This window comes from Sorghum bicolor, chromosome 9 (assembly GCF_000003195.3).
Source record: "Sorghum bicolor cultivar BTx623 chromosome 9, Sorghum_bicolor_NCBIv3, whole genome shotgun sequence".
Lineage (NCBI taxonomy): Eukaryota > Viridiplantae > Streptophyta > Magnoliopsida > Poales > Poaceae > Sorghum > Sorghum bicolor.
The window spans coordinates 12,918,297-12,978,697 of NC_012878.2; the positions used below are offsets into that span (position 1 = coordinate 12,918,297).

Genomic DNA, 60,401 nt, shown 5'->3' on the forward strand with positions numbered 1-60,401 from the left:
CACTGTCAGCCCAAGCCTAACGGCGTGGATTTCAAACTTCGTGGCGCCTCGGACTTGAAATTTTTCAGGAGGCTGGGCGCGACCTATATAAGGGCGGCATTTCTATAGGCGGTTCTCAATGCCAACCGCCTGTATAAAAGCATCTCTACAGGCGGTTGGCATTGAGAACCGCCTATAGAAATGCCGCCCTTATATAGGTCGCGCCCAGCCTCCTGAAAAATTTCAAGTCCGAGGCGCCACGAAGTTTGAAATCCACGCCGTTAGGCTGCCGATTTTTCCGCCGCCGCCGTCGCCGGTCTCGCCGCCGCCGTTCCTCCGCACCCCTCTCTTCTCCAACCCCAACCCCACCAAGTATGCCCGCCCCCCTCTCTTCTTCGACCCCGACCATGACTTCCGCCGCCCCTCGACTCTGTGTGGCCGCTGCCACCACCGCCGCCCCCCCGCTGCCCCACGGCCTCCCCGCCGCCGCCGCCCACCCCCACCTCCCCATCCCCCACCCCCTCCCCTCCCCTGCGCACCACCGAGAAGGTCCCCCACCCTCCCTGCGCTCGAGGTTGAAGAAGATCCTGACATGTGGGGCCCACACATCAGTGAGTAGACAGGGGCTAGTTAAAAAATTTGTTATGCAATAATTGACACAATATATTTACATATATTCATATAAATAAATAAATAATAAATATAATTGTCTATGTGTATACATGATGCATATATTTATTTTTTATAATGCAAGATTTATAATGCAATTATTTATATATATTTATATATATTTATATAAATAATAAATAATTAATATTTACTTTATATTTAAGTGTCTATGTGTATACATGATGCATATGTTTTAGTTTGATATTTAATTGCTTGTTGTATTTAATTGCTCAGTTAAGATGTGAATCTTGCCTTAAGGTAAATATATGAGTTGTAGTACTTTTCATAAGCTTTGCCAAAAGCCGAATAGCACAATTTTTGGTTAAGCACATGTGTAGTTATAGTGTTTTAAAGTACTGTTTCATTTTCTGTCTATACTTAGACAGGGTTGCATTGTTTGTTATGTAAGACCCTGTTAGTTATAGATTTAGCCCTAGATGTTTATAACAAAGTTGTTGACAATTTAGTAAGCTTTCTAGAAAAGATGTAGCAAAGATGTAGATAACTTACTAATCTATCTTGTGGTAAAGTTCCATGTCATTTGGCTAAGTTCCATGTCTATGTATATACATGATCCATATGCTAAGTAATTATTATTTCATTTTTATAATGTAATTATTTATAATGCAATGCAATTATTTATATATATAAATAATAAATAATAAATATTTATTTTTAATTTAAGTGTCTATGTATATACATGATGCTTATGCGAGGTTTGTGATGTAATTATTTATAAGTCAACTATTTATAAGCCAACGGTTGACTTATTAGCTTTAGGGTTTATGCTTTAGGGTTTAGCACTTAGAGTTTTATCTTCATTGTTCATACTATACTATATAGCATTTCTGATAACATATATGCTTTAGAATCTCTCAATGACGACTGCTCCAAGTGAAAACACGGAGCAGGCATAAGGGTCCGGCCCCACGGAGCAGGCACCAGGGTCCGCCCCCACGATGCAAGAAAAAGGGTCCAACCGCACCAAGAAGGCACCAGGGTCCAGCCCCACCGTGCAAGAAAAAGGGTGCGACCGCACCGAGAAGGCACCAGGGTCCAGCCCCACCGTGCAAGAAAAAGGGTCCGACCGCATGGAGCAAGAAAAAGGGCCCGAGCACACGGAGAAGGAACAAGGGTCCCACAACACAGAGCAGGCAGAAGGGTCACATGAGTGAACTCCTTCATACGAGACCTCGGTAAGTGACATTCCTGATCCTCGCATAGAGAGGAAGGCCCGTCGTGAGTACACACGTTACTCCGATTATAACCCAAAGGGAGAAGTGGTGAATTACTCATCCATAATTATATGTTTCTATACTTTTATGCCCCTCGGTATATGTGAAGAATAATACATGTCTTTATATGAATAGGAGGTGCTATCTCAATTGAAAGAAATGGAGGAAATCCTATCCCAAGAAGAAGTTGCACATGAAGGTGCACCTGAGCCGACGATGGAGACAACCACCGAGACCGGGAACAAAATGAAACGAGGTGAAAGATGATTGAATCATTTTCCAAAAGTAACCTATAGAGTTACAGATGTCAGTGCAACAGGACAGCCCTTAGCTCTAGAGGATACCTTACCTAAGTGGCGTAACACACTCGGTTTCTTAGTTAGGGACCATCTTGACATCACAGTCAGGGAGTGGAAAAATGTGGACAAAGATGAGATCGCAAGAATGTGGAACAGGTTGCTTACGAGGTTTGTTTTACCTCAGGGTTGTAAGGACTTTGATGTTGCCTAGAGGGGGGTGAATAGGCGTATCTAAAAAACCTAAAACTCAAAACTCAAGTTGCGGAAGTTAAATGCCTGTCGGTACCACCGACAGTTTGGGCCGGTACTACTGGTGTAAGACAGCCAGTACTACCGATGCAACTGTTGGTACTACCGACGCCCTAAGAGAGCTACAAAATCAAAGTATTTTGAGTTTTGATTCTAGATCTGAGAGTTACCCCACTCTCCTAGATGTAGTAGAGGGTGATGTTGAAGTTCTCTTGGCTTGGTTCTTCTCCAAAACGTAGATCGACCCTTGTTCACCTATGAATGGGGGTAGATAGGAAGAACACAAAGAACACAAGAACAAGGGTAGTCGATTCTACCTCCACAGCAAGACAAGATATTTATCCCGTGGTTCAGCTCGCCACCAAGGCTTGCCTATGTCCACGTTGTTGAGGAAGCCACACAGGCTTTTCGGGTCTCTTTCAACCCTATCCTCGTTCTCAAGTCAAGAGAGCAATCCCTTGAGATGAGGGGTGATTTCACTAGATGATTTGAGTGATTACAAACCTCCCGAGGCTACCACATGAGTAGGAAGCTCCATGGGCAACGCCTAGCCGGCTAGGAGCCTTGCTCCAAGAGTAACAAACACAAATCCAACCGGCTTGACGAAGAAATCAAGTGCTCAAGCTTTGCTTTGATGTTTCTCTCACCAAGAATCCTTCTCTCACTCAATCCCTTGCAAGATTTGAAGTTAGGAGCAAAGGGGATATAAGAGAGAGGCTTTGGGGAGCTAGAGAGGTGCCTTGGCTGAAGGTTTGGTCGAGTGGAAGAGTGAGCCCCACGGTTAGAATGAGGGGAAAGCTATTTATACATGTGTTCAGAATAACTGCCGGTACTACCGGGGCAACCACCGGTACCACCGGCTACCTCAGATCTAACGGTAAGAAGTCTCTATGATTTGCGAGAAATAAGCCTACCGGTACCACCGGGCTTTTGTCGGTACTACCGACCATTGCCGGTACCACCGGTGGAAGGCCGGTGTTGGGTATTCTTAACATCATTACCAAAAGTAGACTAAGTTCTCTAAATCTAGTAACGGTGCCAAAAATACCAAACCTATCCCTCATACCACTTAAGCCAAGTTGTCATCCCCAGCATGACATGAGAGACGCGGTATTGAAATATGCAATTGCTCTTCTAAATAAATAATGAATGGGATCTGCAAGCGCACAGATTAATACCGATGTAGCATTTTAACCGGGAAGTATTCCAGGTATCGTTATTTATATTTTTACCACTGGGAAGGGATTAGCAACCATCAATATTGATTACAGAATAGAATATGAGATTGAGTATCTATCATTGCATATGTAATTGAGAACAATTATCTAACTCTTTCATACAGGGATAAATGTCACATAAAGGATATATGAAATAATGAATAGTGACAAAGATAATTAATCTGATCATAACTAGCCACATAATAAATATGATAAGCACCTCAATTAGATACTCTGGAAAGTCATTAGCATGGAATTAGAACGAACTACAAGAATATTTCCTAAGTTATTCTCAACTATATAGTCTAGCATTATCATAATTAGTGCAAGCATACTTAGCAATCATTGTGAGACAAGACTACGCCCATGCATAGTGATATTAGCAAGGTAAATGAGAAACATAGCAATCACTCCCCTGTAATAATGTTGCTCTGTCAGCCCAATACACGAGAGGGGGACTATATAAGAATCAATGAAGCTGTCACTATCACGAACTACCCCACGATCTGGCATATTGGGTACAATCGCAGATAAATACGGTATAAGCACCACGCCTACACAATATCTATCATTTACCCATGGATCTGATGGATAAACGCTATACGATCCTAAGCATGTATATAGATCCAATCTAACTAAGCCAAGTACATAACTATGATAAACTAAGAACAATATAATCTTGAATATAAACAAGTAGAGCAAAGTCATAAGCAATATATTGAAGTAGAACAAAGTCATATTCATAATATTGAAGAACAAAGATAATTAGAAAGCAATTAGAAGCACAATTAGAGAATTACCAAGAATCCTCCTGACAGATCCGGAAACCGATCGAAGATTGACTCCTTCTAGTTCTAATCCTATGTAGCTATGCTAATCTAGATATCTAATTGATGTGGTGGCTCTAATCTTGATCAGAGGCTTCTTCTCCCTTGAGAATAATGAATTAGGGTTGAGAGGCTCTCTCCTCCAAGGGCCAGGGGTCTGGTTTTATAGTCCCTTCAAGTGAATATGGGCCGTTGGATTAAACCGACATAGATTGTATGGTTTAGATTCATCCTTTAGGTCGGTGGAGATCTCCCACAAAGCAGAGTCCTGATTGGACTCAGGGAGGGGGCGGGCGCCTAGGGGAACAGGGTGGGCGCCCTGCCTCTGCCCCGTTTCGTCTCCGCTTCGGTCTCGTGGCTTCTGGAGTCTTCTAGATGTAAGATAACTGCGCGGCACGTTAATATCTCTATGTAATCCCGACGTGTGGGCCTTTCTTCCGTATTTCTTGATAACCCCCTGCAGAAATAGACAAACACCAAAACTCATGGAATTCTGTCAGATAAAACCCCAAGTCCAGATGTTGATTTCATTTGGATCCTTTTCTTTGTTTATTTGATTATTAAATTTGATACTTAAGGACCGTCAACAAACTCCCCCAAGCTTACCTCTTGCTCGTCCCTGAGCAAAGATAGACTCAGTAATGGATCATAAGTTGTTGCAATATCTTAAAAAAATTGACGGTACACATGTTTTTAAATAAGATCTCATCTCTGAGTTAGAGTAAACTGTCAAGACTTAAAACTTACTTACTTTACCTTTCACCATGGGACTTGTAACCGTCACTTCTGTCTTGAGTAGTTAAAAGATAGAACAGTCTAGCCAAGTGCCATGTCTCTTATTCTTGATCAGCTATAGCTCTGAAGTTTTTGCAGATTTTCAAATAAAACTCAGAGATTCCTTGTATGATTCTCTCAAATCTCTCTTTTGTGGTATTTCTGGATCCTTACCAAGGCAGTGATGGTATATGCCTTCTCTCAAAATATGTAGTATTTGTGGTATAAAGCATAGTGACATTGCCTTCTCTCACCCTACTCTAATAAGGATTTAATATCTGGAGCTCATAGGTGGGAGATAAAGTATACATACTTTCAAGACATGTATTGCATAGTCAAACCATGGATCCAAAGAAACAAATCAATAAGTCAAATCAAGATGTGCATGTGTGGCGAATGAATGGTATATGGTGATGATGGTGATAACAATGGCGGAAGTCTAATTCTACTTTTGCTCTTTTAAGGGGATACATACCTTCCTTGCTTTTTGAAACTTTATGTGGAGAATGAGATGCTCTTATTTTTCTTTTCTCTCAGGTGGGTATTTTGTACCCCTAATTCTACTGTCGGATACTTGTCTATTTTTACCTCTCGTCTCACTTTTCCTTTCTTTCGAGGTTTCGAGCACTTGCTCCTTTTTATTTCCTCGTATCTCTTTTTTTTCTCATTTTTTTAGAGCACTCATCTCTTGAGATAATATAGCAAGTGGTAGTAACAAGATTTCTTGAGCATTTATTTCATAGGGGAAAACAGAAATATTTTTGGTTATTCTCTCCCGGATTAGGAGTAGAATATTTTTAGGTGGCTCTGGAGATGAGAATGGATGAATATATGTGGATGGTACTTCCGGAGTAGAAGTAGCATGTATGAGTGAACGTGCAAGTGAAATCTTGATTTAACCACATGACAAGCTCCTAAGGGTCTACACAGCTTGACCACACTCAATGCTCATAAGCAGTAGTAAATGTTGTGGCTCAAAGTCCAGCAAGCATGTATATATGGCTGTGGTAGGAATTTAAAACTCTCATCATAGAGGAACTAATCATGCAACATTTTAAAGATTTTCAAAGATAAAATTTTCCAGAATTCTACCATCTCTAGGAACAGATAAACAGCAGCTCAACCTTCCCATATCGTATCCGTTAACAACTTAGACTTCAGATCAAGTTTTCATCCCACAAGTTTAGGTCTAGAGCAAGCTTTAAATTATAACAGTTATGTCTAAACTTGAGAGAGAACTTAAAATGTGCAAATTAGGCAGAGCAACTATTCATCATATCCATGCTTGAGTTTTATTATTAAGATACAGATTAGCATAGCCACTTTATTTATTTATTAAACACACTAAGCAAAAGATACATATATATATAAGCATAAAATCTTTATTTGGTCTTTCATAGTTTATGTATTTTAATATAGTATAAGTATAAATATAGATAGAAAGATAGAAATACTTAGCGGGATAAATGGGGGTGCTCTCCCCCAAGCTAAATTTTGACGTAATTTCTCTTGATGTAGGTAGCAGGTGGCAGAGGTGTATTTGAAAGTCAGCAGCATTCTGACAGCGATTAGAATGTCCTCTGTCTGTTAGTCTTCTTGATTCTTAAATTCTATGGAGCTCAAATAGACAACAAGGCTTGTGGAACTGATTAAGTGTTAGCATAAATATCTAGCCTTTATCATGTTGAGACTCCTTAATAATTATTACTCCCTATTTTTATATTTTCATTTTATAAAGCAGAAAAATATTTATTTTATTTTTATGCCACCACAGTGAATGTACTTATGGGTTTTATGCCACTCGTATACTCACATGGGGTTACTGTTTTTCACATTTTTATTTTCTTTTTAGGCTAGTATGAATATGATTAACTAAGTAAACTAGTTGACATAATTGAAAGGGAAAGGATAACTACCAAGTTTACCTCTTGGCAAGGCGTTCGGTGTTTTTAAGTCCTCCGAACGGGACTCTCCGTTTTCTTAATTGTCCTGGAATTCGTTGGGTGGCGTAGTCGGTACTTCCGGCGGCGCCTCCTCTTCATGTATGGTTATCTTCTCTCTCCACACCTGACTTGGTGCTACGGTCTCCTCTGGATAATTCTGTTTAGACTCTACGTCTTCTGACCTTATCACTTCTCCTTCGTAGTCTGCCCATCCGTCCTTGATGATTTGCATCCTCTGGTTGCGGTTGCGTCATTTCCTTACCTGCTTAGATTCTTCAACGATATAGTTAGGGTCAGTAAAATAACGGCGTACCTTCTCTGAGGGGAAGTGCATATGGACTTCTCCAGTTCCAATGTAGATGATTGCTTTAACGGTGCTGAGGAACGGTCTTCCAAGGATGATGGGTGGATCGTACTCGTCTTCTCCCATGTCAATAACCTGAAAGTCTGTGTAGACAAAATAATCGTCTATTTTGACTGGGACATCAGTTAACTTCTCAAAACGTCTGATCTACCATCTAGAGCTGAATGTATGTTGGTCTTAAGGGCATGGTTCCGAACAAGAGCCGATAGGTGACTGCGGCCATTATGTTGACGCCCGATCCGGTGTCGCAAAACGTCTTGTAGAAGCTGTATCCATTTATGGAGCAGTAGATGCTTGGCATTCCTGGGTCATACTTCTTGGTCAAAAACGGTGACTTAAGTTGATGATCTTGGCCTCCATGAACTACAGTGACCATCTTAGCTGACTCGGTCCACACTTGCTTGTTCCTGTTCCTCCTGTTGGTCCTCTTCCTTGATTCATGTCTGGATTGATCTGGGATTTGTGTAGTCTTGTTCTTGAAGAAAAATGTCTCCTTCCTCCCTTTGATGTAGAAACTGATCTTGGCAGCACTGGCATAGATGATAGCTCCCGTGGTGTTCAAGAATGGCCTCCCTAAGATGATGGGTGCCCTCTCATCATTTCCGGTCTCTACCACTACGAAGTCTGCTGGGGCGTACAAGGTACCGACTCGGACACAAAGGTTCCTTAATATTCCTTTTGGAAAACTTATCGTCTGATCTGCAAACTGCAAACACATGGTTGTTTCTAATAAAGGATATGTAAAGAATTTTTCATAGAGTACCCTGGGTATAATGTTGACGCTGGAGCCAAAGTCACAGAGTGCTTTTGGGACGTCCACCATGCCGATGGAGATCGGGATGACGGGGCGTCCTGGATCTCCTCTCTTGACCGGCAGAAGGTCAGTAGTGAATTCAGTGATGGGGTTACTCCAATTACCTGCATCAAACATGTCTACAAGATTTGCAGATTCTAATCCTTCGGGTTGTGATGGTATACCGGGGTTAGTAGCAGGAACAGCAGCAGCTATTTGATTTAACTGAGATTCAATCATTTTAATAAAGCTAATTTGATTCTTGATGGCAGTAGAGAAATTATCCATTCTATTATTTATATTTTCTAGCATTTTATCATTAGATGCCAATTTCTTAGATAGGTTATCCATTAGCTTTCCTTGATTAGACACTAACTCTCTCAAAGGTGGAAAATTATTATTATTGTTGTAAGAATTGTTACCTTGATAATTACCTGAGTAGTTAGGCCTCTGTTGATTCCAACCTTGATTTTGTTGAGGACGGTTGTAGTAGTAGTAGTTGTTGTTGTTGTTGATGTAGTTCACATCCTCAAGCATCTCAGGATAGTGATGCCTGAGTGTCTAGTGTCTCCACACTCCTCACAAGTCATGTGAGAGTCGTAGATGTGCATCACTTCCTTCTTATCTCCAACTCTATCATCAAGCTTCTTCATGAGCAGGTCTAGCTTTGCAGACAGCATGTCTACCTCCTTCAGCTGATGCATACCTCCACCTCTCTTGCGTGTCTGGGTCCTCTCTTCATTCCAGCTTTGGTTGGACGCCATCTTCTCCACAAGAGCTGTGGCTTATGGTATAGTAAGTAATAAGAATGCTCCTCCAACTGCAGCATCCATGGTTTCTCGGGCACTGTTGCCGAGCCCATGATAAAATGTCTGCATCAATAGCCAACTCTCCATTCCATGATGGGGACATTCTAGGATGTAGTCTTGAAAGCGCTCCCATGCTTCAGGAACAGATTCATCATTTTGTTGCTGAAAACTTGTAATCTTCCCACGAAGAGCATTGGTCTTGCCCATGGGAAAGAACTTAGCCAGGAAGTTTGTTGAGCAGAGTGCCCACGTAGTATTCTTCTCCTTTGTAGCGTAGAACCACTGCTTCGCTCTTCCTAATAGTGAGAATGGGAAGAGGCGAAGTAGTATAGCATCTTTGGAAACTCCTGATATGGTAAATGTGTTGCAAATCTCCAGGAAGTGTTGTAGATGAGCACTAGCATCTTCGTGTGCCTTCCCACAGAACTGGTTGGATTGCACCATGTTGATAAGTCTAGGCTTGAGCTCAAAGTTGCCATTGATCTCTGCAGCAGGTCCAGTGCGGATGTTGTCCGTAGTGGGAGCTGAGAACTCGCGGATTGATTTGTTTGCCATGGCTTCGAACTCTGAAGACAAGTTCCGGTGATCTTCTTGATTGGATGAAGCTTCTTGCTGAAGTGTTGATGATCTCTTCTTGAGCTTGGCTCTCGTCTTCTTGAATAATGCTTCGGGATTGTCAACAAAATTTCCTGGAAGATGTCTTCTATTCATACATTCCCCTGCATAAGATAAAATAGAAAAATATCGGGGTAAAACTGTATGAGAGAATAGATAAGCTCAATCAGATTAGTGATGCGAATGATAACTCAAAATCTTTTATTCCATTCCTGATTATTAATCAACCTTCCCCGGCAACGGCGCCAAAAATGCTTGTTGGGTATTCTTAACATCATTACCAAAAGTAGACTAAGTTCTCTAAATCTAGTAACGGTGCCAAAAATGCCAAACCTATCCCTCATACCACTTAAGCCAAGTTGTCATCCCCAGCATGACATGAGAGACGCGGTATTGAAATATGCAATTGCTCTTCTAAATAAATAATGAATGGGATCTGCAAGCGCACAGATTAATACTGATGTAGCATTTTAACTGGGAAGTATTCCAGGTATCGTTATTTATATTTTTACCACTGGGAAGGGATTAGCAACCATCAATATTGATTACAGAATAGAATATGAGATTGAGTATCTATCATTGCATATGTAATTGAGAACAATTATCTAACTCTTTCATACAGGGATAAATGTCACATAAAGGATATATGAAATAATGAATAGTGACAAAGATAATTAATCTGATCATAACTAGCCACATAATAAATATGATAAGCACCTCAATTAGATACTCTGGAAAGTCATTAGCATGGAATTAGAACGAACTACAAGAATATTTCCTAAGTTATTCTCAACTATATAGTCTAGCATTATCATAATTAGTGCAAGCATACTTAGCAATCATTGTGAGACAAGACTACGCCCATGCATAGTGATATTAGCAAGGTAAATGAGAAACATAGCAATCACTCCCCTGTAATAATGTTGCTCTGTCAGCCCAATACACGAGAGGGGGACTATATAAGAATCAATGAAGCTGTCACTATCACGAACTACCCCACGATCTGGCATATTGGGTACAATCGCAGATAAATACGGTATAAGCACCACGCCTACACAATATCTATCATTTACCCATGGATCCGATGGATAAACGCTATACGATCCTAAGCATGTATATAGATCCAATCTAACTAAGCCAAGTACATAACTATGATAAACTAAGAACAATATAATCTTGAATATAAACAAGTAGAGCAAAGTCATAACCAATATATTGAAGTAGAACAAAGTCATATTCATAATATTGAAGAACAAAGATAATTAGAAAGCAATTAGAAGCACAATTAGAGAATTACCAAGAATCCTCCTGACAGATCCGGAAACCGATCGAAGATTGACTCCTTCTAGTTCTAATCCTATGTAGCTATGCTAATCTAGATATCTAATTGATGTGGTGGCTCTAATCTTGATCAGAGGCTTCTTCTCCCTTGAGAATAATGAATTAGGGTTGAGAGGCTCTCTCCTCCAAGGGCCAGGGGTCTGGTTTTATAGTCCCTTCAAGTGAATATGGGCCGTTGGATCAAACCGACATAGATTGTATGGTTTAGATTCATCCTTTAGGTCGGTGGAGATCTCCCACAAAGCAGAGTCCTGATTGGACTCAGGGAGGGGGCGGGCGCCTAGGGGAAGAGGGCGGGCGCCCTGCCTCTGGCCCCGTTTCGTCTCCGCTTCGGTCTCGTGGCTTCTAGAGTCTTCTAGATGTAAGATAATTGCGCGGCACGTTAATATCTCTATGTAATCCCGACGTGTGGGCCTTTCTTTCGTATTTCTTGATAACCCCCTGCAGAAATAGACAAACACCAAAACTCGTGGAATTCTGTCAGATAAAACCCTAAGTCTAGATGTTGATTTCATTTGGATCCTTTTCTTTGTTTATTTGATTATTAAATTTGATACTTAAGGACCGTCAACAGCCGGTACCACCGGCAGTTCAAATCTTCGCAACCAAAGTCAGCGCAGATTTGGCCTGCCGGTACTACCGGCGTTTCACAGCGGTACTACTGGTGTTGGCCGGTACCACCGGCCCGAGCCCGGTACTACCGGTAGTTCATTTTCTCGCAAAACTCAGGAGAAAGGGCTGGCACTGCCGGTACCACCGGCCCTGAGGGTTGGTACTACCGGGTCACCCTGGTAGAGAAGAAATTTCCTAGATGTTCGTGCATGCTTTTGATTTAGTTTTAATACTTGAGCACTCTATCTTCCTCAAACCAACTAAATTTGCATCCCTCTTTATAGTGCGGCAAATCCTAAACTCAAAGTCAAAAGTATATAACCATTTTAACCACTTGAGTCTTCAATGTCTTCATATGCCACTTCTTCTCAATATCACTTCATCAAGGATGCAATTAACTTTGTCTCCTCTTCTTTGAGTAAATATAGCTTGAGCATGTGATTTGAATCATTTCAACATATGTGAGTTCAATCCATGACTTCAAGTCACTTCCATTAAAGATTTTGATCCTCAACACAATATGACTCCTCATAGCTTAATTAGTACCTCGACTCAATGCAAGTACTCTCTTCTTCACCTTAGCCATGGTACCTCGGTATACAAGCCATTGCTTCACCTTCACCTTCGCTTAGTCCCTCGAAGCCTTTTCCTTGCTATCTTCACTCTATCAAGCCATACTCAAGTCACATCATGTTAAGCATCCATTGAAAAACTGTTTCTTCAATATTGTGATTCTTGCTTGAATATCTTCTTGATATGAGCGTTGACATTAATCAAGCTTCAGTTTACACCAACACACAACTTTGGTCTTCTTTGAACTTTGTGTGAAATACCATCAAGTTTGCTTTCTTGTTGAACCTTTGATACACTTAGCAAACTTGTTAGACCTTTAATTGTGTTATCATTCAATTCACCAAAACCCACTAAAGGGCTAGATGCACTTACAAGGGTTCAGAAGACCTCGTAAAAGAGCACACATTGAAGCAATGGGCAATCATGTTCAGGAATTACAAGTCTGAGTTGAATTCAAAGTGGGCAAAAAAAGGGTTGGACCCGACACAGAGGTATAAAATCTCGGCTGGTCAGTGGGTAGTGTTTCTAGAGCAGAGGAGTTTCGATGACTTCAAAGCTTTGAACGAATCCAAATCTGAACTCGTGAAAAGGAACAAGTACCACCACCACCTAGGCACAGGTGGTTACCAGCGCAAGCTTGCCCAATGGGAGCAAGAGGATGAAGCGCAGAGGGCTAAAGGGTTTGCCGGCGCTCCCTGACCAACTTGGTCGCAGGGGCTCGCGGTGGGTTCGTGCTCGGGTACCGGTAAAGAAAGCGAATTCCGGCTTGTCATTTGCTGATCCAATGGTCGAAGAGGTTGCGAAGAATATTTTTGAGGTGGCAGCTAAGCAGCAAGCAGGCAAATTTAAGTCACAAAGGGAGAATGATGTTCTTACTGTTGCTCTGGGTAACCTAGAGCATCCTGGTCGTGTACTAGACCATAGGGTAGCACAATGCAGTCATCACACATCCATACCTGAGTACTGCCGGAGATGCATAATTAAAACCCCCCAAGTTAGTACTTAAATAGACACCTAGAGTCCTTATATGGGCAGGGAGGATTCAACCACTGGCATACTTTAGGTGTTGATTTTCTTAATTTATTTAAAACTCTTTTATTTTTAAATACACAAACGCTGCATTTTAATACTGAACTTGCTCCGATGCCAGCTGCCACAGAACCGACCAAATTATAAGAGTTCAAGTGTAGAAACGATCGATCTAGCAATCAAGTTTCCAGACTTGAGCCCATATAATCCCGGTAGTCAACCGAAATCATGAAGGATTTCAAACCAACTTTGCAACATACCAAGATCGTAATAATTCAACACAATACAACGATTGTTGCATAGTTCATTCATTGCCGACGAAGCGGCACCACATCAGAGTTACTTAGTTATTACAACACAAGTTTAAAGTAGCGGAAGCAACATAGTTTTCACATACACATTTCATAAGTTCTTGTTACAGCCAGAGTATCATCATATCCACCAAAAGCATCAAGGGTACAAAGTTGTTAGAGAACCGCGCCCAATGGTTTAGTCCTCATCCCCAGCGGGATGAAGACAGGTCTTGCAGAAGCCATCATAGAAGAAATCATCTACAATAGGTGGGAATAAACCCTCAGTACGAGGATGTACTCAGCTAGACTTACCCGTCTAACCAAACATAAAAGACACCAAGGATCATGCAAGGCTGCGTATAAAGTATAGCTGGCTTGACTCATACCTTTGCCAAAAAGCTTAGACTGGATAATGCAACATTCTTTAAGCATCACATTGATTTTCATTAGCCTACCACTAGATTAGCACCTAGACTAAGCACTTCACTTTATTATTAGCAAGCAATAATAACCATATCAAGTTTCATCATATGTTCTTTCTTGCTATCCTCAACATCATCATTAAGGACCATTAGTACTTAGTGAATGCTACGTTTGCCGCTGCTCTGTCAAGTTCTCACTATCCGGGAGAGACGGTGATTCGAATCGATTCCTATCCAGCTAGAGGGTTATTCCTAACACTCACCCATGCATCCCCCATCGGAGAGCAAGCGGGTCACCTTTGGTATGACTCAGGAATCGCGGCTCCGATCAGCGCCACACTCCTAGGGCTGCCACTCTGCCAGGAAGATCAGGACTTTTAACTCACCTGCCCTTGGTCTTACACCAATGCCCCCCCGCACATCGCACTTCCTCCAGTAGTGCGCACTTTATACTTGCCGGTCTTCCGGCCTGAGTCATACCACTAGGCTTCGCGGTCAGAATGAGTTATCCGGGCAACTAAGTGCTAGGCATACGTTCAACATGACAAGAGGACGTACAACGATCGGTCCTTAGCTGCCACAGACGGAGTTACTACCACCTTGCAAAACTCCGCCCGGCTTAAGTCATTTTAAACCAGGTTCTTTCCCACGATAGCACATATAGCCAATCGTGATCCAACAATAGACCCTATTTCGCGCAGGTGACAGGATATCACCCGACTTATACCGATTAAAGCATGACTAAGCTTCTACTCGATCCTAACTCTACACCAAGGTAAGATAGGATATCTCGAGAAGGAAAGGTATAATGCAGCAACGGTTCCATCACAACTCCTATACGTAATGCATCAATAGATATAACATATTCAAGCATTGCTTTGAAATTAAGTGGGAGACTTAAGATGCTCCGGGGCTTGCCTTTCATGAACGAAGCAAGCTCGTGACTAGGGCACTCGACTTCCTCTTTGGGCTCCTCGGATCCTGCTGGCTGGACCTCCGTCTCCTGGGTTACTTCCGGGCCTTCGGGGTTCACCCTGTCGAGCTCGAACGAGGTCGCAGTCTCCGGTGCACCTATTGCATGCATGAGTGAATAAGAAATGTATGCATACAAAGGGAATGATGAATGCTTTGACAAACATGATTACAAACTTCACTAGACACTCATTTACGGAGTAAGCTTCTATTACAAGCTCACAAGGAGTACCACCACAACTTAACACAATTAAGCACAACAATCTACAACTAATTAACAGAGCAGCTCAAAGAACAATTCATAACTCGAGATATATAGATCCAACAAACATGAATGAAGACATTCTGGAAAGCTTATGAAATTGTTTACATTTCATTTTCAGACATCTCAACAAGATTCATAAGTTAAACAGGTCAATTAAACAATGTTCCAGATTCTGTTCCAGAAAGACAGAGAGCACCAAGTTCTTGAACTCAACTTGGAAAAGCCATAACTCTTAAACTACTGGGCCAAATGACCCCAAATTTAAACTGCAGCTAGCACACAAAGTTTACAACATTGTTGGTATAGACAAGTCTTTTAGAAAACAAAGTTATCATTGGACCATAATCAGATTACTCCCTTGCTGTCCAGAATAGCTATATAACCTTTAATTAATTATTTGTTGATATAGCAAATTCATATTTAGTGCCAACCAAGTGACTCATAAGAACAATCATGACTTAAGATTACCAGAAAACCACATGTTGACTACTAAACACTTAAAAAAAAGGCATTTATTAATTTAATTCAATAAAAGGGCATAATTAAAAAATACCAGCAAGATTGCTCAGAAAAATCTACAAAAATTACAGAAGCACAAGCAAGGTACCTTGATATTACCATAAAAGTTTCAGAACAATTGCACAAGCAAAACTTGAGATATTTAATTAACATGTAACAAGGTGCTTATTTCACAAATTAAGAAACATGGCCTAAATAGTGTCAAACAACATGAACAAGCTACTACTACTATGAACAAGCTTGACACCAAAAGAGAACACCAACATAAGCATATTGCATTTAATATGATTTAAACAAGGATTTAAGCAAAGCTATCAACATAATTCACATATCAGAGATACAACACTCCAAAAATCATGAAATATTTACCAGAGCATTCCAATACTACCCAGAGCATAACATAAAAATTTCACAGCATTTGAAGCAGTATATCAAGAGATATGAATTTATCTAGAATTAACAAGATTAATTCATAACAATTGTTTTTCACAGAAAACATGGTGCAAATTATACTTTTATTAAAAACTAGCCATCCCATGGATCATCAAAAAATTAGTTTCACAGTTTTTGGAGCTCAGGAACTAGAGATATGATTTTTACAAGATTGCAAGAAATATGGATTTTGAATAAAAGAGAGGAGGGAGCCGTTGAGTCACTGACAGCGGAACCCACGAGTCAGCGACACAGAAAACAGAGAGCACACTCGCCCGCGAATGCTCACCGACGGTGAGCTTCTCCGGTGGATCTAAGAGCATCAGCGTGCTCCTTGAGTCATTCCGCATCGATAGAGATAGGTGGTTCCAGGGTTTGAGTGATGGAGAGGGGTCGCCGTCGACCATGGCGGCACGACGGAGCTATCCTGGCTTACCCGGCCATCTCCGACCGGTAGAGCGTCGGGGAAGGGCGGCTTAAGCATCAGTGAGACAGCGTGGAGCTTCCTAGGTAGAAAGGCCTAACCCTAACGGCTCCGGTGAGTCTGCTCACGTGCGGGGTGGTCGTCAGCGGTGAGCGTGGTGGCACGACGGCCGTGTTCCCGCTCGACGGTGTCACCAAGGCCGGAATGGTGTGACACAGACCACGACGGTGACCTAAGTAAGCTCTAACGTGACTTAGAGAGAAGAAAGGAGGTAGGGATGGAGCAGCGGCGAGGTTCGCCGGAGTCGGGGTCGCGATGGTCGTGAACCCGACGACGGCAATCCTGGGAAATGCAGCTCACCTCGGGGAAATCTCGGCCAACCAAGAGGTGGAGAAGATGGCGGAGCTCGAGGCGGACTTGGAGACACTCGGAGAGGTGACGCGACGCGGAGGCGAGGGCGCAAGGAGCTCGCGAAGCTCTCGGCGGCAATGGCGATGGCGCCTCCGCCGTCGGGGTCGCGAGAGAGAGGCAGAGTGAATGGACGGGCGCTGGGTGAGTGCGGGGTGACGTGGCGTCCATGACGGCGTCGACGACCTGACGAGTGGGGCCAACGCCGGCGTACGGGCGCCAAATGTCGCCGAAACGCTGTCGCCGGTCGGCCACGTCGACGGGGACGATTGTTGATATTTGGTAACGCAATCAGGAATTAATCCGCAAGCGCACGGATATCGGTGAACACTTCACCCAGAATGTTATCCAGAGTATCGTATTTATATTTTTACCACTAGGAGAAAGCGTGCATCTGACTAACCAGGTCTAATACTACTAACCCTTAGGCTACAAACAATGTGATTCGATGTGAATGATGTATACAGAAGACTACAACCGCACTCTCATTCTAACCTTGGTAAGGATGATCTACTGTTCTGTTGGGGAGGCTCACGAAATCTAGACACCACAAAGGATGTTCGACCTGTACCTATAAACCCTATCGATCCTACTAACGAGATTACTACCACGGTCTAGCTAGACAGGGGATATCTACGAGTATCCTAGCCCAAACACCACGTTTACGCTAGAAATGATTACTCTAAACTCTACGCGAAGAGATCAAAGTAAACTCATAAATCAAAGAACAATAAAATAAGAACTTACTGGAATTTAGAAGTCAAAATAGGAAGCAATTTTTTTCTTCCTCAAATGCATACAAAATAGAGAGCGATTCACTTGGATCCCTGGAGAAATTGGGATGTTTTTTTATTACATTTGGCAGCCGGAGAGCGATTCTCTTCGAGCGCTTCCAAACATACTATATAACTTTGTTCACGACTAATAAAAAGGTAACAATTTAAGATATTTTTTTAGCATAAACAATCGAGATAAGTAAAGTGTACCTAGTCTAGCAAGGCCTTATTTGGTTTCAAATTTTTTTGCAAATGGACACCGTAGTACTTTCGTTTGTATTTGACAAATATTGTCTAATCATAAACTAATTAGACTCAAAGGATTCGTCTCGTAAATTATAGACAAATTGTGTAATTAGTTATTATTTTTTTATCTATATTTAATGCTCCATATGCAATTCGATGTGACGGAGAATCTAAAATTTTTGGAGCTAAGGCCTTGTTTAGTTCTAAAAAATTTTGCAAAATGCACACGGTAGCACTTTCGTTTGTATTTGATAAATATTACCCAATCATAGAATAACTAGGCTTAAAAAATTCGTCTCGTAAATTACAGACAAACTGTATAATTAGTTATTATTTTTATTATATATTTAATATTTCATACATGTGTCGTAAAATTCGATGTGACGGAAAATCTAAATTTTTTTACAAGGCCTAAACAAGTCCTAAGTAAAACTGGGTAATTGTAAATTTGTGACAGCCCAGCCCAGGAGCCAGCCGTTGGCGTTTGAAAAGCCCCGAAGCGGCAGGCGCACCCGCCTCCCGGATGGCTCAGAATCAGATCCACCGGTTCCGTGGGTTCCCGACATCCCAACCGTCCTTGCCAGTCCGCTCCGTGCTTCTTCCTCTCTCACTCACCCAACCCCGTTCGTTGGCCTCCGCTCCGAAATTTAAAACCTCCCAAGCCGGAGAAGCCAAGACCCCCTTTTCCCCCTATTATTAATAAAAATTCGGTCGAAAAAAGCCTTCCCTTTTGGTCTGCGCGATTCGAGATTCCGGAGCACCGCGGCGGCGGCCGGATCGGGGTGGCGGCGCGGTTCGGTCGCCGCTGGAGCGGAGCGGATGCGCCGCGCCCCCTGTGAGGTGAGACTTCTTTCCTGCGCTTCCCTTCTCGCCTGCTCCGCTGCCTCGATCCGGTTGCGCCCAAGGCCCACCGGCGGCGCAGCGCGGCGCGGCGTTCTGATACCCGGCTTCGCGCTCGGCGCGGCAGCGGAAGGGGTGGCGGGGCTGGGGGTGAGCGGTGCGTTCATTCTGGAGCCGCTCTAGAGGAAGTGGCCGTGGCGATGGGTTTGTCGTGGCGGATTTGTGGCTGGGCGTGGGGCTGCGCAATGGTGATAGCGCCGGCGGTGCGCTAGCAGAGCCTTGTAGAGGGATTGATGTCCTGTGAGGACTGTGAGGTTGTGCGGCGATTTTGAAAGACTATATTTGTTCTTCCTTTGTAGATGTTTATCTTGTTCTCGTCTGCGTTCTAGAATTCTCAAATCTAGCCAATTTTACTCGGGTTTGTTAATTTCTCACTGCGAAAAGTTCGTATCTTGTGGTTAACTTTGAGTGCATGTCTATCTTGGCAAAATCATGAGCACCACCATATCTTCATAATTGTGTAATTTCTGTAACTATTTGTTTAAATTATTCAATTTTGTTCCTTTTTTCCCTCTTGACAGACTGTGATCACTTCTCCCAAAAACTCCTAGAAGACCTTAGAGGGGTTTAACATTGGGATGAATCTTTGGGCCCTTACCTTGCTTTTAAGTGGAGATTCAGTTTTCTATTTTCATTTATGATGACGGGTGAAAAGCAAATGACTTCGAAGGGCACAGAGTCTTCATCTTCTTCTGTTCCTCCTGATGGAGTAGTCAGCAGGGAACCTCAAAAAGGGGGGAGATTACCCAATGGGTGAATTTCTATCTGTTTATTAGAATCACTCATCAGGTTTTACATTATGCATATTCCTTCTTAGTTCTTATATTATATGTATATTTATCTCCTGCTTCAGGAGGACAACTGGTCCAGCACGTCGCTCATCCAAGGGAAATTGGACTCCAGAAGAGGTAAAGTTAGGCCTTGTTTAGTTCCGGAAAAATTTTGGATTTTGGCACTGTAGCATTTTCGTTTTTATTTAACAAATATTATCCAATCATGGACTAACTAGGCTCAAAAGATTCATCTCGTGATTTACAGGCAAACTGTGCAATTAGTTTTTATTTTCGTCTATATCTAATGCTTCATGCATGTGCTCCAAGATTTGATGTGACGGGGAATCTTGAAAAGTTTTTGGTTTTCGGGGTGAACTAAACAAGGCCTTAGCATGCATTTTCAATAAAGCATTTGAATAATGAGGTAAATAACCTATCTTAGGTAGCTTAGAGGAATGCTATGCTAAACGCCCATTCTCAATAAGATAATCTTTTTCTCTACATAGTGAAGATAAATATCATACAGATATATAACTTTTCACCATATTTTTCTTCTACTGTAGTTGATACTATAGTTGATAATAGGCAGGGATTACAGTTCTGATTCTCTTGCTGCATTTATTTTCATTTGCAACAAACATTAGATACAGTAACACTGTTCAGTGACATGCCTACATCAGCGCCAAAAATTTATTTGATGCCAATTTTCTTTTTATATGCTAAGCATTTCATCATGAAACCGTGCTGAAGATGGCCTATATGTGCTTAGACCATATTTTGCCTATCTACTGGTGTGGTCTGATGGGCACATATGCTACTCAATTGTAGGATGACATACTTCGCGAAGCTGTTGAAACTTACAAGGGAAAAAATTGGAAAAAGATAGGTACTTTCTTTAGCTGATACAAAGTTGATATGTTGTCTTTTCTCAATTTGTGTAGCACAGGATGTTAATTTCTTTTTGAAGTATCATATATCCAAATTTAAACTGACCATATACAATGGCACTTCACTTATTTTGCTAATTTGCATCTTGTTTGCTTGCGATTTGCATTACAAATCCTGATCTTAAACAATGGATTGTTGTATTATGGAATGTAGTACCACCTTTTTTTGTAGAACTGTCAACTTAGTTTGATGCACTAGCTCGAAGCTAGCACTTTAGCACCAAATAAAGGTCTAAGTAGATGTGCCCGTCTGGATAATGTTTATAGTGTAATAATTTGAATATATGATATAAAGAATTGCCCCTGATGCTCATAAGTTGTGTACATGCTACATACCTTTATTCTTATTATTTATTTGTTATTGCATAACTCTGTTTTACCGTGGTTATACTTCACGAAATTGACATCAGGTGCACACATCATTCTTTGAATTTTGTGGTTGTATCATTTCTGCTCATGACAATGACTGTACTGCATCCTTAATTGCTTACAATAATGTGACTCAAACTCAATTTTCATGCTACTATTCCATCCTTTTCCCCTTGCTTGTCAATGAAAATCTTTATCTGAAACTAATGCTTGATGAACTACTTTCTTTTTCCCAGCTGAATCTTTTCCAGGTAGGACTGATGTTCAATGTTTGCATAGGTGGCAGAAGGTTTTGAACCCTGAACTTGTTAAAGGGCCATGGTCCAAAGAAGTAAGTTCTACAGTTTTCCATTTGGGGTTTATTTCACTTTTCTTAAAACAAACTAGTCCCATTTATGTTATTTTACTGCATTATTACATGCTGCATGATTCTTTTATTATTTTCTTTTTTTCCAGGAAGATGAGATCATTATTCAGATGGTAAACAAACATGGGCCAAAGAAATGGTCGACCATAGCCCAAGCTCTTCCTGGACGTATTGGAAAGCAATGTCGGGAAAGGTATGCTATGAAAGATACTTGTAGTAGTGTTACAGATCAGAGTGCCACACTAACTAGAGGAAACTTTCCTACTTCAAAATTACAAATACAATACTAAGTGTAGCTATTTTTTTCCACTCTTCTCGTGATGATTACTATGCATATAAATTCTTTGAAGCCTGAATAGTAACCAATGAAATATATTCATTGCATATACACTACTCATTTATGTGCAATTACTCTTGGAGATGCATGGCAAAGGTTTCATGTATCAAATATCATGAAATGGCATGCCTAGAATTTGTTTCTCTGTGGGCTTGGTTTGGGGCATATATAATGCAAATTGTTAGTTAGCTGCAAACATGCAAACCATATTAATTTGGAGATACATTCTGATGTGAAACATTTTGACGTGGCATCTTCATTTAGATGGCACAACCATCTTAATCCTGGGATCAATAAGGACGCATGGACACAAGACGAGGAAATCAGGCTCATCCATGCTCATCAAACTTATGGAAACAAATGGGCTGAGTTGACAAAGTTTTTACCAGGAAGGTACATATTCTTTCCCTAGCTTCTTTTAAACTAGCAAGAGTAATAGATAATGTCAAATGGAAAAAGCATAATATTCTATGCATTATTGATACTCCATTGCAATATGACTGACATATATATATCACATTGTAACATCCTGATATATTATTGGGTCACTAATTTAAAAGTGCATCACTAAATCAGCCTGTTAAAGAATATTGAGCTATATTAGAATACATAGAAATTGATGAGTAAGTTTGTATATTATCCTATCAGGACAGACAATGCAATTAAAAATCATTGGCACAGCTCGGTGAAGAAGAAAGTTGATTCATACAGATCATCTGGTTTACTGGCTCAATTCCAGGGTCTGACACCTGTTGAATACACTCCTGGTGGTTTAAATGTTGATTCTTCATCTGCCATGACCAATCAAATTAGCGAAGACAGTGGTTTTAATGTTTTTCGGGAGGCTGAAGATTCAATGGAGTTAAGTCAATCATCGTTTGCCAAGGGTTCTTGCTCTCAGGAGGAGCAAACTGATGTGACTTTGGGATCTCATTTGCATGTGCATGAATCTTTGTGTCAAGATGGTTTCAATAATGCTGAGAATGGTGCTTCTGCTTTACCTGACATGCATCACCACTTATCCACTTCTGACATGGATCAAGATAAACACTTGCAGGAAGGAATGGATTTGGATAAACACTTGCAGCTAGAGTTTTCTCAAGGAATAGATTTGCATCTTGATACAGATGAAGTGCCAAACAACTTTGTGATAAGAGATAGCCAGGCATCCAATGAGCTTGCAGTTCAATTTCAGGACAGACAGACTATGAATAGTTCAGAAAATGATGGAGTATCTTTGATACCATATGCTGTAACGCCATGTGTTCCCATCTTACCTAGTGTTTCTGGATGTGAGCATAACATAAATGTGATGTCCGAAGTGGGCATTAAAAATGATAATTGTTTCCAATCTGAAAAGTGGCAGGATATTTCCATTCAATCAGGTGCATATTCTTCTGAAGCTGCAAGCAACTTTTCAGCACCACTTTACCCATTGCAGACAGCTGAACCAGTAACAATGATGGGTGGCCCTGTGTATTATCAGAGTTCTGTAACGTCATTACCACCGGACTTCATTTCTTCAGATGGTGCTTCTAATGCATCTGGTGTCAAATTTGAGACAAATCACAATCCTGTTTCTCGCCAAGGTTTGGAGATTAAAACTTGCCACAATCCTTCCGGTGATCCTGATCAAAATTCATATATGTGCAGCGAAGATGACAGAAACAGGACTTCTGAACCAATGGACAGCATACCAGAATCTGAAAAGGAACAGCAGGTTGATGTTGAACAGTCATGTTTGGAGCCTGCAGCCTACAGTTTTAAGGAACCATTATCAAGTCATGGTGACACCATATTAAATGAAAAGGAGGATGCTGGAGCTCTATGCTATGAACCTCCTTGCTTTCCAAGTTTTGAAGTTCCTTTTGTCAGCTGTGAGCTTGTAAACTCCAGCGATCTCCCAGAATATAGTCCTCTTGGCATTCGAGAGTTGATGAGGACGACCTTGAACTTCCCTACCCCAGTAAGATTGTGGGGATCCCCTCCTAGGGATGGTAGTCCTGATGCTGTCTTAAAGAATGCTGCCAAAAGATTCGTGTGCACCCCGTCCATAATGAAAAAAAGGCCTAGAGACCTATCATCTCCTGGTCCTGATATAAGAAACGAAAAGAAATCAAATACTGAAAAGGATTGTAGGAGCTCAGGCATGTCCTCTACAAGAGTTGGGAAATCTTGCATGGATAGCCCTGATGATTCAGCTGATTTAGTTTCACCAAAAGAGACAACTGCATTTCAAAAGAACGTCAAGCTTTCTCACGAAAACAAAGAAAACTTGAATGGAATTACTGATCAAGGAGAAAATGAAGGCAATGCAAAGGTAAACAATTTGGCTGAAGCCAAGGGATGTTTCACTGTGGACAGTGATTGTATGAACAGTTTACTAGTACTTTCAATCTACTACTAGTTATTTTTTATACTCAATTATTTTTTCATAGATAAAAAACACTAAAAATCTTTGGCTCAATGAGTGGTGGATCTCCTTTACTGGAAGTGCACATTGCCTATCAATAAAGATGTAGCAGGGAAACTAGAAGTATAACGGATCATATAAGGCCTGTGGGAGAATCTTGATGGTTGTATGAAGGGTGGGCTGGTGGCAAAAGTTCACTTATTAGTAATAAAGTTTATAGAATGAAATGCAATTAATCTTACTCTTGAAATATAACTTGCATTGTGTCTTTGCGCGTTTCTTATCCTGTTCCTCTATATATTGTCTGGTCCAGCATTCTACAGGGATTCTTACTAAGAGCAGTGTCGACAACCACAATACTCCTAAGCATGGTCCAAATTTTCAAAGTCAGGGGCTAAATACCAGTGCGCAGGTGTCTAACTCTAAAGACATAATATTTTCTAGATCAAAGCCATCAGAACTTCTTGTTGATAAATCTGCAGCCTGCGTTGATGCAGATTATGAGTATGTGAACATGTAAGTTGGATGCTCTTCTACGCTTTACTTAGTGAGAAATTTCCATGCAAGTTTGTTTCACAAATCCTGAAGCTGTGTTGTTAGTATATATAGTTGGTAGTTGTTAATTAACCATCAAATCAATGCCCTTTAAAGTTATGTTTAATTTTCTGGGATACTAGCAAGAAACCATGTGGTTTCCCCAGTAGAGCAAAAATTGCTTGGTACTTTTGCTCCAAAATTTTTACAAAGTGCATTGAGTTGGGAGAATATTCCCTGACTTAAATAGAGCCACAGTACTGGTTTAACCTGGTGAAAATTGTAAATTGAGTGATGGTTTTAAGACAACTCAAGTCACAATTACGTCATGATCGAGCCAGCTATTAATTATGGTATGGTACTCTATTTTAAAATGCTGTTCTGAAGATCTTCTCAGATTTCATTATTTTCATTTCAACTATAACTGATCTGTGGTTAATTTAATGATGGTACAGATCAAATTTTAGAATTCGTCCAGTCAGTGGTACTTAGTTTTGCTAACTTAAGTATTGATCCTTGTTTCACTGAGTCAAGAGCTCCTGCCCAGGTTGCTGGTCCTTGGTTTTTAGGGCATGTGATTGCTGGTGGTTTTTTTCTTGTAGCCCTGTGGCGCAACTCTAACCTATTTCCTGGGGTGTTGGTGTGTGTGGTGTTCCCGTACTCGGGTTAGGGTCCTTCACTCGTGTACTACTTTTTCTAACTTAATGAAATGATGCACAGCTCTGTTGTGTAGTTTGAGAAAAATATTGACACAGTAAAAAATGCACTATTCCTTTCCAATTATCCTGTGACAATGTTAATTATCCATGATAGTATGAGTACAATCATGATTCTGATTGGCTGTTATTGTCAGATTGGCTGATACTCCAGGTATTAAAAGAGGCTTAGAATCTCCTTCTGCATGGAAGTCTCCTTTGTTCACACCATTCCCGGTAATTATTTTATTTGGAGAGTTTTTGAACTAGGGTTTTGCTTTAGGATTTCCAATTCAAACTATAGTCTGTAGCTCAGGGTTTCATCCAAATATTCTCTTCCTAATCATTGTTAGGCTCAGTTTTCATGGCAAACAAAATGCCAATACTTGTAGGAAAATTTTGGTATCTTCTTTTTCTGTGTGCCTTTTATTCTAGTGATGCTAACTTCATATGGATCAGAGAAAAGACTCACTTGTCTGGATTATTAACTGTGTGCTTGAAAGTATTATTATTCGTCACATTAAGTAGACTGCTTTATTTTGTTTTGTTCTTTTAGGATGCATACTTCATGAGCCCAGCTAGCAGAGCTTTTGATGCCTTAGGATTGGTGAAGCAGATTAATGAGCAGAGTGCTGCTGCTGTGGAGGAAGCACATGAAGTTCTGGCAAGTGGAGGCCCATGGAAACGACATAACAAGGAAAACTCTGACAAAGAAAATATAGAAAATACAACTTTGAAGCATGAACATGTAACAAGCAAACCTCCATCCATACTCATGGTATGTAAAGCTTCGTACTGATACTCCCTATTTCTCATTATTGCCAAATAAAAATTCTCACAATACACCGTTGGTTAGAATTTAGAACCTGTTCATCTGAGCCTTAAACTTATCTGAAACTTGAATTTTCTCTTGTTCTAAATCATAACATACAACATTCTGTAATTATCTGAAACTTGAATTTTATCTGAAACCTGGATCCTATAAATTATTTGTCTTCTCGTGTTTTCCTTGTATTCCTTTATTTTCACATCCTGTAATTGAATACATGTCAATACTTTGATGGTCGCATCTAAATTTCTGAGTTGAGGTTCAGAGGTATGGAGCAACCAAGGCACTTCATTCTGCAAGCATTGACTTTTCTTTTTAGAAAAGCTAATTTTTATTCCTGCCTCTACACGAGTTATGCACTCAGCCTAGTTCCAGTCTCCGGCTGTTTGAAATAAGCAACAAGGATTATGGATTCTAATGCAAACTCCAGTGGCAATAATCTAATCTTTGACATGGATCAATTAGTTCAGTTGGCTAATTAATGTAGCTTATGATACCTGAACTTATGTGGAAGATGAATGAAATTGAGATTCTGGGGAAATGGGAAGCTTGTGAGAGTTCATGGATTTTCCTTTGATTGGGAAGCATATAAGTAACTGATTGAAACCGAATGCTCAGTCTCAACTAGGGGGGGCATCTCTTTTGTTTATATTCAAAAGCTTTTCAATTTATTCTGCAGGCAGAGGCACGGGTGCTCGATTTCAATGAATGCTCCACACCTGTGAGGAAGAAAGAAGATAAGAAATCGGAAATAGCTTTAGGAGGATCTTCAAGCTCCCCTGTTACTTCCTCGTATCTTCGGATGAATTTGCGGTAGCTCTTTGAGGGATGCTGTTGTTCAGTATGTACATGTCTGTTGTTCCTATAAATACCATTTGAAATACACATTCCAATTAGTACCTTATTCTTTGTGCTTTGGCACCCCAAATGTCAATTTTAAAAGGAAACATTTTTTCTGTAATGTTAAGATTTGTCATGTGTCACTTGAATTAAGTTATATCTTAAATAAGGAAATATATTTAAATTTTGAGTAATTATGAAATCTTCTCATAGTTGTGTACTAGCGTCAGTTAGATGTATATGTAATTATGTATGCCTGCTCTCCAAAGCTGAGTTAGGCGATTGGAAAGCAAATAACAACTCATATAAAATAAAATAAGGAGATGTACACTAGAGAACATCAAATTAGAAAAATAGAAGGTACTCAATCCATCCCAAATTATAAGACGTTTGACTTTTTTAACACAAAGTTTGACCATTCGTTTTATTCAAAAATTTGTGCAAAATATAACTTTTTCTTGCCGTGGCTTGGTTTATTAATAAAAGTTCTACAAGAATGACTTAAATTTAACTACGTTTGCACAAATTTTTTGAATAAGACGAGTGGTCAAACTTAAAGTTAAAAAAGTCAAACGACTTATAATTTGGGATTGAGGGAGTAGCTTGTAAGGATTGACAATGTTACTGAACAGTGTAATATAGCTGGCAGCTGGTTGCTTCCAGTAATGGTTGGCATAATGGACTATGCTTCATGCTGTTACTAACCTTGGACAAATCAAAGATGATCACTCCATCAGTGAAGATGACATTATATAGGGAGCCATATGGGCCTATAATATAGACCTTGATATACACTTAATACCCCCCTTCAAACTCAAGTTGAAAGTGGATGATTTGAATCATTGTGCTTGAGGAAGTTAAGTCAATGCTACTCTCAGGTTTTTAGTGAAAAAAATCTGCCACTTGCAGTTTTGAGGGAACATTGTTTTATCATGACAATGAGGGTGAGTAAAGAAGGCTTCAACACCAATATGCTAAGTTCTTGTTTCGTAGGAGCATTAGTGATCTGCATGACTCTAGTATTATGACATAGATGAGGCGTGAGGGCATCACAGGAAATACCAAAATCAGCTAACAACTATTGAGGCCATACAATCTCTATAGTGGTAGTAGTAAGTGCTCGAAGTTTTGCCTTTGTATTAGAATGAGATACAATTGCTTGTTTCTTGGACTTCCATGCGACAGAAGAACCAAGAAGAATGCATAGCCTATGATGGAGCAGACATCCGTGAGATTAGAGTTCGAGTAAGCATGAGTTGAAACAAACTATCATAACTCATAAATATAGAACAAAAGCTGAAATGATGTCACCAATACAAAAGCAAATGGCCAACATAAGTAGGAGCATAGAGCACTCACAAACTGACTTAAAATGAATTGTCTGAGTAATATGGGTCTAGTAATAGTAAGGCCAAATAGGGTGCCCACAATATGTTGATATCGTGAAGGATCCTCAGAGGTGTACCATCAGTAGCACAAAGCTACAAGCGCAAATCCATATGCATTGCATTGGTGGGATGACCAACAATGTCTGAACAAGCAGTAAGGTCTTGGGTGCATCCCTTGATAGAATGGAAAACTTCAATACGTAAGACAAAATACTAAGAGGACCCAAATTAGAAATTTGAGATTGCTCACCAAGCTCTTCTCATCAAATGTGTTTGACATCATCTTCGGTAATCAACATGTCATCAACTTAACCAAAGTACAACCACTTGGAGAGTGGTGAATAAATAGAACACAATCATGAGAGCTAGGTGAAACATAGCAACCCGTATCACAGAAACAAAACGCTCAAACCAAGTGTGAGGAGCTTGTTTAAGACCATATAAATCTGGACGAAGACGACAAACATATCTAGAGGGAGCATCTATACCCAAAGGTGGTTGCATATAATTTTTTGTTCAAAACACCATAAAGAAAAGGCAATCTTGACATCCATATGAGGGATGTGGAAGGACTGTGACGCCTAAGAGGGTGGGTGAATTAAGCAACTTAAGACTCTATTTCTAACTATGACCTCTCAAAGGATCAAGATGCCCAAGAGGGGGGGGGGGGGGTGAATTGGGCTAATTCTAAAAATTAAAGCGGTAATTAAAACCTATTAGCCCATCTTCACCTCTAGGTGTCTAAAGTGTGTTTCCTACCAATTCTATTGGGATAAAAGTTTTGCACCCTAGGTTCCAATCCTATTCTAGCATAGCAATTTAGGAATGTAGATACAAGAATTTAAATGCTTGAAAGTAAAAGCTCAAAGTAAAGAGGAAAGGAACGCCATGATATTTTGCCAAGGTATCAGCGAGTCGCCACTAGTCCTCGTTGGAGCACCTGTGCAAGGGTATAGCTCCCCTTTGATCCGCACAAGGATCAAGTGCTCTATAAAAGCTGATTCTTCATCGCTCCGATGTTGTGAATCACCCAAACCGTTCACAAGATGGGGTCATCCACAAGCTCCGCCGGATGATCACCAAGCTCCCAATCACCACCAAGCCATCTAGGTGATGGCGATCACCAAGAGTAACAAGCAGAAACTCTCACTTGAACACAACAAGCCTAATGAGAAGGATAGATTCACACTTGCTACTCCCTATGCACTAATGAGGTCGTTAATCTTGGATTATCAAATCTCAAACACCTCACTAGCTCTTGCACTCCATTGCACTCAAATGGATGCTTCAGTTGATCAAATGGGCAAGAGGGGTGCTTTGGACGAGTAGGAGTTGTACTTATAGGCCAAGCCCTCAGAACCAACTGTTACCCTCCGATTTAGCACCTGTCGGGGTCGTCGGACACTCCGACGATAGGTGTCGAACGCGTCTGACACGTTCAAATCGAGTGCTGATATAGTTGATCATTAGGGGCGCGTTGGACTCTGGCCAACGTTGGGTGCTTGCATATCAGACATGTCTGACGCGCCGGAGCAAACTCAAACCTCCCTACATAGCATCGGGTGCTAGGTTTAGTGTTCGACACTAAACCCTAGCAGCGTTCGATGGGTTGTAGAGGTCTGCCTTTGCTACAGTGCGAACACCAGAGTGTTCGATGCCTCAGCACTGGTGCATTTGACGCACCTTTTCTCTGTAGCTGCGCATGTGTTATATAGGTCAGATGTTGTCGTCAACGTCCGATGCTCACCAGTCCAGCGTTTGATGCAGCAGCAAGTCCCCATTTTACTTCCAACTCAAATTCTTTGTGAACTGAGATGACTTCAATCAATCTTAGGGACAAAGTGAAGCTACCTAGTGCTAAGTTTTACAGGTGTGTACCACACCTAACCATTAGACTCACCTAGGTCAAGCTACCTGTTTGCACCCCTTTAATAGTACGACCAAAGGAAAAACAAAGTCCTAATGACTAATTCGAACATCATTCAACTCCTTTCGATGTTTGGAACTAACCGTCCTTAACCTTATCATCCATCCATTGAAAATCGAAATGATTTCCATCTATAGGGGCATGAAAACCATATTGCCCTAGATTGCCATTACCATGATCTAACTCTCTAATGTTTCTACAAAACACACGTTAGTCATAGTAATCAATGGTTGTCATCAATCATCGAAACCCATTCTAGGGGCCTAAATGCTTTCAATCTCCCCCTTTTTTGTGATTGACAACAACACCTCTAGAGTTTATAAAAAGAGTTTGAGGTTTTCAACATGCTTGGACCACATGAGCTTTGACACTAAAATCAAAAGGGGTCAGGGATGCTCATGTGACCTATGAGCTCCAACTGAGAGATTAGGCCAAGGTACTACTGCTGGGTGGCCTGGTTCTGCCTCTGAATCTTAGCCTGCTGCTGCTAGAGCTCTAACTATTGTTGCTGAAGATCTAATTAATGCTGTTGGAATGCATCCTATTGAGCGTGAACCTTAGCAAAAGTTTTTGCTGTCTATGCCCTATCCTATGCTCTCTCCTACCCCTGTGTCAAATGCTCAAGTAGCCCAAGTAGAGCTAGGTTGGTGCGAGAAGCAGAGCCAGAGCTATCAGCCTCGTCATCGTGTGCTACTCTGGGGACAAACTGAGGAAGCAACTAGTAGTCATTGTCTGAGCTGTCAATGGGGTAGAATTCATGGACCCATGCTTGAACATAAGAGTCACTCTTGCCAAGCAAATCTGCTAGCCCCCGGCAAATAGGTGAAGTAGTGGTGGATCTCATCTCCCATCATAGATGCAATGCTGTTAATAGAGATCACTCTATGGCCACTGAATGGGCCATTTGTATCAACATATGCTCTGAAGAAATCCTCCTAGAGTGCAGTGTGAAAGTACTCAACACCTGCCTGCCTTTGAGGCGGAAACCAAGTGTCAAGCAGAACCCGACGAAGCTCCTGCACTTTGCGAGTCCTAATAGCCCTAAGGTCAAAGTGTCACACCTCAGTGGCTTTGGGCAGTCTCAGTGCCTGGCGACCACCATGTCGGGGTCTCTCAGCAGTAGGATAAGTCACTACCTAAGTATGAGCACGGGTGGACTGACGGCGAGATGGTGAGGCCTCCTATGTCTGCTGCTGTTGATTGACCACCCTGACTGTCTAAGGGGTCTCCACTGACTTTGGAGTGTCCTCCTAAGCCTCTGCCTCCTCTATACCTGCTATGCCAAGCACTCGACCCTCAAGCTGCCACCCCTATGGCCTCTGTCATAGGCATCTAGCACTGCCTTTGCCTCTGCTGCCTCTCTCCTCTCTAGTGTGCTTCCTTTTGGATGTCACTTTGGCTTTCTATCGATGTTTGGACCCATGGTCCTAACACTAACTAGTGAATTTGTATCTGCATGTCCTAATCCACATGGTGATACAGGAAGAACATAGGAGATTTATATGGATTCAGGACAAAAGAGTGCCCTATGTCTAGTGTGGGGGATTGTCTTGTATTATCCTACACCGAGGTGCTCGTAGTAGGGGTTACAAGCAGGGCATGAGAGAGGGAATGAGTCCCAAGTCTCAGCTCTTTGTGTGAGAAAGGTGTGTTAATGCTTGTGAGCCTATGTGCTTGTTATGTCTCTTGATCGTGTCGGCCCCCTTTGAACTAGATCCTACCTCCTCCTTTTATAGTTCACAAGGGGAGGCAGTTGATACATAGGTATGGGTATGTGTTGTAGTGCTATAGTCTTGGTCGAGGCAAGGGATGATGTATGGCATCGTATGGTCAGCGACTACATGCTTTTGGTACGCTAAGAGCGATCGCACAGGTATATCCCTGCCATGCTCCTCTCCTCCAATCAAGGCTAGTAGGAAGGTTGGTTCTATCTCTGGAACGACCTTGATGGTTTCCCCTCCCACCAGGAAAGGTCGTCATGAAGAGGTCGGAGAAGTGGAAGTGGGGGATGGTTGCGAAGGACTTGCCAAAGCTAGAACCCCTCCTAAGGGCCTTAGAGAGGCTGAAGGACAAGGGTCTAATGGCGGCCGGTGTAGTGGCTGCCTTCCATGGTCGGAGGGTGCTGCCACAGGCCTAGTGACCTTTATTCCTATACTAGATGGAGCCATCTGCCTCACTGGTGGGGACCTAGATATCCCAAGAGGCCCTTCCTAGTGAAGAGATCGCTAGGTGTGTGACCTATACAGTGGCAACAACACTGACGGTTGGCGTCAATGTGTTCCTGATGCGCCTCGAGAAAGGGTACATCAGTCTAGTAAGTGTGGCCTTGGCCTTGGACCTTCCTTCCCTCCTTTTTCCTTGGTTTCTCTTTTTGATCTTGAAATAGCGTGTCTCGGGAGGCACTATAACCGGCACTGAGATGACCGCAGATGATCCCGAGGCATGGGTCACTGGGAAGCATCCTGTAACTCTGGCACTAGAGCCCCTGAGGGTTGTCAAGGCGCTTGCACCTGCGGCTGAGCCTCCGAGGGTCACCGAGGTCGTGCCTACCCTAGAGCCCTTGAGGGCCGCCAAGGCCGCGCCCACCCTTGAGCCCTCGAGGACCACCGAGGCCACGCCTGCCCCAGAGCCCCTAAGGATCGAGGAGCAGGGGGAGGTCAGGGCTCTATATTTGGGCCCTACATTGCCACCCTCGCCCACGCCCCCATGTGCCGATCCAAATAGCGGGTCGGCCGTTTCGGTAGCTGGGGCGGCTAGGCTTATCCCCTGGGCAAGATGAGTCTCTATCTCCTTTGTGATTTTTATTGTTTCTTTTTGCTTTCTGTTTTGTATTGACCAACATGCTCTACTCTCTCAACCGAAAGCAGAAGGCACCCTTACTGGGGCTAGTGCCCCACAAGGTGTTAAAGATTGGGGTCGCATCTACGGCGAGAGCCACCAAGTGGGCGGTGCCTGTGCCTATTGTGGCCGACCCTGCTATGGCACGGTGGGCTGCGGAGGTAGTGAATGCCATCCGTAGCGGGGCTGAGAGGGTCCACACTGTGAGGGAAAGGGCGGTCGAGGCCTAGGTTGCCGAGGTCAGGTCCCCCATAGTATAGGAATCCAAGGCTATAGAGGATGTTTCTACGGTTGGGACCAAGGATGTAGCCCCAGCCAACGCCAAGAAGACTGCACAATTTGGGGAGAATGTTCTGTCTGTGCCAGAAGTAGGGGTCATTGCAGAGGTGGTTAGCGTCTCCTCCGATGTGCCTCCCCCCCGAAACTGCATGACATAGGGGTGATGGGGGTGGAGATCATGAGCACCATCGATGGGCCCACTGCCCCGAGCCCCAACTTAGGGGGGAAGGGGAGGACAAGGATGAGGATGAGGAGGACAACAATGAGCTAGAGACAGCCATCACCCGCACCGGGGCAACCGCTATTCCTGGGGTGGTCCTCAAATTGAATGGCATGACTGATCCCTTCTGAGGGAGAGATCGACGTTCATTATCGATGATAACATCGAGATTTACCATTGGAGAGACCTCTAGGGATTTGGTGTCGAGGCCATGGCAACCGCCCAGAAGGCTATGGATATCATCAACCGAGATCTCTATTCTGTCGCCCGAGTAAGTTGGTTCCTCATTGCTTTAAGTTGGTTCTTTTCTTGTGTCTCGATGTGTTTTCTAAAACTATTCTCCCTCTTAGGATCTTGCGAGGATGTCTTGGGAGAAATTCGAGTTCATCCATTGAGAGTCTACGATTTGGGCGGTGCTGGATTAGGAGAAAGGGCTCCATGAGCGGGTGGAGTGGCGACTATCAGAGAAGAGCACCGAGGTGGAGGATCTCTGCCTTCTGGGGAGGACCTCCACCTCTGGTGCTCTAACCTAGTGGCCGAGGCCATGGCTATGTAGGAGAAGGTCGCCCCACTAGCAGAGAGGATCTGGGAGATGGAGGTAGCTCTTATGCGGGAGTCCACTGAGCGAAGCGTCCTGGTGGGAACTTTCAAGGACAAGCTCACCCAGGTCAAGGGGGTCTTGGTGGAGCCGGACAACGTCCTAGACCAGGCCACTAAGGACCTAGATGAGTCCCGTGGCTTTGCTTAGTGGTGGCAAGGGAAGGCCAAGCCCGAGGAGGTGTATTTGGAAGAAAGCCTAAAATACCACTAAGGTTTCTCTAGGTGAAACAAAATTTTTGGGTGAACAGTCTAAAATAAATTCCTGTTTCAGTGAGTTTTAGGGTGCAAAGAAATTCTATGGTCAAGAGCCTAGACCCTAACTCAGTGATGGTTGCAATAGAACTCCAACCAACAAACTGGAAAATAGTGTCAAGTCCACTAGCCATACCTGCTTCGCAGAGAAATACTTCATCGAGGACTAGTGTGTGTGTGAATCTCCTGCTCTTGAGCTTGTTGTAGATACTCTTTTCTCGATAACCTCTCAAGGCAAGGTGAGATGCCGTGAGGAGAATCCTCCGGTGTGCAGCGGAAGAAGATGCTGACTAAGGGACGATCTGACTGAGGGATGACGGGAGGATCAATACTCATGTTGAAGCCGACCCTTGATGAAGCATACCAGGACGAGCTCCTTGTGCTCCTGCCCGTGACCTTGTTGGTGAATCCTTTGGCCCAACTCTTTATCCTGCAAAAATTTCTTACAAACAACAATACTAGTGCAAGGGGTTAGTCAAGGATTAGCGGTTAGCCGTCCAGAGGTTAGTCATTCTTTCAAGATTAATTCTAGTTTCTAGTTTGGATTTCGGCAGAACCTCCCCTTAATTTTAGAATTCTTAATCCTATTCAGACAGCACCTCCACTATTTTTCTATGAGATTCTTGTAGCACTACCCCTCTCTACACTAGCTCTTGAGCTCTTGCTCACTCTCCTTACTTCTCACTCCTTTCTCTACTCTTTCTAGTCTCCATCCCTATCAAATTCTCCTTGGACAACTTGAAGTCGAGAGCAAGGTTATTGGCTATATAAACTGAATGTGTGTGGTGCCTAAAGTGAAGGGAGAAAGGCCATTTATAGAGGAGGAGATGGCCGGGAAGGTGCCCAAGGTGGTGGGGCGACTGCCCATGTGCTGGCCCTCCTTCCACTCAAATTTTGTGTCACCAACTTTGCTTCCTGGCTAAGCAAAGAAAAATAAGAGATGGTGGATTTGAATGGTGGAAAAGAGAAGATAGTGGAGGTGAGTGTAAGTGGATGAAATAATGTGATGTGATGTATGTGAGGTGGAGTCTATGACATGTGGGACCCATGATGGTGGGCCCACCATGCACTAAATATATAATATAATGCAGAAATTTTAAAATGAGAACAAGCTAAAATAAACATATGAACTAAAATATTTTATGCCACACCAATAAATATTTTTAACGAGTTGTTACACATCGGAAAAATTATTTATATGGGGCGCATAATTTTATAATGCAATGTTGTAAAGTAAATATGCCTATGAAAATTATATGGACTGAGAAATTAAATGCGGGTAAATACCGAGTTACTTTCCGGCGAGGGTTTGAAGTTTTAGAGTCCTCCGAACTAGACCTTCCAAAGTATTTACTCTATTGATAATCCCTGAGTGAGTGACTCTGGTGATTCTTCTGTCTTGTCTTGATCTACCATTTTTGCAGAAGAGTTGAGTTCTTGTTTTGATTTGAATGTGAACTTCTCTTCTTGTCCGTTGATGGTGAATTTGATGGATCCCTTTCCGACATGAATGTGTGCATTGGTGGTGCTAAAAAAGGGCCTCCTGAGAATGAGTGTCACTTTTGAGTCTGGATGCATGTCTAGCACCACAAAGTCCACTAGCACGAAGAACTCTTTCTCTTGTCCTCAGAAACAAGTCATCTAAGAAGGAAGTTAAGATAAAACCAAATTGTGTAACAAATAAGGATAAGAATGAGGAAGGCAAAATCACTAGAGACAGTATTGGAAAGCGATCAAAATTCATATTCTAAGTTGTCACATTTAGCTTCTGTTGATGCAAAAGCTAGATCTGCAAACACAAAGGGCTAATACCCAGTTCAAACGTTAAGGCGTGCCAGCCGATTTGACCTTACTATCGGCAAAGGTGATAACTCGAATACTTTGGTCCCGACAACAGCGATATGCCCGGATGCCACGGCCAAGAGGTATTCACGCGGAACTCGAGAATACGCCGAGCTTAAGTCGACGAATTCCTAAGAACTCGTAATGAAAAGGAAAAATATGACGAAGTCGTCGAAAAGTAGATGCTAGAATATGAGTAAAAACTTGTGTTTGATTGATTGATTGATTCTGTCTATTACAAGGCCCTAGGGTCTACATTTATACTCCGCTCAAAGAGCTACAATCAAACACGACTAGAACTCGAATTCCAAATTAAACAGAATCCATATACAAACCGACTTAAATAACTAAGGAAAATATAAAAACTATCCTCCCGTGACAAACTGGGACACCACCACAGGCCAATCGACAACCTTTAGGTTCTTCTTCTGAGTCATCGGCAGACCCCTCATCGTAGCCATCGGCACAGGTTAATGCTGACCTCGGCATAAACACATCACCAGTCATAGACTTTGTCACATTCAACTATCCCTTCATCGGCAACCACCCTCATCGGCAACTCTCCTGCAGACCAGTTACTGTTGCCTTATCTTGCCGATCTATACTCTACCGATCCCGGGTGCGTGTTCAAAAATGGTGTCAATACATGCCCCCCAATTTCGGAGTATGAAATCATTAATGCTCCGAAATTCTCTGCAGTAATGATGCCTTTCCGCAATTAATTCTCCCAATTTGGCAACCGACAGCCTAAATCTGAACAACCTTGGTCCGATTCTTCCGCAGATTTCTCGAATTCTTCAACCTCCCAAATGGACACCTCCACCTTAATCGCCCATCGGTAATATTACCGTTACAAGGAACTACCGATGGGCCGACCAGGAAATCCTGCAGAGTGAAATATCTCTAGATTATGACCGCTTCCTGTCAAATCACCTGCGCAATCCCTTGATTACCGTGCGAACAGTTACCATATCCACCTGAGTACTCTCGGATTTCTCGGATTTCACGGATATGGCGAAGAGATAAGTCAGATTTGCCCTTGCCCGTTTTGTCCTATAAATAGTTCCTTCTCGGGTACTCCTTCTCCATCGCATCATTCTACAGCCCCAACTCTACTTTTCTGGCGGCGGCGCTATTCGAGACCTCCAAGAACTCCACCGAAGCCCTTTCTTTACCAACTTCAAAGTCTTCGACCATCTTCTTTGTGAGGAGAAGGCCATCAACTTTGCTGTTCCCGAGGTCAGTTCATCACCCTACCTCTTGTACTTTTACCATATCCTTGTTCATCCGCAATTTATTTTACTGAACATTCTTCCTTTTTTTCTTTTGTTCTTCTTTTTACCCCAAAAACCATTAGGATCTGTCCAATAAAATTGTCATCCCTATCGATCAGCCACACCTCCAATGTCTCGGTCCGCTAGGGAACCCAGATCCCACCGATCTGATCAACGCAGAAACAAACAGAATCCCCTTTAGAGCCGAGAATTTCTCTTTGGATCTATGGAAAGACACCTTCCGTTCCTGGCCCAGTCCCACCGTGGGATGGAAGGATTGGTTTTTGAGGGTCAGTCATTCGAATGAGGTTCAGTGGGGTGAGCAAAAACTGGACCAATGCATCAGGTTGTCCCTTGCCGATATGCACAGGAATGAGTCACTGCTGATTGCTGCATCATATTTCTGGTCAGACACACTTAATGCCTTTGTTTTCGGTCATGGTCCTGCTTCTCCCACTCTTGCCGATGTATTTATGCTCACTGGCTTAGATATATCCACTACTGATAGTAGTCACATCTTTGACACCACACCTAGTGCTAAAGTGGAAACCCGCTCTATCGGCGGTTGGTCTGGGTACATTCAGAAGTACCGTAGAACAGGGCCTGTCAACATAAAGGAACAAACCACCTTCCTGAATATGTGGCTAGACAAATTTGTATTCTGTGGTCGATCGACAGGACCAACCTCTGTTTACCTATCGGCAGCAGAGAGATTAGCTAATGGTGGCCGATTCCCCCTCGGCCGATATTTGCTTGGCTCGGTTTACCATCTCCTCCATCAAGTAGCCAGAAAACTCCTACTCGGCCAATCCATCGGCAACTTAGGGGGCCCCTGGTGGTTTGTCAATATGTGGCTTAGCCTCCACATGCATAAGCGTCTTGAGTTCAACCTCTTCGCAGAACGCTTCCCCAGGGACATAGCCGAAAACTATGAATTTTACGAAGAAGAATCGGCAACTCGTCCTCCTCTGAACTTCGGCGAGGCTACCATAGTTCTACCTGGTACAGGTGGTAACGCCGATCAGGTTAGCCGATTCTTCTAGACCCTGTATGAAGGCCTGACCAGAGAACAGCGAGCATGGATGCCTTATGAAGATCCAGACACCATGTTTCCTTTGGTCTTCCATCCGTTCAACAATGCTCTTAATAAAGATCACGATGTGATGATGGCACTTATCACTCCAAGAGCCATACCAGTAAACTTCTTCGGCAGTGGGAAAGCTTCCAACCAGACCTATGAATTTTATAACCCATCGGCATTAGCCCGTCAACTAGCTTTCGGTCAGCTGCCGATTGCACTTTGTTATGCCGATGTGATAAAACCCAGGGAAAACATCACCAGTCTTCTCGAGTGGACCAGGATAGCTCAACTGCCACTGAGTGCCAATACAGATGCAGATCTATCAGAGTGGGTTCCGGCCCTCTTCATTACCCAGGCGTACAAACAATGGTGGGAAGAATGGAAGGAGCATCTGTTCTGCAGATCGGCTCTTACGTACTGCGGTATGATCGATCCCTAGTACAAAGTCCCCGATAATACTATAAGTATTTCCAAACCGATGTTCCGATCTTTTCATTTTCATCGATAACTTACTCTCTATGTTATGTTACAGGTTGACGCCACACCACCATCGGTCAGTAGGAGCGGCAAGCCGATTGAGATTTTTCCATCAGGTCCATTCTCCTCGATTGGCAACAACGCTCCCACCTTGGCTTCCATAATGCACCAAGGTGTGCGCCTCAAGAAAGTCACCACCAAACGGATGAAGACATCTCCATCGGTAGCAGCCTCTACCTTAGCACCGGCCTTCAAGGTGAATTTTTAAACTTTTTCATCCATACCGATTTCATTATTTCATCTGTTACACTTGTACTCACGAATTTCCATCATTGTAACAGCATACCGGCGCATTGGCAAGGACCAGAAGCACAAGTGCCGATGCCCCCCAGTCCAGTCAGGCGAAAAGGAAAGGTTCCAAGAGCATCAGATCACAAGCAAAGCGCAAGAGGACAGCAATACCTTCTCCTCCCCCAGTATCTCCATTCCCAGTGGAATCTTCTCCCTCTTCTCCAGAAACCCAGACACAGCAGGTACCACCTCTTCCTCAGCCACAAGAAGCACCCCAAGTGGAAGAACTCCAACCAGAAGAACCCCAGCCAGAAGTACCTCAGTCGGAAGACACATCGGCTGACGTGCATGAGAAAACTACCGATCCAGCAAGTTCAATTATAGCATCGGTAGTTTCTTCCATCCAAACAAGTACTGCTCCCCCTCAAGGTAACACACTTTCTATGAAATCACTGCCGATGAAGTTACTTTCTCTGTCTTATAATTATCTCTGTTATTCTTTCAGCTGACATAATCCCATCGGCAACCCCAGCCGATCAGCCTGTGGTTCCATCAGCATCTTCTAGTCAGAGGTGAGAGATTGCTCTGAAACAAGTAAGTCACCCAATCTTTATCGGTATTATTTGTCAATACTTGACCATAGAATGACTCACTTCATTTCCTTTTCAGGAATAGGATTCTCCTGACAGCTTGTTCTCCTTTGCCATCGACATATCTGAAGATGAAGGCGAGGAGACAAGTTCTTCCCGAGCAGTCGGAATTACATCGACAGAAATCAGGGCCAAGTTAGAAGAATTATCAGCCCTCCTTCATCAAGACACAGCCCAACTGGTTGATGACTCCGACCCAGCCAAGGCTTTGTTCAAGACCCTCAGAGGCCAAATTCCTACCGATGCTGAAGAAATCCTTTTTCAAGCTGCACATCTAGAGAGCCATCAGCTGCAATATCAAAAGGCCACCCAGCGTCTTGCCGACAGAGCTACTCAGACTCAGCTTTCTGAGGAGATGATGAAAGTGAAGCTCCTTGCCGATGAGAAGCACAAGAACATCGGCATCTTAAAGTTCTCAGGAGATGCGTTGAAGCACAAGATCTCTGATCTGTCAGCAAAAAGAGAAGCCCTGTTGGCAGAACTCAAGCAAGTAGAAGAAGCCTTGTCCCAAGCTCAACAAGAGGAAAACCAGCTGCCTGAGGCGATCAAACTCCTTGAACAGGAGCGAAATGTCCATGGCCGTAAAGCGCTGCAGATGAAGAAGAGGTTGAAGCCGGTGGAAGGCTCTGCCGATGAAGACATCAGAGAGATAGAAGCAGCCAACCAAATCCGCATGCGTGCTATATCGGCGATCCAGGCGCTGTTAAATATGTGAATCCTTCATCGGCAACATATTTGCTCCTTTCTTTTGAACACTTCTAATGTTTTGGTCTAGCCGATAGGACTGTTATCGGCCCCTTTTAAAACATTAAGTCCGACCCTAGACACATTCTGATCCAGCCGATAGGAATGTTATCGGCACTTAAACTTTTATGCATATACCCATATGCTTGGGTAATACTTCTTTAGATATTTGCCATTTAATGCTCTGAGAAACTCAACTCCTTCAAGAGTTTCTAAAATATAGGCGTTACCAGGAGCCGATCGACTTACCCGATAGGGACCTTCCCAATTGGGAGACCACTTCCCAAATTTTGAACTTTTAGTCCCGATCGGTAAGATTAGCTTCCATACTAAGTCTCCATCGGCAAACTCCTTAGCTTTTACCTTTTTATCATACCATCTGACAACTCTCTTCTTATTCTCTTCTATACTCATCAAAGCCCTTAGCCGATGTCCCGCTAGATCATCCAACTCGTCTGTCATCAAAGTAGCATAATCATCGGCAGCCAATTGATCTTGAAAAGATAATCGCCTAGACCCAGTCTTAATTTCCCAAGGTAACACTGCATCATGCCCATATACCAACTGATAAGGTGAAACCTTAGTCGATCCATGACAAGCCATCCGGTATGACCATAAAGCCTCATTTAACAACGTGTGCCACCTCCTAGGGTTTTCTTCAATCTTCCGCTTAATAAGCTTGATAATCCCTTTGTTAGACGCCTCGTCCTGCCCATTAGCTTGAGCATAATAAGGAGAAGAGTTCAATACTTTAATTCACATACCGATCGCAAATTCATCAAACTCCCCCGATGTGAATATAGTACCCTGATTGGTAGTAATTGTTTGAGGAATTCCAAATCGGTAAATAATATACTCTTTCACAAAATCAATCATATTGGCCGATGTAACTTTCTTCAAAGGAACAGCTTCAACCCATTTGGTGAAATAATCGGTGGCAACCAAAATAAATTATGTCCTTTGCTGGATGGCGGATAAATCTGGCCGATCAAATCAATAGCCCATCCTCGGAACGGCCAATGCTTGATGATAGGATTCATGGCCGATGCGGGCGCTCTTTGAACATTGCCAAATTTCTGACATCCTTGACACCCCTTGAAATACTTAAAGCAATCCTCAAGTATAGTCGGCCAATAATACCCATTTCTTCTAATCATCCACTTCATCTTAAAAGCCGACTGGTGCGCACCACATACTCCCTCATGGATTTCTCCCATCAAACTTCTAGCCTCATCATTACCTAAGCATCTGAGAAGAATCCCATCAATGGTTCGGTAATATAATTCATCTTCGAGGAGTACATACTTGGTAGCTTGAAACCGAACACGTCTCTCAACCTTCTTGGATGGATCCTTCAAATAGTCAATAATTTCTTTTCTCCAATCATCGGCACCGATTGCCGATATTGCATTAATCATGGGCTGGTATCCCGAGGCATGCTGAGCCAACCGATTGGCCTCTTCATTATGCAGTCGAGGAACATGCTCTAATCGGAAATCCCTGAATTCCTTTAACAGTTGCATACTCCTTTTGTGATAAGTTGTCAAAACTTCGCTTCGGCATTCATAGCTTCCAGCCAATTGATTTATAACCAGCATAGAATCTCCGAAGACTTCAACAACATCAACATGAATTTCCCTTAGTAATTCCAACCCCTTTATCAAAGCTTGATACTCAGCCTGATTATTTGTTGATGTGGCAACAATCGGCAAGAAAAACTCGTACCTCCTTCCCCGAGGGGAAATTAACACTATGCCAACTCCTGCCCCCCGGTCACACGTGGACCCATCAAAGAAAAGCGTCCAAGGTACAATTTCCAAAGTCTCCACTGTACCGCAATGCTGAGTTACAAAATCGGCCATGATCTGTCCTTTAACTGCTTTAGCCGATTCGTAACGCAAATCGAATTCCGACAGTGCCAAAATCCACTTACCGATCCTGCCGCTCATAATCGGCATAGACAGCATATATCGGACCACATCATCTTTGCATATGTTAGTGCATTCGGCCGATAACAAATAGTGTCTTAACTTAATACATGAGAAATAAAGACACAAACATAACTTTTCAATGGCCGAGTACCTAGTTTCAGCATCAACCAATCTCCTGCTTAAATAAGAAATCACACGTTCCTTCCCTTCAAATTCTTGAATTAAAGCCGAACCGATGACCATCCCATCGGTAGATAAATACAATCTGAAGGGCTTCCCTTGCTGAGGTGGAATCAGAACCGGAGGATTTACCAAATAATTCTTGATTTCATCTAAGGCCAATTGTTGCTCTTTACCCCAGACAAACTCTTGATCGGCTTTCAACTTAAGTAAAGGACTGAAAGCATGAATTTTACTAGACAAATTAGATATAAACCTCCTGATAAAATTTACCTTGCCGATCAAGGATTGGAGCTCAGTCTTGTTGGTAGGGGCAACTATTTTGTTGATAGCATCAATGGATCTCCGACTAATTTCAATCCCCCTTTGATGCACCATGAAACCAAGAAATTGTCCCGCCGATACACCAAATGCACACTTATTGGGATTCATCTTTAAACCATGCTTCCTTGTGCATTCCAACACCTTTCGCAAATCGGCAAGATACTTTGTGAAGTCTCCAGACTTAACCACCACATCATCAATATAAATTTCCACCAGCTTGCCGATGAACTCATGAAATATAAAATTCATAGCCCTCTGATAAGTGGCACCAGCATTTTTCAAGCCAAAGGTCATGACTATCCATTCAAACAACCCAACATGACCAGGACATCTAAATGCAGTTTTTGGAATATCTTCTTCAGCCATGAATATCTGATTGTATCCTGCATTGCCATCCATAAAGCTGATAATCCGATGCCCAGCCGCAGCATCAACTAGTAAGTCGGCAATCGACATTGGGTAGCCATCCATTGGCGTAGCTTTATTAAGATTCCTGAAATCAATACAGACCCGAAGCTTCCCATTTTTCTTATAGACTGGAACAACATTGGAAATCCACTCGGCATATCGACACTGCCGAATAAATTTAGCTTCAATAAGTTTAGTTATTTCGGCCTTGATATCAGGAAGAATATTAGGATTACATCGGCGAGCTGGTTGCTGATGTGGCCGAAATCCAAACTTGATAGGCAACCGATGTTCAACAATTGATCGGTCTAAACCAGGCATCTCAGTATAATCCGAAGCAAAGCAATCTTTATATTCCTTTAACAAATCAGTTAACTGTTGCTTACACTCAGAATTTAACTTAGCACTAATAAAAGTAGGCCTAGGTTTATCACCACTACCTATATCTACTTCTACTAAATCATCGGCCGATGTGAACCCCTGGCCTAATTTTCCATCATCGGCGAACCTATCCATTAAAAACCTTCATCACAACCGACTGCTTGGATCGGTGGAATTTCATAATCGGCAACTTTGAGAAAATCCTTCTCCCAAATCTCTCCTGAGATACACCTAGTTCTTTCATAGGTGTCTGCCTCTGCCGATGCAATGACATAAGAAGAATCTACCGGGACAATCTCAATCTTGTCACCTACCCACTGAACCAAGCATTGGTGCATTGTAGACGAGATGCAACAATTGGCATGAATCCAATCTCTCCCTAGCAACAGATTGTAAGCACCTTTCCCACTGATCACGAAGAAAGTTGTCGGCAAGGTTTTGCTGCCGATGGTCAACTCAACACAGATGGCTCCCTTAACCGGAGACACATTCCCTTCAAAATCTTTGAGCACCATATCGGTCTTGGTCAAATCCTGATCTCCTTTTCCAAGCTTCCGATACACTGCATATGACATGATATTAATAGCAGCTCCACCATCAATTAGAATCTTGGTCATCAGCTGACCATCCACTCTTCCTTTGACAAACAGAGCCTTAAGATGTTGCCTTTCATCATCGGCAGGCTTTTCAAAGATGGCTGTCATTGGATCTAGAGCCAACTGAGCTATTTGGTCGGAAAACTCCAACTCATCATCACTGGACGGCGCAAGGAATTCCATCGGCAACATAAATTCCATGTTAACATCTACCGATGGATCTGATTGTTGCTGATCCCCAGACTGGCCAGAGTTCTCGCCCTTGCTCAACTCTTCTCGTCTTTTGCGCTGCAGCCTCCTTTTCTGTGTCCTAGTCAACCCCTCTAGACACCATGGAGGAAGCTGTTGCTGCCTTACCGATGGGCGACGACTTTCCCTTGACTCCATCCGATAAGTATTGGCATCCCTGCAAAATATGAACTCATCGGGAACCCATGCATTAGCCATCTCTTCAAGCTTTTCCCGGTTCCTGGGAAAATATTCAACACGATCACCAAGCCTGTCGTGCACACTGAGCCTGCCCCCCAGTCGGAAAAGGGTGTTGATCGATCTTCATCGGCTTCTGGGCTTTGGAACTATCAAATTTGATTCTCCCGGACTCAATAGCCGATTACAGCTGTTGACTGAAAACTTTGCACTCATTGGTGCTGTGAGAACTTGCATTGTGCCACTTGCAATATTTCATCTTCTTCAACTGTTCAGCCGATGGGATTACATGATTGGGTGACAGCTTGATTTGGCCTTCCTGAAGTAGAAAGTCAAATATCCTATCGGCTTTAGTGATATCAAACGCGAACTTCTCTAGCTCTTTATGCCCAAAAGGGCAAGACATCGGCTTCTTATTTTTTACCCATTCTGCCAAGCCGATGACTGGTTCCTCGTCAGAGTCCGAGCTTGCTGCTTCATCCACAAATGATACCTTCTTGTTCCATGCTCTCTTGGGCTCAAAAGGCCTAATATCTTGATCAGAAATTCTCTGCACCAAATGACTTAAGCTTTCGAACTCCTGAGATGCATATTTGTCCCTGATGTGCGGCAACAAACCCTAGAAAGCCAAATCGGCTAGCTGCCGATCGTCCAAAACCAGACTATAGCATTTGTTCTTGACCTCCCGTATCCTCTGCACAAAGCTCTCAACCGATTCATCGTTGCGTTGCTTCAACTTGACCAAATCGGTGATCTTCTTCTCATGGACCCCAGAAAAGAAGTACTTGTGGAATTGCTTCTCTAGATCGGCCCAAGTAATCACTGAATTGGGAGGTAATGATATGAACCAAGTGAAAGCCGATCCAGACAATGATGACGAGAACAGGCGAACCCTCAACTCATCCCTGTTAGCAGCTTCTCCACAGTGAATGATGAACCTGTTGACATGCTCCATAGTTGATGTATCATCCTGACTAGAAAACTTAGTGAAATCCAGTACTTTGTACTGATTTGGAAGCGGAATCAAATCATATGCAGGAGGATACGGTGTTCGGTAAGAGTAAGTGTTGACTTTGGGTTTTATCCCAAATTGATCTCTCATTACTTCAGCAATCTTATCGGCCCAATAAGCATCGACATCTTGCCGATGAGGCGGTTGTGGAAATGGCACCTGCTGATGGGCTTCCACGTGCCTGTGCGGTGCACGATCTGCATGGTACATTGGGTTAATCATTTGGCCGCCAATCTGCTGACCGCCGATCTGTTGACCACCAAGATGTGGACCACCAAACTACTGACCACCGATCTGCTGGCCAAGATTCATCGGCTGATTGACCAACCCTTGGTTATGGAATCCAGGGTAGATCTGGCCTTGTTGGAACCCTATAGCCTGATTATTCTGTTGGGGCATTTGTGGAAAAACTTGCTGCTCAGGCCATCCACTATTAGCATTCATCGGCATAGGACCTGCCGATGACTGGTAATTGGGCATCATCATTGAATTGACATACCCTGGCTGAGTCATAAACCTCTGTTGCGTCAGCATTGAATCTGCCGATGCGTTAGGCATCTGGAATGTTGGAGCTTGAGAATTCCTAGTGTAGGGCCTTGCAGTAGTGGTTGTAGTATACTGGGGACTCTGATTCATCGACATATTTGGAGGTGCCGATGTCATAGGAGCCTTGCCTCTCACATCAGCCATCTGAGATGTGCCAGGTGTCTTCAACAAGTATTCTGGAGGCATACCAAAACCCCACCAATTAGGAGCAAAGGATCCCGACATTGCTGATGCCAATAGATCTGTAGCAAGCTTGATCTACCCATCTGAAGTCGATGGATTGGTCGTCATCGGTGTAGATTGTGCATTAGTTACTCCTAACGTGCTTGGAGGAACAGTAGTTTCTGTACCCGCAACGGCTGTAGCAGTCGATGGAGCTGTGACCACCGGTGATCCTAGCTAATGATGAGAAGGGCCCATATAATTGGGTGGCAATTGTCCTTCCTTGAAAGTTCTAGCCACGACATTGAAAACCGTATTGGACAGCACACCAGCTTGATTGATCAAGGCACGATTAATAGCATTATCAACCATGTCTTGAAGTTTACCAGGATTGGCATCAAAAGTAACCTGCCGAGGCATCGACAGCGCTTCCTTCTGTTGATGCTGAAGGACCTCAAACATTGCTGCTTGTAATCCTCCATGGCTTTTGCAATAGCTTACTTCTGCTCATCTTTAAGATTGGCTTCCGTCATAGGGATGACGTTCTCCTGATCGAACTCAGTAGTCGACATGTCAATTTTGATCTCGAATCTGGTCCCACCAGGTGTGCCAAAAGATGTGTTGATGCAAAAGCTGGATCTGCAAACACAAAGGGCTAATACCCAGTTCAAACGTTAAGGCGTGCCAGCCGATTTGACCTTACTATCGGCAAAGGTGATAACTCGAATACTTTGGTCCCGACAACAGCGATACGCCCGGATGCCACGGCCAAGAGGTATTCACGTGGAACTCGAGAATACGCCGAGCTTAAGTCGATGAACACCTAAGAACTCATAATGAAAAGGAAAAATATGACGAAGTCGTCGAAAAGTAGATGCTAGAATATGAGTAAAAACTTGTGTTTGATTGATTGATTGATTCTGTCTATTACAAGGCCCTAGGGTCTACATTTATACTCCGCTCAAAGAGCTACAATCAAACACGACTAGAACTCGAATTCCAAATTAAACAGAATCCATATACAAACCGACTTAAATAACTAAGGAAAATATAAAAACTATCCTCCCGTGACAAACTGGGACACCACCACAGGCCAATCGGCAACCTTTAGGTTCTTCTGAGTCATCGGCAGACCCCTCATCGTAGCCATTGGCACAGGTTAATGCTGACCATCGGCATAAACATATCACCACTCATAGACTTAGTCACATTCAACTATCCCTTCATCGGCAACCACCCTCATCGCCAACTCTCCTGCAGACCAGTTACTGTTGCCTTATCTTGCCGATCTATACTCTACCGATCCCGGGTGCGTGTTCAAAAACGGTGTCAACAGCTTCAAAATCTTGTGAGGAAAATTCAAACCTTGGAGATGAAGAAGCTCCTCAAGCTAACACCACTACTCATGAGGTATGCATAGATGGGTGGACAATCACTTATAAAGAGTTTCAACCTCGAAAGATCAAGCAATGTAAAAAGAAAGCTAACCAGCCAAACATAAACCTTCAGAGGTCAGCGAGCTGATAACACACCGAGCAACACTTCAGAGGAAAATAACTTCACAAAGGATCCAGCTATGAGAAAGTGTTATCACTACCGATAGGAAGGATACTATGTAAAATTTTGTCCACAGAGGAATCACAGATGCATCATGAAAGTAGCCACACTAAGTTTAAGATATAGGAGTTTGTGTCCCTTTGTGTAATAAAAACGTTAGTAGCGAAAGTCGAGTTTGTGTGCCTTGTGAACCTTTAGTGCTTAATTGATTTGTCATTATGCTTATGCTTGATTTGGATTTTTGTAATGAGTGTAGTGATCTTGTGAGTTATCTTCACAATTTCATTTAGTTTATAGGCCTAAGGTTTAAGGATTAATGAAATAAATAGCTGGTGTTTCCCTTGTTATCTTAATATAATCTTTCCAAAGTATTCTGTGTTTTATCAGTTCATGTCCCTGTTCTTGGATAACCAAAAATCATGAGAAAATTATGGATGATTGTAGACTTCAAGATCTTTCTCTAACCTCAAGAATCACCCCCATAGCTATCTTGGAATTGGAGTTATAAAAATCACAAGAAGATACAGTTGTGCTGTCAGGAATCTGGACCAGTTTCAGTTTCTTACTGTTTTAGACAAAATTAACTATAGAATTTGGAAAAGTGTTCTATATCAAAGTTTTACACAATTGGCTAAGCTTTCCAACGGTATAATCTGGAACTTTATCGGATAAGTAAAACCTGAGATATGACATTTATAATTGGATGTTTCGGTTATGTTTCAAAGTCTGGACAGTTCTGATATTTCCTATATTCAGTAAATGTAACATCAGAATCTGGGACAAAATTATATACAAAAGTTGTATAGGATTTCATATGCTTTTCAACAATATAAGGATCGTTGCCATATGATATTTATAGCTCGAGATATGACTTCTGCAAGTTACTGCATATGTGTTGAGACATTGTCAGGATGGATATTATGTTTGGCTGTTTTACCTCATCTTAAAAATAGAATCTAAGGAGGTCTTCTACATAAAAGTTGTAGGGAATTTCATAAGTTTTCTAATGGTATAAGATACAACTCTTTTGTATTAACAGAATAAGAGTTATAACTATTTTACTACGCTGGTGCTTTCATATCGTGAGGAAATTTCAGGATACATGTTTGTTCTCTTGCACATAAGTTCTTTGGGATGTCAAAAGTTCTCAATGCTAACTTATTTGGAAGAATGTGCAAGCTACCCCTTTTGTGTCCCCTAGCTAGTTTACCTTTTCTTAAGGAGGGTAGCCTAGTTAAAAGAGTTACAATGAGAAGTATTGGTTAATGTTGGATCATTTATAAGGACATCAAGTGCTTGGTATGTTTGGTTTTGTTTCAAGATATCATCCTACTTGGAAAATATCAATGGAGGTATATGTCATGGCTGATACTCAAATTGAGAGTTATGCTTACGAGGATCAGATGACACCAAAGTCTACAAATTTATATGTACAAAGAGAGTGAAGCAACTTAACTGTGATAAAGGTACCAATAGTTAGAACTTAGTGATGAAACCAACCTTGGATCATGAGACTCGGTACAGCGAATTTAAAAGACTATATGATGTGTAGTGTCTAAAAAGGATATGAGAGCTAGTTCCTAGTGTTCCCCAATCAATCTCATTTTAAGGAGGGGTAGTGCCTTGATATCATGTGTTGATGTCTTTTCAATCTATCTTGAAGTGATAATTGTATTCTGAGATATCTTATGATTATGATCATCTACCCTTGCTTGTGTTACTAATACTGGTCACATGACGACAGGAAGTGTAGTGTCCCATGCATCCAAAGCCCAATAGGGTGCCTCTCACGGATATGTGGGAAGAGAATGATGATCTTGCCTTTCAAGGATGTTATGAGTATGATGAAGCTGAGTATTATCAAAACCATAATATTGAACAGCAAGTTGGAAGTGAATCAAATCAGAATCCACAACGACGAAAGAGAAAAAAAAGCTGTAAGAAGCCTGCTCATGGAAGTAAGGTGCAACGAAACTATGTCAATGGAAGACTGAGCAATGTGGATATAAATAATGTTTAAGGAGCTAGTGGGTGGCTATATTCAAGTAGACTCAGCGTAAGTGCCCAACGAGGAAGCCTTTGTTAGTTCATACCCCAGTGGGAGAAGTACAAGCAGATCAGGTTTTCTCAAATATCAATCTAGTCATAAACAAGGAAAACTTCACTGTAAATCTCATTGTGTTAGAGTCACTTGGTATTCCCTTGGTCCTTGGTAATGGATGGTTGTGTGCATACAAAGGAGTGATCTATGGTACCCAGTACAAAATGCTCTTAACATCATTGTCAGAGAAAAGAATTGAGTATCATGGTGGTCCACTCCTACCTGAGGAGGCAAATTCATATTAAATTTCCATGTCTCTTTGAGTTGTAAGCTAAAAAGTTAGTAGTCAAGATGGACTTTGATCAATTATGCATAATATGTACTCCATGGAAATTTTGTTCATGAGATGTGACCTTGAGACATAAGTGTTTAAGTTTGGTATGCAAGTGGTGAAGTTGAAAGAGTTATCAAAATCTTTCCTCTTTCCCTCTTGGAATTTGAGCCTCTTTTGAATTTCGTGGACGAGATTTATTTTAAGGGGGGTAGAATTGTAACACGCTAAATTTTAAAAAGCTTTCAAAATAGGGGAATTTGATTTGATTACGTATTTTTGTGCTCATAAAATGTAAAGAAACAATATTTTTTGTTAAAATAAAATTTATTATAGGAGTTAGCAACTTGTTTGTGCATTCATGCTTGTGCATTCATTTTAATGTGGTGAGTGGTTTGGACTAAAATTTAAAATGTTTTGAAACTGATTTTAAAAAGGATTTGAAAAGGAGTTTTGGAAATTTAAAACAAAAAAGGAAGTAGAAGAAGGTTTCTTCTCCTTGTTTTGGCCTGGTAGCCAGTTGAGGTCCATCTTGGCACCATCCCACTCCCACCATTCCCTCTCACCTTGGCCCAATGGCCATCCCAGCAGGGAGCCAGCCGTGGCACCATCCCTCTCACCTTGGCACCATCCCACTCCTTCTCTCTCTGCTAACCTAGTCCCACAGGTCAGCGTCTCTCCTCCCCTTCCTTTCTTCTTCCCTGCGTCGTGTCTGTCTGGAACTCACCCAACGCGGCATCCAATCCCGGGTTCTTCGAGATTTTGTGTTTTGGATGCAACCGACACCCCTATAAGGCCTGAGCACTCCTCTATGATCTTGTTTCGCATCTACCTCGTGCTGAGCCCTAGCTAGAGTCTCTGTCACGTTTTGGATCTCGACGGATTTCAAAACATGCCGCCACCGTGGGAAGCTTTGTCCGCTGCCGTACGAATGATTCCGAGCAGTGGCCAAGCTTCATAAGTTGGTAATGAAGCTTTGGAGCCCTTTTATTCTTTTTCTACTACTTTGGTTGCTCGCTAACTTGGCCATGGTGTACAGAAGCTTGCTGATTTGCTATCTCGAGCCGCCGGGCATCCCCGACCGTTCCCCGACCTCGAAAAGCCCCTAAGTGAGTTCCCCTTGATCTCCTCTCACTTTCCATGCCCTCGGTTTTGCGTTTGGTGCACTGTAGCGCGTTTTTCCATGAACTTCGGTGAACTTCAAGCGTAGCCAATGGAGACTGCCACTCGGAGTTACTGTTTCGGCGGCCAGACTGCCACAATCTCTCTCAGTCATCCATTCGCCGATCAACGTCCAGGATTAGATCATACCTCTTCGATTGGAATTTTTGCTAAAGAGACCCTAGAAAACTTCAGATTATAACCCATAGTCCGTTACGTAGTTTTAAAATACATTTTCTGTTTTCAAAAGCATAAACTAGCTTAGTGTTATTCAAAATACATTTTCTATATTTACAAGATTGCCACTAGATTTGTTTTAGAATGGTCGAATCACATGGACTGACTAATGAAACCTAGCGGTCCAAACTTGTTAGACGAACCTTTGAAAGACTTCATAGTGATCCCTATTGACTTTCCTTGGTAGTGGGTTAAGAGGCTGATCACCTTGGGCGAAAGGGTAAATCATAACTCATGGGTAAAGATGTACGACATTTGTAGAGTGTTTATTAAACTGGTATACTACCTATGCTCACGGACATGAGCGGCCTTGGGGACATATACATTAAGGGTGATGATTCTTGTGTTAAGATACTCATTGTTTATTATTTAATGATCTACATTACCTATGTCACATTGATCATGAGATTGTGGTATCTATACAATCTAGTTGCTATAATTGTGGAGTTCGATATGGACTCATTCTTGCTATTTCCCTCACCCTTCAGGAGGAGTGTTAGGCTTATGATCAACCAGTCAGTTTGGATCCTGCAGAGTGAAGTTAATACCCAAACTTTGGAGTACCTTCCATTGTTTGCTGCCTAAGGTTATCTCTGATTTATTATGTATGTTATATAATTTATGTATTGTCTTTTGATATTACCCCTTATTTGTAGTTATATGTGAGATTTGACCTCTAAGACTCACATATGATGTATATCTGGTTTTGTCCTTAAAATTGGGTATTACATTAATACAAGGCCTCCCCCTCTCACTGGATATAGGGCATATCTTGGTCTGAACTAGTATAAATTATTTGTGTTCTTCTCGCACACAATCCGGATCAGGGGCACGTAAATACAAATTTGCTTGCCAGTGTGGGGATCACAAGTCCAAACAGTGACAGTTGGTATGCCAGATAGGGGCCTTCTACGTGTAACATTCTCTTCTTGAGCAAGCTCTAGATGGTTAACAACCACCACCCACTTCGTCTTGGCAGGGTCCTCTAGTTTGGGAGCTTGGAGTTCATGTTGCTAGGCTATGGCTACACAACATGGTCCTCTCGCCTAGAGTTCTGTCCCACCATGAGCTCTCCCCACTCTAGCCGAGGTGCAAGAGGTGCTCATGCCACCACTCTCACCGTGCTCATCGAACACAGAAGAGGCAGGGAAGTCCCAACTCTGTTGTGAGAGTTGGGGATGACCCTCCATAGTCGGTACAGTGTACCCTCGTAAGAGGCATGTCCAGCTTGAGCCTGCCTCAGGAGGGATGCTGGTAGAACGGAATGATGCTCTAGCCGATGCTCTAGAGTGTCACTACTTTGTCCAAGGCCGAGCATGTTGACAAGGAGGCAAGCGACCATGCCGTCCTAACTTCCCTATGGTATGGGAAATGCCGCTCTAATCTATTCCTCCTCGGCGAGCCTACTTTGACTGCATATGGGTAGGTTCTTAGAATTCACCTACGCTCACTACTGCAAAACAAGGATATTGTAGCACTTTCTTGTAACATATTTGTCAATGTGTTCCAGTAAAATTTCATAGTAACACAATATAGTATGTTACTATTGAAAACACAACTACTAAAAATAGACTCTTAAACCTATCCCTAGCAATGGCGTCAAAATTACTTAACATCACTTAAGCTAGGTTGTCATCCATAACATGATGCAGAAGTGCTGGTATCAAACCTATATGCTTTTATAGGAAATAAATAAATAAATAAATAAATAAATAAATAAATAAATAAATAGATAAATAAATAAGGATCTGCAAGCGCACAGATAATACCATTGTAGCATTTTAACCAGGAGTATTCTAGGTATCATTATTTATATTTTTACCACTGAAAAGGGACTTGCAATGATAATGAGCAATGAGCACTGCATGTATTCATGGAGACCTTAACTATCTCTTTATCTATCTCTGTAATACTCGATTTTAAGGACAAAACCAGATATGCACCAGATGTGAGTTTTTGAAGCCAAATCTCACATGTAGCTACAAATAAGGGGTAATATCAAAAGACAATGCATAATTATATAACGTACTTAGTATAAAAGAGATAACCTTTAATAGAAAACAGCGGATCGACAACTCCAACTTTGGGTATTAACTTCTCTCTATAGGATCCAACTGATTGGTTGATCACAAGCCCAAAACTTCGCCTGAGGTGTGGGGGAAATTGTAAGAGTGAGCACATATTGTACTCAACAAGTATAACCAGGGGTTCATGAGGCTCAATTAGCTGACACTGGTTTGACTGCGTTTAGCTTTTATATGTAGATAGCATGTTTAATCATTGGATAGCAAATATCAAGGTAGCATAATTAATCCCATAACCACATGATCAATGTATACAAGAATTAATAATAACACATATAAACAACATAATAAACCATCATTTATCATCATTAATCATGTTCACCAGTGTCCATCTATTCCGTCAGTTTTTCGGACCGCCCGTATCCGTGGGCACGACTAGTATACCAGATTTAACACTCTGCAGAGGTTGTACATCTTTACCCATGAGTCGTGATTTACCCTTTCGCCCGAGATTGTAAGTCTCTTAGCCCCCTTCCAAGGGAGGTCGGCAGGGTTCACTATGAAGCCTTTCAAAAGTTCATCTAACAAGTTAGGGCCGCAAGGATTCTCGGGCATGCAGATATAGAGCCCCCCTTCCAAATGGCACAATGACTCGCAACCTATACACATAAGGACAGAGGCCACACTGTACCCAAAACAGCAAGCCCCTCTAGCGCCCTTTCGGGTAACCTCTAACAAGCTAGATAAGGTCTTCATACCGAGCCAAAGCCACAGCCATATAGCCCTCATGGTTTGTACGAATTATCCCAACTTTTGCTAAGGGATAAGTCCTTATGGAGGGTCAAGATCAATCTAGCAAAAGCCAGAGTTCTTTCCACCATTTATATTCAAGTTGCTAGATAGCTTATTTTATTGTTTATTGTATATCCAAACATTCATGTTACAAGATCAAAGATTATAATCAAGCACTAGCAAGAACTACCCCAAATGCATATCTAAATAGGTATCAAGGAATTCAAGATAACAATCATCTAAGATTTTTCTAGGGTTGTCAAGGTGGACACATGCATATGATATATGTATTAAAAGTGTATAGGAAACAAGGATGGTCCCAAGTTATACTTGCCTTGATCAAAGCTCTCCTAAGCCTGCTGGTCATCAAAAGATTAGCCTTGATCACCAACATAAAGCTCACCAACTAAACTCGATCATCAATCAACAACACGCATTCCAATGAACAATCATACACAAAGCTGTTGATGCAAAAGCGGTTCTGCAAACACAAAGGGCTAATACCCGATTTAAACGTTAAGGCGTGCCAGCCGATTTGACCTTACTATCGGCAAAGGTGGTAACTCGAATACTTTGGTCCTGACAACAGCGATGCGCCCGGATGCCACGGCCAAGAGGTATTCACACGGAACTTGAGAACACGCCGAGCTTAAGTCGACGAATTCCTAAGAACTCGTAATAAAAGGAAAAAGTATGACGAAGTCATCAAAAAAGTAGATGCTAGAATATGAGTAAAAACTAGTATTTGATTGATTGATTGATTGTCCATTACAAGGCCCTAAAGTCCACATTTATACCCTGCTCAAATAGCTACAATCAGACACGACTAGGACTCGAATTCCAAATTAAACAGAATCCGTATACAAAACGAATTTAAACAACGAAGGAAAACATAAAACCACCCCCTTGTAACCGACCGGGACACCGCCACAGATCAATCGGCAACCTCCACGCTTTCCTTCAGAGTCATCGGCAGTCTTCCTGTTATGGCCATCGGCAAACACCAATATTGTTCATCGGCAAGAACACGTCGCCACCTTTGGACCTAGTCATATTCAATCTTCTCTTCATCGGCAACCATCCTCGTCGGCAACTCTTCTGCAAACTAGTTACTGTTGCTCCACCTGCCGATCTATACTCTGCTGGTCTCTAGGTACATGTCCAAAATCGGTGTCAACACATGCCCCCCAATTTCAGAGTATGAAATTATTAATGCTCCGAAATTCTCTGCAGTAATGATGTCTTTCCGCAATTAATGCTCCCAATCTGGCAACCGACAGCTTTAATCTGAACAACTGCAATCCTATTCCTCTGCAGATTCCTCGAAATCCTCACCTTTCCAAACGGGCATTTCCACCCTAGCCGCGCATCGGCAATGTTTCCGTTACAGAGACCTGCCGATGGACTGACCAGGACACTCTTGTCAGTAAAGTATCTTATCCTCCCAACGGATATTCCCACTTCATCCGTCCATCGGCAATATGACCGTTACAAGACGCTGCCGATGAACCAACCAGGAAATCTCGCACAGTAAAATATCCCCAGATCACGACCGCTTCCTGTCAAATCATCTGTGCAATCCCTTGATTACCGTGCGAACAGTTACCATATCTTCCTGAGTATCCTCGGATTTCACGGATACGGCGAAGTGATAAGTCAGATTTACCCTTACCCATTTCGTCCTATAAATAGTTCCTTCTCGGGTACTCCTCCACCACATCATTCTACAGCCCCAACTCTGCTTCTCTGGCGGTGGCGCTTGTTGGAAAGCTCCAAGAACTCCAGCGAAGGCTTTTCTCCATCAGTCTCGAAGCCTCCAATCTTCTTCCTTGCGAGGAAAATGGCCATCAACTTCACCGTCCCTGAGGTTAGTTCACCACCCCATCTCATGTTCTTTTACCATGCCCTGGTTCATCTGTAATTTATTTTACTGAGCATTTTCTTTTTCTCTTTTTTGTCCTTGTTCTTCCTTTTTGCTTCCAAAACCATTAGGATCTATCTAACAAAATAGTCATCCCTACCGATCAGCCACACCTCTAGTGTCTTGGTCCGCTAGGGAACCTAGATCCCACAGATTTGATTAACGCAGAAACAAACAGGATCCCTTTTAGAGCCGAGAATTTCTCCTTAGATCTGTGGAAGGATACCTTTCGATCCTGGCCCAGCCCTACCGTAGGATGGAAAGATTGGTTCTTGAGAGTCAGCCACTCGAATGAAGTCCAATGGGGCGAGAGAAAACTGGACCAATGCATCAGGTTGTCCATTGCCGATATGCATAGGAATGAGTCATTGTTGATAGCTGCATCATACTTCTGGTCAGACACACTCAATGCTTTTGTCTTCGGCCACGGCCCTGCTTCCCCTACTCTTACCGATGTGGTTATGCTCATCGGCCTAGATGTATCTTCTGCCGATAGCACCCACTTTTTTGACACCACGCCTAGTGCCAAAGTAGAAACCCGCTCCATCGGCGGCTGGTCCGGGTACATTCAGAAGTACCGCAGAACGGGGCCCGTCAATATAAAGGAAGAAACCACCTTTCTGAACATGTGGCTGGACAAGTTCGTATTCTGTGGCCGATCGGCAGGACCGACCTCCGTCTATCTATCGGCAGCAGAGAGACTGGCTAACGGTGGCTGATTCCCTCTCGGCCGATACTTGCTTGGTGCTGCCTACCATCTTCTCCACCAGGTAGCTAAGAAACTCCTGCTCGGCCAGTCCATCGGCAACTTGGGGGGTCCCTGGTGGTTTATCAACATGTGGCTCAGCCTCCACATGCACAAGCGCCTTGAGTTTGATCTTTTCGCGTAGCGTTTCCCCAGAGATATAACCGAGGATCATGAACTGGATGAAGAAGAATCGGCAACACGCCCTCCCCTAAACTTTGGCGAGGCTGTTATAGTTCTGCCCGGCACAGGAGGCAATGCAGACCAAATTAGCCGATTCTTCCAAACCCTGTATGAGGGCCTAACCAGAGAACAGCGGGCATGGTTGCCTTATGATGATCCAGATACCATGTTTCCTTTGGTCTTCCACCCGTTCAACGAGGCTCTTAACAAGGATCATGAAGTGATGATGGCATTGATTACCCCCAGAGTTATACCAGTGAACTTCTTCGGCAGTGGGAAAACTTCTAGCCAAACCTATGAGTTTTACAACCCATCGGCACTAGCTCATCAATTGGCTTTCGGCCAGCTGCCGATTGCACTCTGTTATGCCGATGTGATAAAACCCAGAGAAGTTATCACCAATCTCCTTGAATGGATTCGAGTAGCCCAACTATCATCAAGTGCCGATACAGATGCGGACTTGTCAGAGTGGGTTCCAGCCGCCTTCATCACTCAGTCATACAAACAATGGTGGGCAGAATGGAAGGAGCATCTGTTCTGTAGATCGGCTCTTACGTACCGCGGCATGATCGATCCTGAGTACGAAGTTCCCGATAACACCGTAAGTATCTTCGAACCGATGTTTCAATTCTCTCAAGTTTATTTCCATCGGTGATTCACTTTTGTATTATTTTGTAGGTTGACAACACCCCTCCATCGGTCAGCAGAAGTGGCAGGCCGATTGACCTATTCCCACCAGGTCCAACCTCTTCAATCGGCAACAACGCTCCCACTCTAGCGGCCATCATGCATCGAGGTGTACGCCTTAAGAAAGTGACCACCAAGAGCACCAAGACATCTCCATCGGTAGCCGCCTCCACCTTAGCACAGGCCTTCAAGGTAATTGTTAAACCTTTCCATTCATACCAATTCCATTTTTACATCTGCCACACTTGTGCTTACAAATTCTTATTCCTGACACAGCATACCGGCGTATCGGCAAAGACCAGAAGCAGAAGTGCCGATGCCCCCCAGTCCAGCTAGCCGAAGAGGAAAGCTTCCAAGAGTACCAGAGGACGGGCGAAACGCCAAAGAGTAGCAACGCCTTCTCCTTCCCTGGTATCACCAATTCTAGTGGAATCCTCTCCTTCCACCCCAGAAGCACAGATGCAGCAGGTACCATCTCCTCCTCAATCGCAAGAAGCACCACAAGCGGAAGAACCTCAACCAGAAGCACTCCAACCAGAAACACATCAACCGATGTAGGCGAGCAAACTACCGATCCGGCAGGTTTAATCATATCATCGGTAGTTTCTTCAATCCAGACAAGCACCGTCCCCCCTCAAGGTAACATATTTTTATAAGATTATTGCCGATGAACCCATCTCTTCTGTTTTACAATTATTTCTGTTATTCTTTCAGCTGACATAGTTCAATCGGCAGTCTCAGCCGATCAACCTGAGATTCCATCGGCATCTTCCAGTCAAAGGCGAGAGGTCGCCTTGAAGCAAGTAAGCCATCTAGTCTCCATCAGTATTACTTATCAATATATGATCATGGAATGACTCACTTTATTTTCTTTGCAGGAACAAGACTCTCCCGACAGCCTCTTCTCCTTTGCCATTGACGTCTCTGAGGATGAAGGTGAGGAAGCAAGCTCTTCCCGAGCAGTTGGGGTTACATCGGCAGAGATCAGGGCAAGGCTGGAAGAACTGTCGGCTCTCCTTCATCAAGACACAGCTCAACTAGTTGATGACTCCAATTCGGCCAAAGCTTTATTCAAGACCTTGAGAGGCCAAATCCCCGCCGACGTCGAAGAAATCCTTTTCCAAGCAACACATCTAGAGAGTCGTCAACTGCAATACCAAAGGGCTGCCCAGCGCCTTGCCGAGAGAGCCGCTCAGACTCGGCTTTCTGAGGAGATGATGAAAGAAAAGCTCCTTACCGATGAGAAGCACAAGAACATCGGCACCTTGAAGTCCTCGGGAGACGCTCTGAAGCAAAAGATTTCTGACCTATCGGCAAGAAGAGAAACTCTGTTGGCAGAACTCAAACAAGTGGAGGATGCCTTGTCCCAAGCTCGACAAGAAGAAAGCCAACTGCCGGAGACAATCAAGCTTCTTGAGCAAGAGCGAAACGTCCACGGCCGCAAAGCACTACAACTGAAAAATAACCTGAAGTCGATAGAAGGCTCTGCTGATGACGATTTGAAGGAGATAGAGGATGCCAACCAGATCCGTCTGCGCGCCATATCGGCGATCCAGGCACTGCTGAACCCATGAGCTCCTCATCGGCAATACATCCTCGCTCCTCTGCTTTCCAGCTTCCCTGATATTTAGTCTAGCCGATAGGACTGTTATCGGCATCTTTTGAAACATTAAGTCCAGCCCTAGACACACTTTGATCCAGCCGATAGGAGTGTTATCGGCATTTAAACTTTTTATGCATCGACCCACATACTTGGGTAGTACTTCTTCAGATATTTGCCATTTAATGCTCTGGGAAATTCGAC

The 60,401-nt window shown here is 42.8% G+C and overlaps 1 protein-coding gene across 1 annotated transcript; it reads left to right on the forward strand.

Annotated features, from left to right (window-relative positions):
- LOC8056462 (transcription factor MYB3R-1) lies at positions 18,662–27,283 on the forward strand. Its single transcript, XM_002439427.2, has 12 exons — positions 18,662–18,925; positions 19,507–19,738; positions 19,839–19,893; positions 20,587–20,644; positions 21,311–21,405; positions 21,531–21,634; positions 22,043–22,171; positions 22,427–24,098; positions 24,505–24,707; positions 25,579–25,657; positions 25,977–26,198; positions 26,929–27,283. Exons 2-12 carry the CDS (start codon positions 19,623–19,625, stop codon positions 27,064–27,066), a joined length of 2,871 nt encoding a protein of 956 aa, XP_002439472.2. The 5' UTR covers positions 18,662–18,925; positions 19,507–19,622; the 3' UTR covers positions 27,067–27,283.

Coding starts and splice junctions, on each gene's coding strand:
- LOC8056462 (XM_002439427.2), top strand. CDS start 19,623: ATGATGACGGGTGAAAAGCAAATGACTTCGAAGGGCACAGAGTCTTCA. Junction 21,635..22,042: donor GGAAAGCAATGTCGGGAAAG/GTATGCTATGAA, acceptor ATCTTCATTTAG/ATGGCACAACCATCTTAATC. Junction 22,172..22,426: donor ACAAAGTTTTTACCAGGAAG/GTACATATTCTT, acceptor TTATCCTATCAG/GACAGACAATGCAATTAAAA.